General features: G+C 32.9%; 1 protein-coding gene and 1 non-coding gene across 2 annotated transcripts; one reads left to right on the top strand and one right to left on the bottom strand.

Moving 5' to 3' along the window:
* Positions 1-41260: 41260 nt before the first annotated feature.
* LOC105801068 (NADH--cytochrome b5 reductase 1-like) lies at positions 41261-48678 on the top strand. Its single transcript, XM_052623647.1, has 4 exons — positions 41261-41375; positions 41983-42124; positions 47838-47901; positions 48538-48678. Exons 1-4 carry the CDS (start codon positions 41261-41263, stop codon positions 48676-48678), a joined length of 462 nt encoding a protein of 153 aa, XP_052479607.1.
* On the bottom strand, positions 48617-48722 carry LOC128035075 (small nucleolar RNA R71). The gene has a single exon (XR_008191479.1). It is a non-coding gene; the product is annotated as a small nucleolar RNA R71 (small nucleolar RNA).
* Between the last annotated feature and the right edge of the window lie 23367 nt (positions 48723-72089).

The following is a 72089-nucleotide window of genomic DNA, read 5'->3' as shown; positions in this document are numbered from 1 at the left end:
TATTGTACCTTTAATCTCGTACATTTAAAGTGAATTCTCTCACTAAACATGTTATTCCTACTTAGAACAAACTAAGCTACAAAATAATAACTCAATAAACATATGATTTTGTACTCAAAGAAAGGTTCCTAAAAAAACATATTTGTCCTCACTCAATGCACCAAATAAAGAAGGATGAATGACCTTTTAATAAGTCATTAGTGTTGGAGTGTGCCCAAAGATCAATCATGTGATGATTGTAATAACATATTTTTACATAATTTATTAATAAAGGTATTTCCATTATTGTTTTCAGTACTTATTTATGTGGTTAAATAAACTGTATAATGATAATATCCAAAGAATGATGTAATCATTCTTAAATGTCCTCAGTCAAGTATTATTGTAACACCCCTCACCCGACCTGATCGTTGAGTTCGAGTTGTAGGATGCTATATTCGTTGCTAGAGTAACTTAAAATTTTTTTACAACATTCAACCAATCACATAAGCAAACAAGTGTTATCCATATTATAAACATGTGTCACAATCATTTCTAGGTCCCATACGAGCTTACAAAAGCTCTTTTGTTAACCCAAGCATGAATTAGGACTAAATTGTAAGATTTTGAACTTCTTGGATCAACATTGTGACTTCACAATCTCCACGTTGTGACATTGCCAACTCAATAAGTCACATCGCGACTTCATGCATATCGACATCGCGACGTCACTCACTTTCGACCTACGTTGTGATGTTCAAAGTTAGTAGTCATGACGAGGCCCCTGTTTTTGGAAAAAATATCATTTGGTTCCAATTTAATAATCTATAACATAACCTAAATGATTCATACATCCTTTTTACAATAAAAAAAATATCTCAATTTTACACCATTTCATATCAATAAGATCACATAGCCATTTCAATCAAGCATTGATTATGTCAATTATGACAAAATCATCTAATGAGTTCCAACTCACCTTTACACCTAAACATACCAATTCTAGCTTATATATCAACTTATTATACCTTAACTACATTACTTTTCAACCCTTAACTTAGCAATTCATGCAAATTCATGATCACCCTCTTTAATAACATCAAACATAGCTAAACATGCATCATCTAAGTCATTTATTAACTTAACATCCAAAATCAAGCATCAACTTTGTCACATGGCAAACTAGAAAGTGCAAACACAAACATTACCAAAACCATTTTCTTGATACATACATCATGTTCACAATTTAAGTGACATATTGGTCCTATATACATGCCATAACACTTTAACAAAAAATAAGAATAACTCTATCGATTTGATGATAGTGTGAATTTCTCTGCGATCCGACTCGGGAGTTTCATAAGGTGACGATCTACAAGGTAGAGGAAACAGCTAAGTTAAGCATTAAGAATGCTTAGTAAGTTCAAATGAAAGATACTATACTTACCTTAATATTATGCAAGTACAAATGTAACCTTAATTTGGTATATTGTTGTCTAGTACAAGGCATTCAAACAACACAAATATAAGTTTATAACACTGTCTATGATCATCAATAGTACACGTGACTTAAGCATATCAATTTACAATACTTTTCATATTCATTACAATAACATTCTCAATCCACAATTCACAATTTCATATCAAGCATACATGATTACTAACACAATTCACAATTCACAAATACCTTTCTTCTTTATCAATTATATAAATGCATCCAATTACAATCAAATCCATTTAATGACAATTCAATTTGATTACTAATTCCATTTCATCCTCTTTTCAAATTTCCAATTTCATTTATAATGTTTCTCCTAGTGAACCATAGTAAAATAGACTTGAATACACGGGTTAACTACACCACAGTAAGTTATTCATCCATTCTGAATATATATATATGAATCATGTTAGCTGTCTAAGATAAACCTATATCACGACACATTAGGTTACTAGTCCGAGCTAAACCTATGTCATATAATACCTGAGAACCCGCAACAAATATGGATCTCGTTAAAGTTTGTGACAATCCCCGTACAGGCACGCACAAGACCCTATTGACATGCCAAACGTATCCTAACCTTTTACAAAGTTCACTTAGGCATTAATTTCACATATTTCAATATCATCCCTGTAATTATCTATATTTCATTTTGTACCTATATATGATCACATGTTTTAATTACTTGCCCTGTACACATCCAAACTTCCACATTTGTACCATGTACTATTTCATTAAAGTCATATATTACATAACATTTCAATTTAATTCATTCTAGTCATATATGCCAAATTCACTAATGTTCCAATTATGTTCAAACTTACATATATTTGAAATCAAATATAACACAACTCATAAAACAAAGTAAGATTGTAAGTTCTATATGAACTTACTTGATCAAAATATTAAAAGAGAGGACACTTGGGGACTAATTCAAAAATTTTGTTTTTCCCTATTAGCTCCACTTTGGTCTAAATATTGATCTATACAATTATTTAATATCACCAATCAATGCCAAACATTCTCATACAATGTTATGATATGCATGAACCTATATCAATTCATTTTTAATGTCCCTAAAATTTTATATTTTATTCAATTTAGTCCCTAAACTCGGAGAGTCATAACTTTCAATTTCTAGCTTGGATTAAAATTTGATTTTATAATTTCTCATTAGGGACCTTATACTTTCTATTTCTAAAATAACTTTATTTCAAATTTCACATTTATTCAATTTGACCCTTAATGTAAAAAAGTTAAATAACTAGCTAAATAACTTTATAACCTAGTCATTTTTATAATCTAAGCTTAAAATCTATCAATTTCAAACCTAATTCTCAAGAAATTAAAAATGGAAAGTTTCTAAAACTTTAACAGTTTTACAAATAGGTGTATGAGCTAGCTAAATCAAGCTCCCATGACCTCAAATCTATAAAATTACAAGAAAATGACTTAAATTTCACACCTAAATGTTGGTCGAATGTCAAGCTTGTTTTCTAGGTTTTCACACTTCAATGGACGACAAAGAGATGAAATGGTTGAAGAAGATGACCTTTTGGAATGACGAAAATGTGCAAGTGTACACAACCGCAACAAGTAATAAAGTGACAAGTAACTGTCGAGTTATCGTACCCACAGGGACTGTGAAAAGAATTATTTATGAATGCAATTTTAAAAACACTTTGGTGAAGAAAAATATTTTGATTTGAAGAGGTGATTAAAAACTAGGATTTTAACAAAGTAAAATAAATAAAATAAAATAAAGTTCCAATACACGATTTCAAAAGATGATTTTAATCAAGATGACATAATTGTGTTAGATTAATTACATCTCTTAACTTAGAATTATTAAACTCATGTTCATGTTGTTACGAATAAATTCACGGCAACTCGGTAATTTGCTAACTTATGAACATACTTACGCATCAAAATTCATTTATGTCTTGACTATATCTCTACGTCAATTCAACCGATTAAATAAATTTTAATAAGCAAATGTATTTATGCACATACATACTTATGAAATTAAAATAATCTCTTGTACATATCTTTATGCCAATTCAAACAATTAATTCAATCTCATAAGCACATAAAAGATTACGTGAGTTAACAATGTATTTCTTCATTGAAACAGTTTAATTACAATAATCTTGCAAGTTATGCAAGGCTAATGTATCGTTAGATACCGTTGCTAATTTAACCCTCAGCTACCTTAGATGATTAAACATGTACTGATTAAGTATCGTGTCAATTAATTACAATTTCAATCCGTTTAAATAATTAATTCATTATTTACCTTACAATTGTAATGCAAGAATAACATAGTCATGGTTTTACTTAATCAAACATCTTACCGAGGCCTATAACAACACAAACACAATTTTAAAAACTCAAGTAGATGAAATGCAATCAACCTAACATGAATTAAATTTAAGCCATATTAATTAAATTAAACATATCAACATCACAAATATTCATAGACATGTTCATAACAACAACAATAAAATTAAAAGGGTAAGGAACAAGAATCAAGTCCGGTGTTTCACTACACCAAAACAGGCTTTTAGCGGCGTTTTTTAGGCCTTTAGCGGCGCTTTTAAGCGCCACTAAAAGTATTAGCGGCACTTGTGCGTGCCGCTATAGACAACGCCGCTAAATTTAGCGGCGTTTATGTGAAAAAATCCGCTAAAGATCATGGCCTTTAGCGGCACTTTTATCACAAACGCCGCTAAAGATCATGACCTTTAGCGGCGCTTCTCACAAAAATGCCGCTAAAAACATACGTTTAAAATATTATTTAAATATTTATTTTTATGATAAATATTATATTATGTTTTATTTTTTAAATTTGAACTTTAAATATACTTTTAAGGATAAATAAAAAATATTATTTAAATTAAATTTTCTATGAAAATTTTAACTTTAAAACTAAATATAAAAATTAATGAATTTAGTTTTAGAAGTTAAAATAATAAATTAATAACACAATTAAAAGATCAGTTAGCACATTAGGAATGGAGAGAAGTATATTGTGAGAGAATAACTTGAGTGCCCACATGACTCTCGCAAAGTAAAATATATCAAGTGATTACAATTAGGATTTTCAACCTTTCACTGTCCTTAAACCTTTAGAAAGTATGATTACAGAACATACTTTAGAATTTTCCTCAATAGATAATTTTGTCAGTCTCTCTTTCTCAGCACGCTGGAATGCAGGTGGATCTCATCCTCCATCGAGCCCTCCTGAAACCTTCATGAACTACACCAACCAGTAACAGCATGAACTTGAGCTTTAATGATAGAATAGTTTCCAGTGGTACAATTGTAGTGGGCAAAAGAAGTAGGAAAGCCTAGTAGGTACATGGGTGCTCACCTCTTCATAACATTCATTATAAAGTCTATAGGCAAAAGGTTTTCTCTCCTTGTGCCTACATAGCACTTCATCTAAGCTGGTTTCTTTTGACCCAGTATTTGGTTGTTTTCTAGTTAGTGAACTAGTTCGAAGCTCCCTCTCCTTTTCCGTAAACTCCTCCATCTGGTCATAAGTTTAAAACAATGGAGGTATTTTCAAGAAATGAAATCAATATTTAGAAAATAAATGCAATAGAGGAAAATTTAACTACATTCAGAATACAACAAATTCAACATAACACTTGTTGTAATGATAAAAAATTGGCATCAAATTTTTCATAAAATTATTTAGATACTCCTTAGAGTGGACATAATCAATAAGAGTAATAGCAGTAAAGATTCACTAATCAAATTCTACCATACAAAAAAAATAATAGCAATGACACGTGTTACAATTACGACAACAACAACATAGCTTTTCTCCCATAAGATGTTGCAATCCATATAGAACAGATTATGCCAGCATGCTCTACTTAGTACCAAATGCAGATAGGAAGTCACATCAACATCAAAAGTGGAAAAAGTCCCAAACTATTGTAAACATTAGTAATGGTTCTTCATTTCATGGTTACAAATTTTCAATCTTATTCCATTATCATTTTCCTGGAACAAAGTAGTTCAGCATTACCATGCACAAGTAAAGAGATACAAACCGTTAAGGCTCCAGCATTAGTATTCTCAAATTCAATCAACCGCTTTGACAATGTTGCTTGACAAATGTAAACATGCTTTATCTGATAAACAGAGAGCTTAGTTAAACCAACAACTGGAGAGAGAGAGAGAGAGAGAGAGAGAGAGAGAGAGAAGGGAAAAATAAGAATCAACGCAAATATAAGTAAAGAAGAAATTGGAACTTGGAAAAATGATGAAGATCTCATCTAAGAATATAATACCAAAAGCTGTCCATGAGGACAAAAGATAAATATAATAAAATCAATTAAACTAAAAGCAAAAAAAAAAAATCATTATCTTGCAGATGCTAAGTGGTTTAGTTTTAGAATTTAAAATAATAAATTAATAAAAGCAAAAAACACAATAAATTTAGTTTTAGAATTTAAAATAATAAATTAATAAATTAATAACACAAATAATAAATTAATAACACGTACTTGCAAAATTGTTTCTACATTTATGTATTAATATTAACAAAACTATAAGCATAGAACATAATAAATTAGATAGTACATAGAGCTTATGAAAATGCTTTTAGTCAAACTAATATCGTAATAATTACAAAGTGGAAAAAGAAATAGATAATCTTTCAACTAATATCTACTTGCTTACCTGCTGAAAAATGGTCATGTTAAGGTTCCCACTGTTGTCCCCATTGTCCAATGCTTGACAAGCATTTTCTATGTCTCGAAAGCAAGTAACAGGCTCTTTATTTACTACTAAAACCATGTCACCTTGTTCTAATAAATTTTCAGCTTTTCATCCCGTTAACTAAAAAATTTATAATATTAGCATACCACAGTAATGCCATGGCAACTAAAAGCTGCCCATTTGGGAAATCATCCTGAATGCGCTGAATATTATTATTCATTTCCTACTTCAATTCGAGACAAGTGATCAACCAATTGATTTTCTGTGTCTTTCCTATGTTTTATTTCCAAATCAAATTCTTTGGTGCCTACTAAATAAGCTCTGAATTTGTCGAAGGCAAATACCACAACTAATAGCTCATTCTCAGTGGTGGTATAATTTAGCTGTGAATTAGGTAATGCACAACTTGCATAGTAGATAGTATGAAATACCTATTCATTTCTTTGCTCAAGTACTACCTTTACCGCAAAATCACTAGCATCACACATAAGTTCGAAAGGTAAAGTCCAATCTGGTGCTCTAATTATTGGTGCTGTGACTAGCCGTTTTTTTAACTCCTCAAATCCTTGTAAACAATGATCATCAAAATTGAAAGATTTATTATGTTCTAACAATGTACACAAGGGTTTTGATATTTTCAAAAAATCTTTGATGAATCATCGATAGAATCCTGAATGGCCAAAAAAACTGTGGATGGTGGTGGCAATTTCTTAATAACTTCGATTTTTGCTTTGTCGACAGCAATCCATTGCTGTGAAATTTTATGTCCTAAAATAATGCCTTCACAAACCATGAAGTGGCATTTCTCCCAATTGAGAACAAGGTTAGTTTCTTCACGTTGACAAAGAACTAACTCCAGATTTTTTAAGCAATCTTCAAAAGTATCGCCAAACACTGAGAAGTCATCCATAAAAACTTCTAAAAATTTCTCTACCATGTTCAACAATACTGCCATTATACAACACTGAAATGTTGCAGGGGCATTGAATAATCTAAATGACATTCATTGGAACACAAAATTTCCATAAGGACATGTGAATGTGGTCTTCTCTTGATCATTAGGAGCTATAGAAATTTGGTTATACCCCGAATAACCATTTAGAAAATAATGGAAGGCTTTACGTGCTTATCTATCTAACATCTGGCCAATAAATGCAGAGTAAAATAGTCTTTCCTTGTTGCTTTGTTGAGCTTCTGATAGTCCATACAAACCTTCCATCCCGTGACAGTACAAGTAGGAATGAGTTCGTTGTTATCATTTCTTACCACGGTGACACCCCCTTTTTTAGGTACACATTGAATAGGGCTCACCCAAGAACTATCTGAAATTGGGCATATGATTCTAGCATCCAACCATTTAATATTCTCGTTTTTGACAACTCCGATCATAATGAGGTTCAGTATTCTCTGCTGCTCGACAAAATTTGCCATGACAATCCTCCAGCAATATTTTACACATATAGATTGTTTGACTGATTCCTTTGATATCCGCAATCGTCCATCCCAATGCTTTCTTAGATTTCTTCAAAAAATTCAATAATGGAGCTTCTTAATATAATGCCAATGCCACAGAAATAATTACTGCAATGTGATGTTATCTCCCAAGTAAGCATACTTTAGATGTGCTGGCAAAGGCTTCAATTCCAACATAGGATGATCTTCTATGGATGGCCGAGGAAGTTTAAAAGAATGGTCTAATAAATTTAATGATTTGAAACTTCTCTTTGATCCATTCTTGATTTGCTTAACATCCATCAATTCACCAAGGTCTTCAATCATTCTGCTTCAATTATCTCAATTAAATCTGCATCATTATTACAATTATTGTGATAAAACTCTGCAATTTCTTTCTGAACTATTGTGTCAACAATCTCCACAACATGAAATTCTTCGTCTGTATCTGCACACTTCATTGGATCGAAAACAATCAAATTTATCTGCTGATCGTTAACTCTCATAGTTAACCTTGTCGTGTGTGAATGTGTAATGCAAATGTGCAATTTTACACGTCGAATCAAGTTATCTTCAGTACTAATTTGCAATCAAAGTGTGAACCTTCATCACTAATTAGAGCACGAGGGGTACCAAACCTGGTAAAATTATTCTTATGTAGAAATTTCAATATACATGTGTGAATGTGTAATGCGAATGTGCAAGTATACACGTCGAATCAAGTAATAAAGTGATGAATGAGTATCGTCTCCACAAGGATTGGAATTGACTAGAATAATTGGTTATGCTATTACTATGAAATTGGCTAATTAAACTGTGTAAAAGAAATAGGTGATTAATTGATAAAGAAATGTAATGAATGAATTAGTAAAATCAATTATGAATAAAAATATGCTAGGGAAATTAAATGCTATGACAATTCTTAAAGAATAAGTGGGAAAGAGTTCGTACTCACTACACCAAAATAGGCTTTTAGCGATATTTTTAGCGGCGTTTGAATAAAAAATGCCACTAAAGATTGATCATTAGCGTCGCTTTGTGGAAAACGCTGCTGAAAATAAGCATTCGCGGCGCTTTCCAAAAAGCGCAGCAAAAAACCTAAGCCCAACGACGCCGTTTTTCGGGCTTTTGGGAATTTAGCGGCGTTTTTGAGAAAACGCCGCAAAAAAACATAAGCGCAACGAGACCGTTTTGTGAGCTTTCGGGGATTTAGCGGTGTTTTTAAGAAAACGCCGCTAATGCTCAAGTCTTTAGCGGCGTTTTTGAGAAAGCGCCGCAAAAACACATAAGCCCCTACGACGCCATTTTGTGAGCTTTCGGGGATTTAGCGGCGTTTTTAAGAAAGCGCCGCTAATGCTCAGGGCTTTAGCGGCGTTTTTTAGAAAGCGCCGCAAAAAAATATAAACCCAATGACGTCGTTTTGTGAGCTTTCGGGGATTTAGCGGCGTTTTTAAGAAAGCGCCGCTAATGCTCAGGTCTTTAGCGGCGTTTTTGAGAAAGCGCCACAAAAAAACATAAGCCCAACGACGCCGTTTTGTGAGCTTTCGGGGATTTAGCGGCGTTTTTAAGAAAGCGCCACTAATGCTCAGGTCTTTAGCGGCGTTTTTTGAGAAAGCGCCGCAAAAAAACATAAGCCCAACGACGCCGTTTTGTGAGCTTTCGGGGATTTAGCGGCGTTTTTGATAAAGTGCCGCAAAAAAAACCTAAGCCCAACGACGTCGTTTTCTGAGCTTTCGTGGTTTTAGCGGCCAAAAATGCTGGGGGCTTAGGCGGCGTTTTTGGAAAAGCGCCGCTAAAAATATTTTATCTTAATTGTTTTATTCATATTAAATAAAATCAATTTATTTCTAATTGAATATTTAAAATCTTCAGAAAAAAATAATGACAGGTAGAAGTAATTTGAAATAAAACACATGGAAAATTAAAATACTATTATTTAAAATAATTGTAAAAGAGATAATAATAAAATTTTTTAGGTTTTTGGTTTAGGGTATATGATTTATTTAAGATTTAAGGCCGGTTTAGGGAGTATGGGTTTAAGGATTATGGATTAGGGGTTGGGATTTAAGGTTTATGGGTTAGAGGGTTAGGGGTTTAGGGGTTAGAGGGTTAGGGGTTAAAAGTTAGGGATTTAGGGGTCGAGTTAGGGTTTTGGGTTTATATTAATTATTTTTTTAATTTATATTTTAAATATGTTCTTATATAATTGTAAAAGAGATAATAATAAATTTGTTTAGGGTTTTTAGTTTAGGGTATATGATTAATTTAAGATCTAAGGCCGGTTTAGGAGTTCATATTTTATGGTTTAGGGAGTATGGATTTAGGGATTATGGTTTAAGGGTTGGGATTTAAGGTTTAGGGGTTAGGGGTTAGATGTTAGGGGTTAAGAGTTAGGGATTTAAGGTTTAGGGATTCAGGGGTCGAGTTAAGGTTTTAAGTTTAGATTAATTATTTTTTTAATTTATATTTTAAATATGTTCTTATATAATTGTAAAAGAGATAATAATAAATAAAATATATTGAAATTATGAGTATAGTTTAAATTATTTAAGAGATATATAATAGATAGACTTTATATGTATTGAATGGTCAATTTAGGGTTTAAGGTTAAGGTTTACTTGAGATTTGTTAAATGATAAAATTTTATACAATTAATTAATGCTTTTATATTTAAAAAATTTAATCTAAACCATTTGATATATTTAAATATTAGTTTAAATAGAATTAATAAATAAGTTTAAAAAAAGTAATAGATTGATATGGATATTTAGGTATAATTATTTATTTTGGAGAGGACCAAATTATAAGAAAAAATACAAAAATAAAAATGAAATAAAATGATATGGATATATAGGTAATTATTTAATTTAGATAATTCTAACTTAATAATTAATTACAATCATTTTATCATTTGTTTTCTTATTAAAATATACAATGTTTATTTTGAGAGTACTTTTTTTATAAAAATCAATTTATAAAAACAAAATAAAAATTTTAAGCATAGCAAAAGCAGCGTCATTTTGTTCAAAATGAAATAATATTTTCTGCGTTTTCACAAAAACGCATAAAAGATAATAATAGCGGCGTTTTCTATAAAACGCATAAAAAATAAATCAATTTATAAAAACAAAATAGCAAAAGCAAGCGCCATTTTGTTCAAAATGAAATAATATTGAAAATGCCGCAAAAGATAAGCAATAGAGGCGTTTTTTATAAAAACGCCGCAAAAAAATCCATTTATAAAAAAATAAAATAATTTAGCATAGCAAAACGACGTCATTTTGTTCAAAATGAAATAGCGACGTTTTTTATAAAAACACCGCAAAAATAAATCAATTTATAAAAAACAAAATAAAAATTTTTTAGAATAGCAAAACGGTGTAGTTTTGTTCAAAATAAAATTTTTTTAAAGATTTATAAAAAAATTTAAAAAATTTAGCATAGCAAAACGACGTCATTTTGATCAAAATGAAATAGCAGCGTTTTTATAAAAAAACGCCTCAAAAATAAATCAATTTATAAAAAACAAAATAAAAATTTTTTAGAATAGCAAAACAGCGTAGTTTTGTTCAAAATAAAAAAATTTGGCGGCGTTTTTAAAAACGCCACTAAAGATTTATAAATTTTTTTTAAAATTTTAGCATAGCAAAACGGCGTCATTTTGATCAAAATGAAATAACGGCGTTTTTTATAAAAACGTCGCAAAAATAAATCAATTTATAAAAAACAAAATAAAAATTCTTTAGAATCGTAAAACGGAGTAGTTTTGTTCAAAATAAAAAATTTTGCGGCGTTTCTCATAAAAACGCCGCTAAAGATTTTAAAAAAAATTTAAAAAATTTAGCATAGCAAAACGGCGTCATTTTGATCAAAATGAAATAGCGGCGTTTTTCATAAAAACGCCGCAAAAATAAATCAATTTATAAAAAAAAAAAAAAAAATTTTTTAGAATAGCAAAACGGCGTAGTTTTGTTCAAAATAAAAAAAATTTTGCGGCGTTTTTAAAAATGCCGCTAAAGATTTATAAAAAAATTTAAAAAATTTAGCATAGTAAAACGGCGTCATTTTGATCAAAATGAAATTAAAAATACGCCACAAAAATAAATCAATTTATAAAAAATAAAATAAAATATTTTTAGAATAGCAAAACGACATAGTTTTGTTCAAAATAAAAAATTTTTGCACCGCTAAAGATTTATAAAAAAATTTAAAAAATTTAGCATAGCAAAACGGCGTCATTTTGATCAAAATGAAATAGCGGCGTTTTTTATAAAAATGCCGCAAAAATAAATCAATTTATAAAAAACAAAATAAAATTTTTTTAGAATAGCAAAACGGCGTAGTTTTGTTCAAAATAAAAAAAAATTTGCATAAAAACGCCGCTAAAGATTTATAAAAAAATTAAAAAAATTTAGCATAGCAAAACGGCGTCATTTTGATCAAAATGAAATAGCGGCGTTTTTATAAAAAAACGCCGCAAAAATAAATCAATTTATAAAAAAGAAAATAAAATTGTTTTAAAATAGCAAAACGGCGTAGTTTTGTTCAAAATAAAAACAATTTTGCGGCGTTTTAAACGCCGCTAAAGATAAGCAATAGCGGCATTTTTATAAAAACGCCACAAAAAGCATTTCACTTTAAAAAAATAGCGCCATCCGAAATCCCCAACTTTCCCTCCTAAAATCCCTAATTTCCCACATCCAATAAAAAAACCCAAAAACTTATTCAAATCTGTGTTTCTTCCCAACTGAAGCCAAGCCAGTTCTTGTTAATTTGTTCTTCGTGTTAAAACTCTCAAATGGATAAAAGGGGTTCAAAATCAAAGAACCCAGAACCAGGAAACCAAGGAAACGATGAGAAAAAGGGAAAAAGGGATTGCGACTATTAGCTCGAGTTAAACCATCTGAGATTTTCTTGAAATCTATAACCAAGGATGTTACCAATGTTCAGATTACATACCCTTGCAGGTTCTTTTTCTTGTTCCTTACTAATGCAACATATTACATTTTTATATCTCACAAAAGTAACATTGCGACATTATTTTACGGTTGTCTAGTGTCCGAAAATATGGATATTTGCGAGGATTGAACTATGTTGGTTCAATGTGCTTTTCAGATTCGCATTTGTTCTGTTGCTTCTAACGTCTTGCGGTTTAAATGCATGGCTTGTGCGGCGAAGATTACGACATACTGACCTTGAGGTAATCAATATTCATAAGCTTATATTCATAATCAATTTTGATTCGACATGCATTTGTTCCTTTAAATGTTTTTTGGTTTAAAATCAAATTTTTTACCGTCCATTTGTTCATCTAAAACTTTTTTGATCCTGGTTTTGTCTAATATTAATAAAAATCTTTATATTTGCTTCAAATTAAAAATCTCTTCGCATGAAGAAAAGCATCAAAATTATGATTGTTATTTTTCCGGAATCTTGTTGTTCATTCTTGTTTAAAGATTAGATTAGATTGAAAATATTAATCTAAAATTCGATTCTTTCCTTGTTTGGTTGGTTTGATAATGTGTTGCTTAGAATTAATAATAATGATGTTTTGGAATGAAGTTGTATGTAATGTTAATAGTTACAAGCCTTTGTGGGGTAAAATATTCATCACCTTGAGGTAATCAATATTCAAGTTACATACATATGATTAGAAATATTCATAAGCTTATATAATTCATCAAGATACAATATTGGCATCTGCTCACCCATTGTTTTGGGTTTGTTGTTGTTGCGGGAAGTGAAGCTCCTTCACTAGTCTCAAATTACTCCATGATTTCAAACTTGAAGGAGAATGAATCGATGTATGGAACCAAGGATTCTTCATGTCACCAATAGGTAAGCTCATATATACAACCTTGAAAACAATGGACATAACATGGGCATGTTCGGTTCTTCCAACTATGGGTACTTCAATGATGCTTTTATGGTTTGGCGACTTCACATGCATTAATATTTTTTAGGCATAATTTGGAAATAACCCATCATTTTTTCTTGGAAAACTGAAAAAAAAAAACAAATTGATAATTTTGTATGTTTTACATTTATGTTTTTCGATAGCTTGTTCTTATCAATAGTTTTTTTTTGGGATGTTAACTTTTAAGAAAAATCAATTATTTGGTTTTTCCTGCTTCATGTCTCGTTTTTGTTTGAGAGGAGTTAACGAAATCGAAAATACCCTGTAAATTATATTTTATAAATATTCTTAACCATTATTGATTGTCTGGTCTCTTTGCTGTAATCTATTATGATGTTAGGGCCTTCACTAATTTTCTATTTGTCTATTAATGTGCAGGAGCTGCGACAATATATTTTTTGATGCATTTTGTTGGCTTGCAGTTTATGGTTATATAGTAGAAGAGATAAGCATAGAGAAATGGTCGATCACCCACACTAATTTCCTGTCCTGAATAGTCTTCTTCATCTGTTAGTAGCCATTGTTTTGACAATTATGGTATAAGAGGATCACCCAAATCAACAGTCATTGGATCTTCCAAGCATCGGCATTCAACTTTTGGGGATCCCAATTTTAATCCGAGCTAGGGGAAGGCTCGATGGATGTTCTGCTATTCCCTTCTCAATTTTGATGGTATTCCTCTTTTTCTTTTTCTTTTTCTTTTTCTTTCCACGTATTTATATTTTGTTCAAATTTAATCATCCAAAACAGAACATCGACGGATTTAATTAAAAAAGGTATCGAATTTTGTTAGTAACATGCTCCTAATTAAATGATTTGTTAGGAACAACTTGTATTTTTTGGTTGTTCTTACAAAGAAGGGTTAACTTTTATATTTTAGTTTGTATCTTGATAGAACTTGAAATATTTATTCATTCTTTAAGATAAAATTAGTATCAAATTATTGAAATTCAAGCATGCTGGATATGAACATGCATTGGTTTAGTTGGTTCATTGATGCTAAAAACTTTCTCATTGCAAGTGATATTCTTCCATTTTTTTCGAAGTATTCGTGTTCTTGTTGAATGAATATCCGAACATGAGTACGTGAATAAGACCCTTGAAAGACTTTTGAAGGTCAAATTATATAAAAGGTCTCTATATTATGCTCCTTTTTTTCAGATTTAATCCCTCTAATATAATTTGATCCTTTCTAGTCCCTCTACTTTTTGAAATGTGTATTGTCAGTCCTGAAGTCATTTTTTTTCTTTCTAATTCCATCAAATAATATTACGTGGCATAATCTTTAAACATGTGATAATGTGGTATATACACCTTGGCCTTTTTTGTACAAAAATAAATATTGTATAATTTTCTTTTTAAATATGCAAAAAAATTGTTTACCTGTACAAAAATGCTACGGTGATAGTGGGTATGTTTTATTTTATTTTATTTTTGCAGTCTTGATTTGTTTGTAATTGTCGTATCCTTAATTCCTTTTGACATTTTTCTTGTATTTCAGAGTGGGAAAGACATCTTTGATGAATCAATATCCTTTATTTTGAGATACAAGCTTTGTTTTAGCACATTATATTTGATTGTTAGTTGCATTGAAAGACGCACAATGACAATTACTAATTTGTTAAGAAAGAAGTGATTACTTTGCAAAATTCAATTGTTTAAATTATTTTTATAGCCTACTTTGATTGCTGTTATTTGTGGGAAAATTAGTCTACATTCTTTAAGTTGATCTTAAACTGCTTCCTACATTGTTTCAGCCTTGGGAAGAAAGTTTGCAGGATGCACACGAGTTTGGAAAACTTGTTCTGTTTCAAAACTTGGATCCAGCTTACTCTTCAACAGAAGTGGAGGTAATATTTATTATGAATCACAATTAGGTTGTGTTTGAAGCATTTTGTATTTACACGCATAAATTTCTATTTTCTTTCACTTTTCCTCTCCCTACATGTGTGGTTTGTAACTTTTATCTTTCTTATGAATAATGCATGTTTATATTGCAGGATATAGTTTGGAATGCCTTCAATGAAACTTACAGAGCAAAGATGGTGCAGCAGACTGAATTGTATTTTTTATTACCTTCAATGTGTATAGTCATAGGCAGGTTTAACTAGTCAGTCTGTTTCTCATATGTATTATTTATTTTAGTTTTTATTTTAAATTTTTATTTTTACTTTAATATTTACGACAACTTGAGTTCTAACTTTTGGATTTTAATTGTGTTATTAATTTATTATTTTAAATTCTAAAACTAAATTCATTAATTTTTATATTTAGTTTTAAAGTTAAAATTTTCATAGAAAATTTAATTTAAATAATATTTTTATTTATCCTTGAAAGTATATTAAAAGTTCAAATTTAAAAATAAAATAAAATAAAATATTTATCATAAAAATAAATATTATTTGATTAAAATAATATTTTTAAATGTTATATTTTTAGTGGCGTTTTTGCAAGAAGCGTCGCTAAAGGTTTGTTCTATAGCGGCGTTTTCTGATAAAAGCGCCGCTAAAGGTCTTGATCTACAGTGGCGTTTGTGGAAAAATCCCCGCTAAAGGTCTTGAGCTATAGCGGCATTTGTTGTAAAAGCGCCGCTAAAGATCCTGATCTATAGCGGCGTTTATGGAAAAGCGCCGCTAAAGGTCCTGATCTATAGCGGCGTTTGTGAGGAAAGCGCCGCTAAAGGTCATGGTCTATAGCGGCGTTTATTTCCACAAACGCCAAAAATGTTTTGCAGCGTTGATGACAGTGGCATTTTTTGCGGCACTTTCAAAAGCGCCGTAAATACTTTTAGCGGCCTAAGAAGCGCCGCTAAAGGCATAAAAAAAACGCCGCTAAAAACCTGTTTTGGTGTAGTGACTGTTGAATGATAAAGGTTGGAATTACTAGGGATTATTTCTATAACATAATAATGCCATGGAAAAATCTTAACAATTTTACTGCTTAGGGAATCACTACTGCAATCTGCTTCTTTCGAAAGCTAGACTTTGAGTTATCATTCTGAGTTTTTGTAAGTCTACAGAACTCAAGAATGATATCCAGATTTTTCTCCCTTTCACTGTACAGATTGCAACTTTTACACTTATGGTGCTACAAATATTCTTTCAAATACTTGCCTGTATCAACCGATTATAATCCAATCTAATTAATCTTTTCAAAATTAAATCAGATCTAACAACATACCATATAGTCATCTATATCTAGAGCTTGCATGCATGCATTTAAAATAATAAAAAATTGAATGAAATGATATCCTACTCAAAATCACACCATGGACATTAAAGACAATAAAAATTCACCCAAATAATTCCAACTCTATGAGAATTAGCTCATGGGTTGATCATTCAAATCCACAACAAAATCATTCAATATCATTATTTAAATTTACAAATCAGAAAGTTCAAATTAGAAAATAAAGGCAGAACTGCAAGAAGCTTTCGCTACTCCAACATTCACTCTAAAAATGAGATTTGATGCAAAACCCAGGGCAAACTTCTCTTCCCCTTCCTTGCGTCTGTAATTTTTCTGCTTTGTGAGCTACTACCCTTTCCTCTCTTTCTTTGAGATTTTTTTCATGAGAACTTGATGTAGAGAGAAAAAATTATTTTCTTAATCTTTTTGTCTCTCTCCTTTTCTCTTTTCTATTTTATAGGGTAGGTCCCTCCTTCTCAGCACACTCTTTTTGCTTCCTCTTTTTCAGGGTGGTTTATTTGGTACAAGAACATTTGGTTGAGAGTGACATGGACTGAGTGTTGCGTCATCGCCCTAGAATTTCCATGTCATTCGTGTTGGCAATCTAACAAACATTTTATCATGAAAATATTTCACTTCCTTCATTTTCTTACTCTTTTTCTCTTCTCTTCTTCATCCTGCACCTGCTGCCAACCCATAAACAATACATTTCTTCCCCAATAATAAAAGTAACATATAATAACATTTATAGCACAATCCAAGTTTTGCTATGCAATTTTCTAAAATATCTAAAAGTAAAAACATATTTAATTAATTACAAACAATTAATTCAATCTAGAGGCTTGAAATATAACTCTTTTCAAGAGTTATCAATTAGACTTTACAATTTAGTCCCCGAGCCTTAATTTATTATTAATCGAAATAATTATTGGACCAATATTTAATACTTTTAAAATTAACTCTATAAATATTCATATTTAATATTTACAAACTCGATTACAAAATGGGATTTTGAAACCCATTTTTTAATAACACTGAAAGTCAGGTCGTTACAATTATTGTGGGCTTAGACAACAATAATTGATTGAGACTAATATGTACTTGATTGATGAAAAGTGTTGTTATAGATATGTGATATCAAATCAACACATCTGTATAGATTAGAGAATAATATACTGGATTGACCCACTATGAGAATGTTTCTTGGATTACTATGTAATAGTTAAAAAATTTCTTATAGTGATAATTGTTATATGATCCTTAGACTTGAGATCATCATTGTTCCAACATCATGAGTTGTATGCTTTGACATAGTAAAATGTCTTCTACAAAGGGTTGTATTATAAATATTGACATTGTGTAACACATTATGCCCGACTCGGTTGTCAGGTCTGATAACCAAGTGTCACAATTAAATTTTTCTAGTTAATAGTATTACTGACTTGACTTATTCATAATAATTAGACCACACCGAATTTAAACCATGTTTACCATATAACTTTATTCCAATTCTTATCTGTCAATCACATTCTATGAATAATTATCCAATAAAGCTTCTTATTATACGAGTAACAAAATAAGTTGATTACAGTTCTTACATTAGTTTCGTTTGTCGAATATATATATATCTCATATGCATTCTAAACATGAGCACTACTAACTATGCTTAATATAACCCAAGGAGTAACCTCTAAGGGCACCCCCTATATGCATGATACAATATCAAAACGTCCACTTGGATTCTGCGAGGTCTAGCTTGGTCACTTCCCACAATTTCTCTGTTAGCTTCTGATCCTACAATCAAGGCAAATACTCATAAGTTTGAATGAACTTAGTAAGATACCATACATCAATTATTATATAATAACTCTTGATGTTACGAGTAATAAGAACTAATGCACGTAAATAAACTCCCTAAGTTTCATATAAGCTTTCGCAATTTGATTGGTGTGGCCGACGCCTATACATTTTTCTTGAACAAATCATCGGCGGACATACCGGGGGCGGTTTTGGATGTAATTGTACTTTTTCTCACAACCCATTATTTTTCTTTGGGACTTGACTTTGTTAAGCTTCATCTCAAAACTGTTATTCTACCTTATTGGTTTGACTCATCAAAAGATAGCCACGCAAGTAGATATACATTTTCTTGTCTAACTTTGGCAAACTTGAAGATGTTTCGCCAAAAAGATGGATTCTTACCCTGATTCCTTCATTCCATGTCAAACTCAATATCGACTTACTATAGTATCCAGAGATTTACTTTCTTATAACTTAGCTTGTGCATATACTCTTTTATGGGAAAACTCGTAGACTTACATTCTTGTATGTGGCCTTCGATTATAAGATTTGACAGATAGATTAAACACCATTCTTGCCTCATGGAATTGTACTTGTAATATAGTCCCACTATACTTTCCCTCTTCAAGATAGTCTAAATACACATTCCCCTAATTAGGTAGTCCGAATGAACTTCCAAGCAATAGATAGTCCTAACATACATTCCCCTTCATTTGATAGTCCTCGACAGACTTTCCAAAACCTATAATTCTTGGCTAACTTTCCCCATAAGATAGTCCTTGGCAGACTTCCCCTCTTAGATAATCCTTGGTGGACTTCAGTAAATAGATAAACCTTGGTGAACTCTCCAATAATGATAGATCGAGTTGACACTTCATCTATTAGATGGTCCTAATATATTTTCCCATAATCAGATAGTCCCCAACAAGCCTTCCATTTAATATAGCCTTTAGCAGACCCTCTCCTTTTATCCGATAGTCTTAAAGGACTCTCTTCCAACTGAGTCTTTAGTGGACTTTTCCAAAATAGACAATCATTGACAGACTCTAAATGGCGGATATGTATTTTTGAATACTCTGAAGGGAAATCCGTTTTTCCACATATATGACCTGACGACTTCCCTGCTTACTATCTTGGCGGATTCCATATGCCATAAGGGCGAACATGTCCTCCATTTGATCATGCCATGAGTAGTCGTGGACTTTCAACTCCTAAGAGTCAGTAGACCATTTTCATGGTGTCGTGACCACCTTTCTCTCCATCCTTGCGAACGAAGAGAGAGATATGAACAAACATTAGAATTAAAATGAATATAAATATTATTGAAAGTGTGACAAGTTAGTTGTAATATTTGTAGTGTTACAATGAAACCCTAGAGTACTCCAATGATCGACCCAAGAGAATCATTGATTGAGCAATTTCTAAATAACATGTGTGCAAGATTAATAGTCTAACCAACTAATCATAGAAAATTATATTATGAAAAATCATAAAGTTAAGAGAAATTAAACTAATCTATGATCTAGCTAACAATGACTGAATTGTAAAATGTGTGAAGTCACGAAATTAACAATTAAATAAACAAATATGGTTGGTTGATCTTGATGTGATTCGCTAAGCTGCAAATTAGGGATCCAAATCGCTTAAGCTCCCAAAATGGCTCCATTTTACCTCTCGGTCTCAACTTTACCAAGTTAGAAAAATTAATTCAAATTATCTCTGGATCATACTGGTTAACATAGGACTAATGAATTGGTGCCTAGCAAGATCTCATATCGGTCTCACTTGCCTAGATATTCCATTATGGTTGTCAATCCTAAGTGTTTAGGTTCATTCAAATTAGTCTAATTTATTACGATTTGGTCCTTTATCCCAAAATCAGCTTACCACATCTCTACCAACAAACCCCCTTTAAATTTTTAGTTACTCATATTGAATATAAAACTAATGAACATGTAAGTAAGAAGCAAGGAAGCCATTAAAAAAAGCTTAAGAAAAAGTTAAAAGTTGGGATTTTTATGCAAGAAAACTTAAAGGGCATGTAAAGAGAAGCTTTCAACAAGAAAATCTAAAGAGATAAACATAGAAGTAACAAACCTTAATAGATTTAAAATAAAGGAAACTAAAATACATTAAACTAAAGCTTAAAATGTCTTACAACTAAGGTATAAGGACTAAAAGTGCAAATAAATCTAAGCTACAATAATAACTAACTTAACTAACACTAAGAAAAACTAAAATAAGAAGAAAAGTTGCAGAGAAATGTTAAATCTACAGCTAAGGAAATGAAACTAAGAAACCTTAGAAGAAGAGAAAGAAAAGCTAAGAGAAATCCTAGAGAAAACTACACCTAAACTAAGCTAATATGACCTCCTTTTCCTCTCAGCCAAATTTTGGTTGATATAAGCAGCTATTCTGACCCTATTCTTGTCCCCAAAAATACCCTTGAACGAGCCCTCAATGATCGGTGCTTCGGGTGGACATAGACTATCCTTTTTTTGTCAATTTTTTTCCACTCACGATGTTGGTGTCATGATCCAAAATATATGATATCGTAATACCTCGGACAGTCTTGAACTTGGGGTGCTTCTTGGCAGGTGGATATCATGATATGCAAAGTGTATATTGCGATACCACTGAAAGGTGGTCTCCATTCTTGGGTTTGTTGGAGGTATCATGATTCCTAGGTTTTGATATCGCAATACCCTATCCTTTGGTGCCATTCTTGCTCGATTTCAACCTCCGACGCATCCCTATACCATTCAACCATATGTTAGGGCCCCCAATGACATTATTATCTAATTTGGGTATCAAAATAAGTAAAAACAAGACATTTACACTTATTAACTTAAAACTTGGAAATTACGAAAAACTACAGATAACACGCTACTTTGCTTGAGAATAAGCTCTATTGTAACGGGGAAGCCTAATTTACTCTATCAAATTACGACAGATCAAACTCCCTCACACTTAACCCTTCGCTTGCCCTCAAGCGAACATACTAAACATGCAAAAAGAAAGACGACTCTTGGACTATATCAGATAATTAAGTCACATAGAGGTAAAACATTGAACTCGTACAAGAACTACCTCACATGCAACTTAAGAGTGATATCTAGCTAATTTGGTTATTCCTAATGCAAACACAATTAGTTCACTAAGTTAAAATGTTAATAGATATAGAGGCAATGTAAATGAACGTATGTACAAATGTTATCCATCAAAATGAATTATACGAATCGCTCATAGATATTTAAAAAGAATTGGTCATTCATTTAAACAAATACAAGCAATCCAAAAATTATTGTGTTGGTGAATTATTCAGGTCCCATATATCTTCAAGGATGGTTCGGAATTCAAACAATGGGCACTCAAAACGGGTTCAAGCACTAGAAATGGTTAAACACATGACATTGTTCCCTACTCACAGCCAATTTATTTACAAGCTCACCTCATTATTTCTCCTTCCCTCGCCTACCTTATTTCTCCAAAATGTTAGAAGGTATTATGCAATATTAGTATGCACAAAATTGGTAAATTGTGAACTGAAAGATTTTCTTTTTCGAGCTTAACTTTGATTTAGCTCTCTGTTTCTTAGCTTGCACTCTTTCGTTCACTTTTTTTATATTACGTACTAACTCATATAATCTCTTTATTTTATTTTTCACACACAAAGCCACCATAATGTCTCTACCTAGCCCTTAATGTCCATGGCCCGATGTCCATTACATAGTGCATTTTTAAGTTTAGGACAAAGAAGAATTGAGTATTAGACTCATTTAGGCTCAAGGCTTTGATATTTAGTTTACAAGGAAAAGATACTTGAGGCTCAAAGATAAGGGAACTAGGGGTACATAGCAAAAGGTAACCTTTTAGGCTCTCGACTAGTTCAAACAATGCCTAAGGTTTTTCCCGAATTAATCATACAACACAAAATTTATTAAGCATACATCCTTTTAAACGAACAATTAACAGTTCAAATTATTTATCTACAATGTTCCGTACACTTTATTTATCCTATGGTACAGTTTATACATTTTCATTTAGGTTATTGCCTCTACTCTATTATACACATCAGCTAAATGAACTAATTAGTTAAGAATATCATGTCATCTAATATCATTCAAAATTTACAAGTTTGGCAATTCCATATACTTAATCAATATTTACAACTAATAACTTATTACCTAGTTATAGTCCAAGCATCATGCAATTACACAAAACAAAAATAAAATTACTTTGGAACTTTTTTGAAAAAGGCGTAAAAAAAGGAAAGTAAATACACAAAATGACATGAAAGCAATAAAATAAAACACATAAAAATATGTGCATCCCCCACACTTAGACTACACATTGTCCTCAATGTGTTCCCGAAAAAAGATAAAAGGTTACCAGACTTCCCTAGAATGGAGCGTTAGACTAACTCGAGGGTCTAACTCCTCATTAATGCTTGCAAATGTAGTGTAGTCTCTGAAGGTAATTCGCTGCAAATAAAACAAACACAAGAACTTACAAAAACAACCTATAACACCCTATACTCGGCCTGATCGCCAAGCCCGAAAATCAGGATGCCATACCACCGTCTCATGTCATATTCACAATAAATTGTCACATTATTAAGAAATCATCCTCTTTATCAATGATCTTATAAATTTTTAGTCACACATATTTCAACCATCATTAAAACATGCCAAACATACTTTAAATAAACTTATAGTAATAACTGAACAAGCATTAGGATCATTTAGCAAAATTTCCAAAACAATCACGCAAGAATCAATACTAGAACATGAGTATCGATATTTTCCTAGTATGGTATCGATACCATTTGCAAAATCGGTACCAAATTAATATTCTATTTTTCATCTAAAATCAAAGTCTCAAAAAATATCGGTACCTTTGCAAAAGTATCGATAAAATTACCCAAAGTATCGATACTCGTGATAGGGTATCGATACCAATTTACGATTCTGACTTCTTGTACATTTCAAAATCACAAAGGTATTGTTTTTACAACACGAATATCGATACCTCTACTCCAGACCAGGAAAATACAACATTTTAAAGCATATAAGTCACTCCAACTTGTATCAATTCATCATGCTATCATATCATCAAATAAACATCAAAACGGTCGTAATAGTGGTCTCAAGATCGAAAATAAGTCCAAATGATAATCGGCATAATACGATTCAATTCTCAAAATTCTAAGAGCAATTAAGCTATGGAACATCCAAAACATCATGAAAAATATCATCAAAATTCTACCACATTACCTTGTTCCCAAACCAAAAACGAAAACAAATAACAAAAAACGTACTAAATAATGGAGAATGACTTGCTTGGATCACCCCATGGAACCACAGCGCACACACTGGCACACAATTAATCTGCAATGGTTTAAGAATGGAGTGGGTGAGATTAACAAGCTGACTGAATGCCTAGAACAACTACCATGCAAACAATTCATCACGCATCAACGAAACAACCATATAGCACAACCTCAACAGTTCCAACTCTAGCATTATTTTATACTTGTGCATTAGCTAATAGTTCATTTACATGGTAATGATATTCACTTTTAAGCGTATATCACATTACACATATAATACATTACATTTAAGCATATACCACAATACTCAAAATAAGTTTATAGATAAATTGCATAATGGTCACATGTTATATAAACATATATCAAAATACACACATATTCATAATTTAAGATAATTTGACACTTGAGCTATGAAACATAAAAGTGAACTCTATCATTACTCATCGGATACACGGATCTTCAGCACACCACATAGACTCATAGAGTCAAACATGTCCCAAAAGTGAAGCATAAAGCTAACGCTCTTCTTATTTCCCCTCACATGTCCTGTTGAATGGAGCTTAGCTCACATTCCTTATCTTTCCAACATGTCTCAAGGCTGCAGCGCCTAATATATCCAACAGTTTCAAGATATGGCATGCCAAATATATCCAACAGTTTCAAGATCACAAGGCCAAAATATCTGAAATCAAACATATATCACTTCTCGATTATCCATGAACTATCACTACATATTTGCATCTTTAGCAAAACACTATCACTAACATTTGACATATACATAACATGTACATATTAACACTTTCACAACAGTTATCAGAATAACATATCACATGTTATAGGATGTCATCTCATCTCAATGCACATATTCACAATTACATAAGCACATAGTTCACAAGATAGCATATGTATGAGAAAGCTTATACTCAGAATTTAGAGTAGGGGTTTAGGCTACTACTAAATTCCCAAATAACGCATTGAATCATGTCCACAAGCAATTATTCCAAACACTCACTGATTACGCTTTCACCGAAAAGTCAAAAGCTCAAACCAGCTTTTCCTTGCTTTTATCTCTACTCGTAGAAGGTCCTAACGAATCCGAAGCTTTAACATAATAATTCACACAAAAATGCATTCAAAAATCAGCCAAGGACTCACCAAAAGCAATAAAAAAATTAAGTCTAAGCTATGTTCTCATGTAACTGAAACCTTTAACATAGCCAACTTGAAACTCAAATATCTCGGTCTATACTCAATCTCTTTGCCTAAAACCAATTCCATCCATCTTATAATTCACCTACGACTAATTCCCAATCATTAAACTACAATAAAAATACTCAATTCATAGTATCGAGTTTTTCAACATATTTTTGGCTATTTTTTAAAAATACATTAAAACTCAAGAATTCTTTAACGAACTTCAAAGTAAGTTTAGGAACATTCTAATTACATCAAAACTAATTGAAAAACACTTTGAAACCACGGTTTTTTATCCAAAATCTAAAACTCCACCATTAATGAGCCAATTTTTGGCTTTTAATCAAATCATGTGATTTAATGGCTAAAAACTTAGTTTTCAAGACTAAATAACATTTAAAACTATTTAGGAGTTGAATCATTATCTTAGACGATGAAACATTGAGCGTATCGAAAACCCAAAAAACTCACAAGCTTGATAATGGAGAAAACTATGGTGTTTTTGAGTGTTTTTTTGAACTTTTATGGAGATTTATAACTCAAGAGATGATAGAAATAAAAAGGAATTAGGATTTGGAATTTAAAATGGGAGAACTATGGACGACACAAGTATGAGAGGAGAAGAAGACTAACATGAAAATAAAACTATAAGTGGGAGTTTTTAGGTTGGATTTTAAAATCGTCTAATTACCTATTAAAAACTATAAGTTGTACCTCTTTTACAAATTAGTCATTTTTTCAAAATTAAAGGTATTTAAAACTCATTTTTAGAAATTGATTTAATTTTATAAAAACTATAGTAAAAAATATTACTGATAAACCGTGTCACAAAATTCTAACCACTATAAGGCTAAAATCCCTAAAATACACCTAAAACTCCTAGGTCTTATTTTGGGGTGTTGCACAACCAAAAAAAATACGAAATATAAAAGAAGAAAAATAAGTCCAAAACTAATGTAGTTTAATATAGTTTACAAGCCGTACAAATGAATAGAATTAAAATTGAAATTGCGAAAGCATGTAACTATTCAGAATCATCAGAGCTTGATTCCAACTCCATAGGTTGTTTCCCTCTTCCTCTTACGCTCGAGAACTTGTGAGTTGACTGAGTCGCTCTCTGGATCCTCCTAAAGAACTGAAACTGAACTTAGTGCAGAACATACAAGTAGTATAGTAACCAGAATAACACGCAAATAGTGGAGTACAAAAATTCACCTACTGTCCTTCCTCCCTGCTAGCTTAGTTTTTCCAACAACTAGAGTCTCCTTCATCCTTGTTAGCAGTTCATCAGATTCTCATCTTTTCATACTCACTCCTTATGTTCATCGTTCTATTCAGAGCTTTCCTTGAACTTTCTGTTCTTCGAAACAACTAAATAAGAAGATGAAGAAGTTAAGAAAATGAAACAGATCCGAGAAGAATTTCCCCCCCCAGAATAACACTTCTTAGCTATATATAATCTTACAAGCATGGTCACTTAAAAACACCATCAAAACCAATGGTTGAAATCATTATGTTTCCCATTTAGGAACTAGCTAGTTCCAACGTAACTGAACTAGAATTCAAACCCAACTATTTTCCATTCAGCCACTAAAAATTTTAGATTTTATAGTAGAGGTCGCCAAACCTACGATTTCTTTCAATTAACACCCAAATCTTTTCTTAATTTTGGACCTTTAAATAAAATCAGGTCTGACATATTGGGTGTGTCATAATCTGTGTAGTGGGATGTGAGTGATCAATATAGGATTTGTCCCTCCTACATAACGGGAGAAATATCTCATGCCTTTTGATCGAGTGAGACTAGAAATGCATGATCATGCTTAAATGAGTTGATATGAGGTATCACATTAATTTCTTTATCTTAGTTTACTAAGGAAATTAATAAACAAGAGATTGAGCTATACAAGTGTGACTAATCGTGACTTGTGTCTAGGTTAGGTTGAACCATGACTTCTTGTAATGACATTACTATAGAAAGGTTATGCCGAACCACAAATTCTTGTAACTTGGGTAGCAATAATGTACTTTTAGATGTCACTCACTGTTTGTAACATTGCAAATGTTCTAGTATTACTTCCAACTTTCCATTATCCTATAAAGTCACACATATGGTTAATATGATTGGAAAATGTAGAAAGGTCGGGCTACATTTAACTTGAATATCGAATAATAGTAATTATAGAAATGTTTGCATAATTAATTTAATTCGATAAAGTTAAATATTAAACATAATATATGTGCATTCTTGATGTACACAATAGACAATCCAATTTAAATAATGTGAAATGGGTTTTACATAAAATTAAATTGGATATGCATTCAAAACACGATTTGAATAAAACGAAAGGATATTAATAGTCCTTAATATTTACATTCAAAGGTTTTGAATAGAATTGGAAAGGTTATCAATCCTTAAACCCTATTTGACGAAACCAAAATTTTATATAGCTGGTAATTGTGTGATTTCAGTTTTGAGCAAAAACCCTTAAATTTCTATTTTCTTTGTAATGAGTTTTAAAGTATTTTTTACTGTGGTTGATGGGTGGATACCGTAGAGGTTGGGACTTCTCGTTATGGCTAAGACAGAAGGATCACTTTGGTACCAATGTTGTTTCTAGATTGTTAAAAGTATATTTTCAACCTTTCTCAACCTGGGTTCGTTCCTTGTACAAAGATCTATCTGTTGTGATCGCCAGAATAATTTTTTTGATGCGCTAAGGGGCGTACCGACTTTTCAACAATTAGACTAGGTTGTTGGAACATTTTCAATATATATATTGTTCTAATAGTTGCAAATTAAAAGTTGTAAATAATCAAAAGTAACAGTTGGTTATTAATCAAGAATTATCACTATGAAAAATTGGTGAGTTATTTTACTTGATTACTGACAAAAAGTTATGATTATTCAAGTAATATCTAATGAATAGTTTTATTCATTATTAATAGATGTGACTATCCAAATAGACATCAATTGGATAGTTATGTCTCTGTGAAGAGACAAGAGAACTATAAATAGGAGACAACTTTTATTTGCAGGAAAAAACTAAGACACGCTAAAAACTCATAAACAAAAAGTTTCACTATTCTTCTCCATCTTCTAATATTCAAATATTGTTTCAATGAAGAATTCCTTTAGAAGTTCTGTATAGAACTTGATATTCTTTCCATCCTTCGCTAAACACTTACTGGATTTTTTTCATTTGTGCAAAATGACAATAGTCATTGGGTTTCATTGTATTTTCGAGGTTCATTTGCTAGTAACTCTTTTTCACACAAAAGTATAGGTGAGGGCGAATAGAATATTACATATAGTGACATGGTTACATGCCTTGAAGCTTTTGATTAATTTTTTAGAAGTTTATTTTATTCCCACGCACCAACACAAGTGTCATGATAATGTCGTCCTCCTTGATTTCAAGGATAAAAACAACTTATAGAATTCCCAAAAATACATGATATTGTTCATTTTATCCTTTCTTTCAAACTCAATTTACAAAAGACTATCAATCTCATTAATCACATATATCCTATATGTAGTTTCCATTTATACAAATAGATCACTTGAAATTGTTGCCACTAAAAGATAAAAATAAAAAGATTACAAGCCAAAATTCCAACAATTAAAAGACTCAAAATACCTAGAATATTACATTGCAATGTCAGAACATACTATGTGAAATTTTGATTTCTTAATAAATTGTTCCACTAACTGCTATGTAAAAATCTTGTGTAAAAGTTCCTCTTTCTATATGAAAGGAGGATTTCAGTGACAACGAATAAAAATAAACTTCTAATAATTTGCAGAGATTGTAGGAAATAAACAATTTGTAGCTAAATCTATTATCTAACAACATTTCGTAAAAGTTACACTAAAACCCAAAAATAACTTTGTCGAAACATCCTTCTTTTAAGCACTTCTTTACTTTGCATCACTCATGTGGCCAACCACTAGGTCAACTTCGTTCACCTTTTCTTTCAAATTATTTTTTCCCTTTTTCATTATTTTTTATCCCCTTCAATAACAGAGTGAGAGGTGATGCTATATAGAAAAACCCTTCACAAATATCCTGTAATACCCCGCAAACCCAAGGAAACTACGGACTTCTGGAACATTTTCGGGTGAGTTCCATTCAAGAACTGCTTTTACGTTAATAGAATCTACCATAATACTATCAGCCAAGATGACATGCCTTAAAAAATGCACTTCTTTCAACCGAAACTCACATTTACTGAACTTAATGTAGAATTGATTATTATGCAGGGTTCACAATACATTCCTCAAATGTTCTTCATGATCGACTTCATTCTTAGAATAAACTAATATATCATCGCTAAAGACCACTACAAATTGATGTAAAAAAGGTTGAAATGCCTTGTTCATAAAATCCATGAATACCGCAGACACATTTGTCAACCGAAAAGGCATTACCAAAAATTCATAGTGTCCACACCTTGATAGAAAAGCTATCTTCTTTATCTGATAATAACCAGACCATAGATCAAGCTTAGAGAAAACTATAGCCCCAATTTGCAACACCCCTAACCCGTCTCTGTCACTAAATTAGGGTTACAGAGCATTATCGTAAAGTCAAAAACATTTAACATCATAATATTTAAATAAATTAAACATAACATAATCCATTTAATCACATGCATTCTGTCCCTAAGTCGAGTCCTCGAGGCCCTAAAAATAGCTTAGAAGCAATTTGGGACTAATTTGAAACAAAACAAAATGTTTAAGAAAAAGTAGCAAAAATTAGAAATAAGGTCACAAGCCCGTTTGGCTGGGCCGATTGCCTCACACGGTTTAGACACACGCCCGTGTCTTAGGCCATGTAACTTTTGAACTAGAGACACACAGCCATGTCTCAGGCCGTGTCCTTACCTGTGTAACTTTCTGAGTAGGGTCACACGGTTACGCCACACGCCTATGTGCCAGGCCATATAACTCTTGAAGTTGCGCCGCACGCCCATGTGCCAAGCCATATGTTAGGCCGTGTAACTCACTTACTTGGAACCTTAAGAAATTCTTAAATGACACACGGTCGTGTTGCCAGGCTGTGTGCCACACGAATGAGTCACATGCCCGTGTCTCAAGCCGTGTGAACCCAAATTTCACCTAAATCAAGCCATTTCATAACCTAACCATGCATGAACATTCAACCCATTTGTTCACACTTAAAAGGGGCCTAATCATCATCCAAAACATACTAGCATTATCTAATTCCATGCATAAAGACCAATCCCATTATGTGCTTTTCTACAACATAAATACCTAATTCAAACACCTGCCAAATCTTACCACATTTATCACTTTCAAGTCATTACAAGCATACCATAAAAACATACATTTCAATTACCCTAAAGTAATCAGCAAGACTTTCTTAACAAACTTTACAAGTTCATCAATTAATATCATCTTCAAAGACCTAGACATACTAAATCAACCATCTTAAATATCTATAAACCATCAATACAAAAGACTTATACATGTTAACATTGTCATTTCCATACATGATAACCTAGCTCATATATGAACTAAAACATGTCACAAGTAATCATTTTCAAGTCATCATCAACATACCAATATAACCTTAAAAACAAACAACGTAAAGTAATCAAAATCACATAACTTGATAAGGCATCATAATGTACCAAACTAACCTAGCTTTCCAAAGCTTATACATGCCAAAACACCATTAACACATACACCATAATACCATTAAAAATCACCTTATACATGCCATTATAAACCTTAGCCAAATGACTCAAAAACTACCGAATCATTCATTAGATAGTGTGATAGATCTTTGACGAACTTCCAACCGATCGAGCTTCCGATAATCTATAAAATTAAGGAAAATAACTACATAAGCAATGAATGCTTAGTAAGCTCGTATAAACTTAAACCATAACCAACCTTTTCCATGATCAAATGTATAGAATAAGAACAAACCGTTATCAATGCCATAAGCTTAGTAGAAGCCTCCATATAACACCTTCAAACTCACAAGTTAGTATACTTGTTCATGATACATAAGTAATCAACCATGTATAAACATAACAGTTAATTCATCATTGTTACCATACAATCTTGATTCAATCCATTTGCTTACTTACTGTTTCCAATACCATGAGTTTCATATAAGCCTTGTAACACCCCAAACCCGGCGTAGAAGTTAGGCTCGAATCTGGCGTGTCACATTGAAGTGTTTTTCGAAACCATGTTTTCATTGAAAACCCTTTTTGAAATTTTAAAACTTTTTTCCATTTAAAATATGTACAAAACCTTAGTTTGCATTTGTTTATTACTTGGCCCAAGTGGGCCCACACGCTCGTGTGGCCCGTTCAGCCCAGATTTCACCACGCTATGAGATCTACATAGTGCAGTCTAGTATTTGCCACAAATAGTGGGTTTTATCCGTGTGGGGCCCATAAGCCTATTGAGCCCACACGGCCTAACGTGGCCCATTACGGCCTAAGCCTATGAAAATGCTTATGGAGGCCTCCACAGTTTTTCGCCCATGATTCGTAGGTTCGACTTTCCACACGAGCAATCGCACGCTCACGTGGTCTCAACGCCGTATTTTGACTTTTCGGCTTTTGTCGTTCTACAGTTATAGTGGGGAATTTACACACCTGATTGTAAAGACGCTTTAAATCCACGGGCGCCGAACCTATAGTTGGCAATCAAACTTCGCTAATCGATTATAAAGTTATACAATTTCTTAAACTCAAGTTGTTACGATCACTCTCTTACCCAACTTCGAACGAACGAAGAAGAACGGTTCGCTTACTCAAGTATTCGCCAACTCTCGCCCCTTCACGAGATACCTAGGCACCAATTGTAATTGATAAGCGCTTAAGTTAACCGGTAAAGGGAATCACCGTTCTATTATACTTACCAATAACGCACGAGAGAGCGACCACACAAAAGCAAGACCCATGATCAACCCCCAAGGGATGGGAGGATTCGGCAATTAGAGAAAATAAAAGAGGAAAAATTGTCTAGAGGAGAAACCGGCAAGATGAGGAAGAAACATAAAAGAAGAGGTGGGAGATTAGTGCTGTAGAATTCGGCCATAAGGATTCGGCCTAAAAAAGAAACAGTAAAAAGTTTGGGGTTTGGGAAAAGAAGAACGAGAAAGAAAGAAATAGAGTGGAGAGGGGAAAAAGGAAGGGAGCTTCCGGCAGAGAAGAGAGGAGAAGGGAAAAGAGGTTCGACCAACAAGAATAAAAGCATTGGAGAGTTTCGGCCAAAAGCAAAAAGAAAAATAGAGAAGAGTAGAAGAACGAACTTTAAACTTGCCAAAATCAGTACGAAACACCAAAAGAAAATAAACCGAAACTAACCAGAATTCCACCTGTGCAAATGGGAAAACACTCCAATACTAAAAGCCTAAGAATAATGACAAATTCAGCACTAGCAAACCCCCTTACCCGTACTCCTCCTCTCTACAACCCCTCAATTTTCTCCACAAATCTCTCCCCTTATCACTCCACCGAACTCTACTCAACTCCCTCCATGACCAGTTCAAACTTTCTTCGGTAGTATTCCACTCCAACTATGGCATTTACACGGCTCAAGTAGCAAAATAACAATCCATTGCACAACCCAAGACTTGAACCTTAAACCTCCTAGTTACACCACACACCACCTTGCCACTAGACCACAAGCCCTTTTTGTGCCATAAAACAAACACAATTATTGATAAATCCTATGATCCAGCGTCTAGATTCATTTTAGGGAAAAACTAAAAATTTTGCCAAGGCCAAGACTTGAACCCAGGCTCCCTTGTAACCTTAACGACGCCACAACCACTAGACCACATGCTTCCTTATGGCAATTTTTTTACACAATAATTTAAAAGGCCTACATCCAAGCATCTAGGGTTTTATCAACTTAAATCCAAAATTTTTGTTAAAGCTCAGGTTTGAGCCCAAGACTTTTCCAACCCCTCTCAGGTTCCTTAACCACTAAAACAAACATACTTTTATGTCATTTCCTAGCTCACATAAACTTTTATGGTCAGCGTCCTAACCGTTTTCTTGCATAAGGTCCAATACTTCTAGGCCCAAATTTCAGGGAGTTACAATTCTACCCACCTTAAAGAAATTTCGTCCTAAACAATTTCAACTATCATAATAGTCGCACATCCTAGCCTACCACACTACGCTCTCGCTGCGCACTCTGATCCTAATAATACAAGTACACACCACACTATCTATCCATCGGAGCGGGTGGATATCACACGCATATCATTTCTAGAATACACACAGAATAAATATAAACTCTAAGTTTAAGTGTAGCAATACAGTCTAATGTCTAAGAAATCACAGTATCTCTATCTACTCCTTTTCAATGAAAACAAAGAACAGTTTTAGAAACTCACAGATTCGACACCGGAGACTCTGTATGCCACACTTTTTAGAAGAAGTATCTCAAAACACTTCACATATTCATCAAAAACCTTTTGAAATCTAAAAATTTGAAAACCCATTCCATTGTCGAGTTTTGTAACTAGGCTCTGATACCACTAAATGTAACACACCAAACCTGACGTAGAAGTTAGACTCGAATCTGGCGTGTCACATTGAAGTGTTTTTACGAAAACCATGTTTTCATTGAAAACCCTTTTTGAAATTGTAAAACTTTTTGCCATTTAAAACATGTACAAAACCTTAGTTTGCGTTTGCTTATTTTCAATTGAGGTTTATTATAGAAAAATTGTTACCTTCAAAACCTTATTGTTACAGAAGCTTAATTTAAACAAATGATTTACTAAAACGTGATATTTAAAAATTGAGTTGCGAAAACGTAGCATTTGAAAATAGTTATTGTTTTGGAAAATCGAGTTCTACTTCTAGCAGATAAGAATGACAATCAATAAAATCCCGATGTTAAAATCCCGATGTTAAAATCCAGAAAGTTTATAAGCCTTATTACAATCGGAATCAAATTACTTAAGTAAATGAGCAAAACAGAATAAAACATGTGCAGTTGTGTGGCCCTCTCCGAGTCCCTCGCAGCTCCGAACCGTCTAACGTTGGGGATTACCTAAAAGGTTAAAAATGGTTTGAGTTTATGAAAACTCAGTGTGTAATCCCCTTATTAAAGAAGCAGAATCAGTGTACATAAAAAAAATCAGTCTTGGCCTGAGCCCTTTAATAGTGACAGTACAATATGGGCCATAGCCCAATACAGTATTAGTGTGGGCCTTAGCCCAAACAGTAACGGTGGCCATTGGGCCTTAGCCCCCGTCAGCCTCGATTGGGCCCGAGCCATATCAAAAGGCACATATCACATATATCTGGGCCTAAGCCCATCTCAATATTTGAATAAGTGTATGCAATGCATAAATACCCATACCAACCCTGCACTCCATCTCCTGTCCAACCCTGCACTCCTGTAGGGATAAAATCGACCCATCCAGCCAACGCACCAAGCTTAGCACCGGTTGCGGCATTAAGACTACATAATGGCCCAGCATCATAGACAAAACAACTAAGAGCCGTAAATAGGATAGCTATAAGCTATAAACAGAATGGCTACAAGCCATAAGTTCAGTAATGTGATTGCCACAAAGCCAACAGTAGCAGTGACATGATCGATACACAACCATCAGTAACGGTGATATGATCGGCACAAAGCCATCAGTAATGGTAATATGATCGGCAGAAAGCCATCAATAGCATCGCAGCAAAGCTGCCAGTAATAGTTTTGCAGCAAAGCTGCCAGTAACAGTATATGTTGCCAAGCCACCAGTAACAGTGATTGTGGCAGAGCCACCAGTACAATACTTCCTTCATAACAGAATCCCTACCCCATGCAGTATGCCGTGTATGGAGAATGCCAAGCACAGAACCAGTCATACAAATCACAGAAAAATTAGTCATTTAAATCACAGAAAAATCAGTTATTTAAATCACAGACAAATCAGTCATTTACATCTCAGAAAAATCAGTCATTTACATCACAGGTAAATCGATCATTTAACCTCGAGGGTAAAATAGTCATTTTACCCTACAGGGGCATTACGGTTATCTTACCCTACAGGAGCATTACAATCATTTTACCCTACAAGGACTTACGGTTATTTTACCCTATAGGGGTATTACGGTTATTTTACCCTACAGGGGTATTGCTGTCATTTTACCCTACAGGGGTATTACGGTTATTTTACCATATAGGGGCATTATGGTCATTTTACCCTACAGGGGTATTACGATCATTTTACCATACAGGGGCATTACGGTTATTTTACCCTACAGGGGTATTACGACCATTTTATCCTACAGGGGTATTACGATCATTTTACCCTATGGGGGTATTTTGGTGTTCTACCCTACGGGGTAATTTCGATCATTTTACCTTATGGGGGCATTTCAGTTATTTTACCCATCGAGGGTATTTCAGTTATTTTACAGTCATTTTACCCATCGAGGGTATTTCAGTCATTTTACCCTTTGAGGGTATTTCGATCTAGATATCGACCTCTCAAAAGGTCCGCAGTCGCCTCGAGCGACTCAGGTAACCTAATTGGTCACAACAGTGTAAATGGGCCCAAGGCCCATTACTCGGCCCAAGTGGGCCCACACAATCGTGTGGCCTGTTCAACCAAGATTTCACCATGGCTATGAGATCAACATAGCCCAGTCTAATATTTGCCACAAATAGTGGGTTTTATCCATGTGGGGCCCACAAGCCCATTGAGCCCACACGGCCCAACGTGGCCCATTACGGCCTAAGCCCATAAAAATGCTTAGAGAGGCCTCCACAGTTTATCACCCATGATTTTCAAGTTCAGCTTTCAACACGAGCGATCGTACACTCGTGTGGTCTTAATGTCGTATTTCAGCTTTTCAGCTTTTGCCGTTCTACAGTTATAGTGGGGAGTTTACACACCTGATTGTGAAGACGCGTTAAATCCACAAACACCGAACCTATATTTGGCAATCAAACTTCGTTAATCTATTATACAATTATACAGTTTCTTAAACTCAAGTTGTTACGATCACTCGCTTACCCAACTTCGATCGAGTGAAGAAGAATGGTTCGCTTACCCAGGTGCTTGCCAACCCTCGTCCCTTCACGAGATACCTAGGCACCAACTGTAATTGATAAGCACTTAAGTTAACCGGTAAAGGGAATCACCATTCTATTATACTTACCAATAACGCGCGAGAGAGTGACCACCTAAAAGCGAGACCCACGATCGGCCCCAAAGGGATGGGAGGATTCGGCAATCAGAGAAAATAAAAGAGGAAAAGTTGTCTAGAGGAGAAACCGACAAGATGAGGAGGAAACATAAAAGAGGATGTGGGAGAAGAGTGATGTAGAATTCGACCATAGGGATTCAGCCTAAAGAAGAAAGAGTAAAATGTTTGGGGTTTGGGAAAAGAAGAACGAGAAAGAAAGCAACAGAATGGAGAGGGGAAACAGGAAGGGAGATTCTGGCAGAGAAGAGAATAGAAGGGAAAAGAGGTTTGGCCAACAAGAAGAAAAGCATTGGAGAGGTTCAGCCAAAAGCAAAAAGAAAAATAGAGAAGAGGAGCAGAACCAACTCGAAACTTGCCAAAATCAGTACCAAACGCGAAAAGAAAATAAACCGAAACTAACCAGAATTCCACCCGCGCAAGAGGGAAAACACTCCAATACTAAAAGCCTCGGAATGACCAATTCAGCACTAGTAAATCCCTTTAGCCAAACTCCTCCTCTCCACAACCCCTCGATTTTCTCCACAAATCTCTCCCTTTATCACTCCACCGAATTCTCCTCAACTCCCTCCATGACCAATTAAAACTTTCTTTGGTAGTATTCCACTCCAACTCTGCCACTTACAAGGCTCAAGCAGTAAAATAACAATCCATTACGCAATCCAAGACTTGAACCTCAAACCTCCCAATAACACCATAGTCGACCTTGCCACTGGACCACACACCCTTTTTGTATCATAAATCAAACACTATTATTGATAAAGCCTATGATCCAGCGTCCAGATTCATTTTAGGGAAAAACTAAAAATTTTTCCAAGGCCAAAACTTAAACCCAAGCTCCCTTCTAACCTTAATGACGCCACAGGCAGTAGACCACATGCTTTCTTATTACTTTTTTTTTACAGAATAATTTAAAAGGCATACATCCAAGCATCCAGGGTTTTATCCACTTAAAACCAAAATTTTTGCTAAAGCTCAAGTTTGAACCCAGGACTTTTCCAACTCTTCTCAAGACCCTTAACCACTAAAACAAACATACTTTTGTGTCATTTCCTAGCTCACATAAACTTTTATGCTCAACGTCCTAACCGTTCCCTTGCTCAAGGCCCAATACTTCTAGGCCCAAATTTCAGAGGCATACTAGGAAGCTCCCTAGGAAACACATCTATAAATTCTAGAACCACAGTAAATTGATTGATCTCATTTTTGGATTCGGGTATGTCCATGATGTACGTTACATAAGCATCTGCACCCTGAATAATCATTTTCTTGGCGGACACTGTAGAAATTATTCTATTCACCAATTCAGTCTGCATCTTAAACAATCATTTTCTTGGTGGACACTACAAAAATTATTCTATTCGCCAATTCAATTTGTTTACTAAGCAACGCCAACTCAATACCTTTTAAAGTTATTAAGCGTACTCCTCGAGTTCGGTAGTCCACCATGACATTGTGTCCTGTCAACAAACCTTACCCTAGGGTCATATGAAACTCATAAAAACTTATCATCAACAAGTTCGCCAAAAATGCGTGTTCGCCAAAAACCAGTGGACAATCCCTCATCAACTTATTTACCACAGTACTCTGGCCGAAAGGGTTTGTTACCAGCATATTCATTTATGAGTACACTACGTCAAGAATAACACCCTCTACTACCTTAGTACATATATCTGAATGCATAGATCCTGGATTTATTAAAGAATAAATACTGATTCTAAGAAAAGAAAATTAACCAGTTATGACCTCAGGTAGATCCACATTTTTCTTAGCCTTCATCACATAGGTTCGAGATGACGTACTAGAACTTGACTTACTATAGTTCTTCCCCAACGTTCCCTGTACTGAACCCAATTTATTTGCCACACTAGATCTGGTCTCATGCTAAAACTTTTGTGGGCTCCTAACTGGTTGCTCAGTACTGAATTCAAGCTTCTATGGACCCACACCAAAACAGGCTCCTAATCTTTTCTTGAATTCGCCACCATGGTTCCTGCCACAATATTCAGAAGCACTTCTCACCACTTTTGAGCCACCAGATCTTATCATAGAAGCAGTTGGCCTATTGTACCCTTTACGCTTGAAATATGTGGTCTGTGAATCCTTCCTCGAAGCTTGAAAAGTAAGATCCTTAGGATTTTTAAAACCTTATGGATGCGGGGGACTTAATTTTCCTCTTTTCATTTTCTCCTCAAAATTCTTACTCCTATCTTTAACGACCGATTCCATATTATGCACGTTAGCTGTCATTGCTACCAGGGTCATGTATTCTGGAGTTGCCACTAAAGCACGAATTTCATATCTTAGTCCCCATTTAAACTCATCACACATTTCTTTTTCTATCTAGAACATGTTTTTGGCATAATAAATGAGCCTGAGGTGTAACACCCCTTACCCGAGACCGTTTCCGAAGTTGAGCATGGGGCGTTACTTGACTTAACTTATTAGTTCAGGGCATAAAAATTTACTTTTAAAATTTATTTCACTGTTCACCATAATGCTATGCACCTGTGCAGTAGTCACTAATTTAACTATAACTCAAGTTACGAAACTCAAAATTTAGATCCGTAAATTTTCCCTGAAACTAGACTCATATATTATCTTAACATAAAATTTTCAAAATTTTTGGTTTCGCCAATTAGTACAGTTTATTCATTAAAATCTCCCCTGTTTCACTGCTTGACGATTCTGACATTTATTCACTAAAAATCAATTTTCTCATAGTATGATTTTCATATGGTGTTCTAACTTGTTTCTACGGAAAATAGACCCACTAAGGAATCTATACGTATAAATAATAACTCATAATTATTTTGTTACAATTTTTAATGGTTTTGTAAAGTCAGAATAGGGGACTCTAAAAACTATTCTAACCCTGTCTAACCAAAATTCAAATATCTCAGAATATAAAATTCCTTTACCCACACCGTTATTTTTCTATTAAAATAGACTCGATAAGATTTAATTTTATATATCATTCACTCTCTAATTCATTTTATACTATCCTTTGTGATTTTTCAAAGTCACATCACTACTGCTGTCCCAAAACTGTTTCATTGCAAATTTTTACTCTTTCATAATTTCTAGGTATAAACTATCACCTAGGCATTCATAATAGCAAGCATATTCTTACTTAGCCATTTTAATAGCTAAACATTATCACATATTTACACATCATCCTTTACCAATATCATAAGGACATACATTCAAAATGACTAAGTCCCTATACATGCCATAGCTCAAACATTGATCATAATAAAATACCAAGTTGTTGTTGTTGATAGTGTGAGCGCTCTCCGACATCTTTGAGATCCCCAAATTAGCTTTGCAATACTATAAAAGAAGGAAAATAAAATAAGTAAGCATAAAGCTTAGTAAGTTTACAAGCAAATAAATAACAACATTTAACACAAATAATTATACTCAAATGTCATGATATTTAATTTCCTCTTTACTTACTCTCTTACTCATTCACTTACTTGTTTACTTAGATAACTCATGATTATAACTTACTCTTCTCTTGCTGAAATGTTGGTTCTCAATTGAAAACATAATATGTTCTTAAATCTTATAACTCATCTGAATTTGCTATTTATGCTTTTACCTGAACTTTCATGGAACATAATTTGTTTACTAGCCTGTTGAGCCACATTGGAATAATAAGGATACTTGGGTCTCTTTTCAGATAATAACATGCCAAAGCCATGTCGTAGACATGGTCTTACATGGGATGTTTCTTATACTGCTAATGCCATATCCCAGATATGTTTTTACATAAGAGTTCTCATATCGGTGCCCATGCCATCTCCCAGACATAGTCTTACGGGGGACCTCTCATCTCGGTGCCAACGCCATGTCCTAGACATGGTCTTACATGGGACCACTCATAACTTCAATGATGCCAATGCCATGTCCTAGTACATGGGATCTCTTTACCCAAATGTGATGACATTTATATCCGATATATTCCTTATGTTTCAATGAGACTTTTTAACACTAATTCTCTATCATCTCATACTTGAATCACCATTCAATAATTTCATAAAATAAATACATAATTGTTGGAAAATAACAGCATTAATAATAGTTATTTAAATATTGTATTTATTTACAGTAAACTTACCTTGGTACAAAATATGGCCAAATCTATCAACTTACGGCATGTTTGGTTGGGGGGAATCAGTATGCATTCCCCCTCAATTCCCCGGGCCCACCACTAAACGGGCGTTTGGTTAGGTGTAATGTTATTACACCCCGATTCCCTTCCGCCCCTATTACCCATATTGGCTGTAATAGCCATTCTGATGTTTAAGCGCATATTAGGGAGTCCCCTCAATTCTGAATTTTATTTTTTGTGTTCTGCCTTTATCCTCTCTGACATTTCCAGAAGAATTGCAAGGTAATTTTTTTCCCTTCCATCAATTTCTGCTTCTTCTTCTTGTATGTTTCTTTTTTTCTCACGTTTCTTTTTTTTTCTCCATTTTATCAACAATGAAAAATGCTCGCACTCTTTCCCTGTTTTTCTTGTCTTTTCTTTTCTATAAAATCGATTTTGATTTTGTTTTGCTTTTGCTTTTGCTTTTGCTCAAATTTGGAATATTTATTTTTGTTCTCTTAATTTTGATTCGTTTCTAGCATTTTCCATTCAGCTTTTCTTTGTATTGCATATTTTACTAATGACATCAATGTATATATTTTTTTCTTATAAGAAATGAGCTCTGCTAAATGGGTTGCCGATTACACCAAATTTTTATAAATTTTGACTCCCTTTCTCTTCTCTGCTAGGAGCTGAGCCAAAAAAAATAAAACACCTTTTGCATGAGTTAAAATAAGGAATAAATACCCAACTTTTCCTCCCCTTTCCTGTCCATTAATTAGAAATTTGCTGGTCTTTTTATTAGAACTTAGAAATATAAGATCTTGGGGTATAGTTGGAATCAGGATCATGGATTTGGAATTCTTGCAATCTATGGATATTCAGATTCTTGTTGGTGTAGCTGTAGCTACTTTAGCCATTGTTGTTAGTGCTGTTTATTTGTTTGCCTCTACGAAATCCAAAGGTTTTGCCTTTTTCCCTATCTTTTACCAGTATTGATTGATTGTTCTTGGAATTTCACGTATTGGGTGTACCAAATTTTGGATTTTTGTGTGTTTATATCTGTTGGTTAATGGGGTTTTTGTTGGTTCGTTTGGTACTGATTTAGATATTAGCTTCTTGTTGTTAATGAATAGAAGATGAAACTTGAAATTGTTGCAATTGTTTTGCTATTTTTCTTGATTTGTTCTGGTTCCTACTTGTTTTGGGGTTATTAATTGAAAGTATAGTAGGATATAGTTCTATTCTTCTTTAGATTTTGAAATCAAATGTTGGATAGTGGATGATTGTCATAAACATGGAATTATTACCATAGGAAAATGTCTAAAACTCAAAACAACTGAAGTGTTTTACCATGCTGTTAGAATCATGTGATTGCTAATCAAGTTGTTTCGGATTCCATAACTATTGAACGCCAGGCTTAATTGCAGACTTGAGGCAGTGAGCAACTATAGCTTTGCTTTCTAAGTTAGCTTAATGACTGATCGAGGCTGGTATTACGTGGCTCTTATAAAGAACATTGTACAATAGAATCACTATTAAGTTGCTCACCTAGTTTTATGTGCTTTTAGGCTGTCTAGATCTAGAGAATTTCAAAGAGTTTAAACTTGTGAAGCGCCAACAGCTGAGCCATAATGTGGCGAAGTTCACATTTGAACTTCCTACACCTACTTCATTTTTGGGTCTTCCCATTGGACATTATATAAGTTGCAGGTTAAGTTAATTGTATTTATCTTTGTCGAATTTCCAAAACACTTCTTGTAATAGCCCGATTCTGGGTCTAGTCGGAACAGTGGTTTTTGGACCACAAATCCAACGATGGAAAATATTATTATCATTATATTTTAAGGTCTATAATTTCATGGAAAAATTTCGTAAAAATTTTGTTCGAAAATTTTGACGTTTGGGCATTTAATTTAGTCAAAAGGACTAAATTGTAAAAAGTACAAAAGTTGATTTCTACAGCTTAGAGGTGTCTAATTGTTATGAAATTTTAAATTGGAGGTCCTTATGTGGTAATTAGACCATTAGTAAATTGATGGACAAAGATAGACATAAGAAATGGGTGAAATAGATTTTTTTTAAATGGGGACTTTTAGTCATTTGGTAATAAAAAGAATAAAAAGGAAAAAAGATGGCAAAAATCATCATCTTCTCCATAAGTTGCTGCCAAAACTTGGAAGACACCATAGCTAGGGTTTCTTTGATTTTTCAAGCTCATAGTAAGTGCATCTTAGCCCCGTTTTTAATGTTCTTCGCATTTTTGAAATCCTCGTAGCTCGGTTTAGCTTATTCTATCAATAATTCATGTTAGGTTTTATATTTGGAAAAATATCCATTGGTGAAATGTGTTTATTTTTCTGTTTTATGGTGGAATATGAAGCTAGAAATTATATTAAACAACTTTTGCTAAGTGATTTTAAGCAAAAACGAATAAATCGACATAATTGGTAAAAATATTTATTGTTTATAAGTGTATGTTAGAGTGAGAATTTGATGTTTCCATAGAAGGAAAAAGTGTTCAGCATGTTGTAAAACATAAGAATAAGGTGTGAAATTTAATTTTCGAGCTTGGGGACAAAGATGTAATTATGCAAAAGTTTAGGGACAAAATTGTAATTTTATAAAAGTTGAGTCGAAGCTTGTTTTAATAAATTTGAATATTAAACAAGCTCAATTTTCTGTTATAGATCAAGAAAGACGAGAAATCAACCTTAATCGGGGAAAAGAGAAGATTGAGGATTAAATTGTAAAATCTTTACATTTTGTATCGGGGTAAGTTGTATGTAATTATTACATTGTTATAATTATTTTTGTTATGTTTCGTAACAATACACATGAAATGGTTAATATTATAATGCGTTTTGGACAAATTATAAATTTATTAGAGTAAAGATTTGACTAAAGTGTCGATAAACACATGTGTAGTACTGTGTGGAGGCTACTACGTGTGCCGATAAATAATGGTCACATGTGTAGTACTAAGTGAAGGCTACTATGTGTACCGAAAAGCTTTGAGCACGTGTGTAGTACTGTGTGAATGCTACTACGTGTATCGGTAAACTATGGTTACATGTGTAGTACTAAGTGAAGGCTACAATAGGTACCGAAAAGCTTTGGTCACGTATGTAGTACTATATGAAGGCTACTACATGAACCGTAAAACTTGATCACGTGTGTAGTACTATGTGAAGGCTACTACGTGAACTGTAAAATTGATTACGTGTGTAGTACTATGTGAAGGCTACTACGTGTATCGAATGATAAAAATAATATGAGTAGTACTGTGTGAAAAGCTCCGAATATTTTTTTTTACACCGTCATGATGATGAAATATGAGTATGTGATCAGAATGTAATAAGTTGTGAAAAGTGATTGAAATGATGAAGTTTGTGTTGTGTTATAAAATAAATGGTTATAGTGCTATGTGAATAAGGAATATTGGAATAGAACAGATTTGGACAGTGACGGTGATGTTAGTTTGAAAAATCACCAAAAACTATAGAAATTGAGTTAGAGGCTAAATAATATATGAAATTTAAGCTGAATGAGTCTATTTTCATATGGAATAAACAAAGTAAGCAAAGGAGTTGTATATTTTGGGATATTTAAACTTTATTGAGACATGGTTGGATTGATTTTGAAATCCCCTGTTCTAACTTTGAATATCACAAAAACTTGTAAAAAATAATTATGGCTTGAAATTTACATTATTGAATTATTTAATGATTCTATTTTTAATATAAAGAAACAAGAACATTTTTTAAATTTTGTATAAAGAGTTAAATAAATTTTAGTGAAGAGAGGTCAAGTGTCAAACAGTGAAACAAGAGAATATTTAGAGAATAAACTGTACTAATTTGCTAAACCAAAAATTCTGAAAATTTTATGGTAAGAAGGTATATGAGTCTAGTTTCAGTTAAAATTTACAGATATTAATTTTGAGTTTGGTAGCTCTGGATAAAAATAATTTAGCAACTGTAACGCAGAAAAATAGTTTGCTGGAAGTTGACTAAATGATAGATTTATGTATGGTATAAATTATATAATATATGATATTATTCTAGAAATTTATTTATCAATTACATACATACTTACTAGGCTATAAGCTTACTCCTCTTATTTTTTTCCTTTGTTTTATAGTGATATTAATCAGCTCGGGAATTGGACGGAGTCAGAACATCATCCTCATTATCATCATCAACTCTTGGGTATTTTGCAACCAATCCTTTTGAAAAATGACATGTATAGATGACTTAATGCAATGTAGTATAAACTTATATATAAATGTATAAAATGTGGTTTGGTTTAAAATGTTAGTATCTATAATTGATGAATTATTTCCCTAAATCTATTGTCCATATAGTTTAGGATGTTATGAATGGATTAATCGTGTCTGAATATATGATTGTATTTGGTTAAAATATTGATGTTCTTGAGATTGTGTTTCGAAATTTTGCAGGAGGAATTGAATATTTATGAAAAGAATCTATGTCAAAATTTTTGTAAAAAAAAAAAGATCGTTTGGTAACACTTCTTACCTTGTTTCAACGATGAATACGGGTACGAGGTGTTACACTTCTGATCGGGAATATCATATAAGTTGGATGTTTTTCATTTTAATAGGGGCAATGATAGCCAAGGTGAAGAGGTTATTAAACCATATACACCTACAACATTGGCATCAATGCCGCGACATAGGCATGAGTAATGCATATAATGGGCTAATGGTGTTTCCATTCGCACAATGAACTTTAATCCAAAATTTTCAATTGTTTTAGGTCAAAGATCAACGAGCAACCCTAGGCCCATAAATACAATTTCTTTGAACACTTTAGGACAATTTTTTACTTAGTTTCAGTTTTACTTTCAATTGTAATTTTTATTTTAGTTTTATTTTGTTCTTTGCGGGAACTGGATTGTAGATCTGTCAAACTGATTACAGATTTTTGTTCGAGTTGCATTATATATTATATCAGGATTCTGCTCATCCTATTCTTGATCTATTCTTAATGTTTATCTTTTCAATCAATCATATTGCATGTATTAAATCCATAGGGAACTAATCCAATAAGGGAGATTAATGAGTGGATGTGGGATTAATTAACATCTATGTAGGGTTTCTTAGCGGATTAATTGGTTAGGATAGGAAGAACTTAAAACCTTAGGCTTGATGGCCCTAGGAAGTCATATAGGTGGGAATCAACCCGAAATCAATATTGCCTATCTATGGAAATCGTACCCCAATCTATTCTGAACTGGGACATCAAGAAATAATTAGTTCTTGCCAACTCATTAGGTTAGTGGAAGGCCAAGAGGCCCTACTAGGTTAATAACTAGTTGATTGAATGGAAACTAAAGTAAGAGTTTATAATGAACACTGAAGCAAGTTTGTCTTCCTTCATTTCATTTGCTAAATTCTACAATCTAATTTCCATAATCATTTTTATTATTTTTACAAAATATCTTTTCTCATCACCTTAGGAATAATCATAATATAATTTAATCAATGTACGAACTAGACCCACTAGTGTAGAAGTTAATATTATTTTAGTCTCGCCTCCCTTGGGTATGATCCTCGGAGTACTCCAATACTTCGTTGCATAAACTATATTACCTCCTGACCCGTATAGTTGTGGATACCGCCTTAATTTCTATCTTTAGTTGTAGTATTGTCACTTTCGATGTTGGTATGTCGAAAGGTGGTCAATGTTCTATATCTTAAGACCAGGCACGTCATGTCTCGAGATTTCTGCACAAAAATGTATGAGAAATGCAAATTTGTTTTTATGGTGTCAAGACATACTTTTGGCGTCTCAAGCACTAGCGCAAAATTTTAGAACATTAGTAATTTGAAGCATGCAAAAGACCTCTTATAAGCCTCTAAACATAACCAAGTAGCAACCAAACCACATTACACATATTTGCCATACCCAATGAAATTCAAAACATGAAAATACATATTAAACACATCACATTAAAATACCAAGTAGTGAGCAAAAATTCCACTAAATATCCATAAATACATCACACTAAATTATGATTTAAAAATGATCAAAAAGTAACCAAATGGCCAATTTGGTAACAAAACAATCCATATACCACAACTCATCAAAACAAAAAAACTCCATATATCAAAAAGTAAAATAACCTAAAAACCTTAGTACAGGCCACTTATTATGTCAAACAAGAAGAAAGCTTTACGAACAAAACGACAATTTGAGTTTTGAGACTTTTGGATGTTGCGGACTCAAGAGTCAATTTCCAAAGGATCTATGAACTTGCGCACGTAAAGCAAAAAATCCGAGAGTAATGAAACTTAATGGTGCTGGAAAAACCGATTATTCAAAATATAATAATATTAAGCAAATAAGCATGCTAGATTAATATAAACTCGTAAACCATTTCATCAAATTATTATGTATCATTTTTTTAACACAATTACCCAATCATGAAATAGCACCAAGGTATCTTGAATTTAACAAACTATAACTAACTTAATTATCTCACATTTCATGAAATTGGAGAGAACGAACCATTCCCTCTCATATTTGAAAAAAATGGTTTCTTTGCTAAAATCAGCTTGGTCTATGATTTGTCATAATTTTTTGTAGTAGATTAAACTAGTTTTTGCACCTTAGGAGCTTGAATACAAGTACTTTGGTTAAGTTTTAGCTAAGTTTTCATAATTCTATTTGTGTTCAATAAAATGGGTAATTTGATTCTTTTATGGACATTAGGGGCCGAATGAGGCCTAGAGGTAAGCTAATATGCTTTGTGAGTGTGTAGGAGACCATTAGAAGGTGTAATAACTCGATATTGGTCACCGTGTTAAAACACGAAGAGTTGGATTTCGCAACATCGGGAGTAGAATAGAAGAATTCCAAGACTGCCATAGGTGTCGTGACACAACCTGAGGATATCGCGACACACTCCTGAAGATGAAGCATACTGCCCTCAATGTCACGACATAGGACCTAGTCTGTCGCGACATCACTTCTCTACAGGATATAAGTACGAGCCAGGGGTGTTTTGGTCTGTACAATCAAACGTTAAGCATGAGGATGACAACTGACCTAGAGTTAAGGACAACGACCACTCTAAAGTCTATAAATAGGCTTATTGAACACATGTTAGATATCTTTTTATATTGTATAATTTTATTCCTAGTTTTAGTCTTTAGTCTTTCTCTTTTCTTAGGCTTTAGGTTTATTTCAGTTTTGTTCTTTATTTTTGTGAAAGAGATCAGATTTGTGAATTTGATCAAACTCTGTGAGGGTTCAGCATTCTATTCAATGCAAATCAGGCTTCTTTTAAACTTTATATTCTTGAATTGTTATTCATTTCTATCTTTATTCATGTCTATTTTATATATAAACTTGACCCTTATACTTGCAGATACCACATTTTAATATATATTTTGCAGGATTTTTACTCTGGACGTTGGTACGTCCGGAGGCGGTCAAGTTGTTGGCGCAGTTGCCAGGGAGGCAATATCACTAATTTGATTTTAGTTTTGGCACTATAATAGAATAATTAGGAAAGTCTTAGATGATAACTACAATTTTACTTTTTTTTTCACTAATTTTTTCTCTTTGGGTTTAGTGTATGACTCGTAGTAGGGGAACACCTATAGAGCCAGCCATAGATCTAGAAAGAATAATCCGTAGGAATTGTCGACAGCAACATCAACAACAACAACAATGAATGCGGAACGAACTACCTGCTGTAGGTAATTTACCGCAATGAGATAATCCGTTGTTCGATGAAGTTAACAGTAATAATATAAAAGAACCACCACTACCACCACAACTACTTGAAAATATGGCACGTAACAAAAGAACCCTGAGGAAATATGCGTTACCGAATCTGGATATGGTTCAAGGGAGTATAACGAGGCCAACCATCATGAATAATAACTTTGAACTTAAGCCAACTATGATCGAGATGATCCAAAACAATTTTCAGTTTTGAGGAACATTGAAGGAAGACCGAGTCAACATTTAAAACAGTTCTCGTAACTATGTTACACTTTTAAATATAACGGGGTCACCGTTGATGCCATTCATCTTCAGTTGTTCCCCTTCTCATTAATTGATAACGCCTTTTCTTGGTTATATTTGCAGGCACCAAGGTCTATCACAACATGGGAAAAACTTGTAGGAAAGTTCCTACAAAAGTTCTTCCCTATTAGCAAGACGGTCCAACTAATAAAAGAGATTGCAACTTTCAAGCAGCTAGAAGGAGAGAGTTTCCATGAAGCTTAGGAGCGTTTTAAGACGCTGATTCAGAGATGCCCACATTATGAATTACCCGAGCGGTTACAACCACAAACATTCTATAATGGTTTGAATGTACATGTAAGGTCGGGATTGGATGGAGCCACTTAGGGAGGCTTAGTGAACTAAACGTATGAGGAAACATACGAGTTATTAAAGAGTATGGAAATGAACTCTAGTCAATGGCCAACTGAACGAAATAAATATGGCCAAAAGCCATCCACAGTGAAGACTGTCCAAGAGGAAGACAAATATCAGCAATTAATGGATAGACTTACTCGTATCGAATCTTCGAATAGTACATCATCTATATGTAGAGGAGATAAACCACTTTTCCACTACATGAATTCCATCGATGATATGAATTACATAGGGAATAGGGGTGGAAACCCTTATTCAAATACTTACAATCCTAGATGGAGAGGTCACTCGAACCTGAGATGGTGAGGAAATTAAGGAGGAGGTAATAGTTCGACCCAAGTTAAAAAGGCTAACTATCAGCCTCCTTATTTGTAGAAACCTCAGGAAAGGGCCAACCCAAATTACCATGCTATATGTGGTCAACGTCTAGATCAAATCAAAGGGGAAATGCAGTTAATAAGAATAGACATGAAACAAGTGCAGTTTGAGTGCACCAATTCAGCAAGAACATTGACTAAGCTTGAAGATCAAATTAGCCAATTAATGAGCATGATGGGAGATATCGAGAGGCAAATTAGCATTGGCATCCCTAGTAACACTGAAGATAATCCTCGAAGAGAGGGGAAGGAGTAGGTGAAAGCAATTGGGCTCTAGTCTAGTAAAGTGCTGAGTAGCCTGGAGAACCCACTTCATGAGGTAAACAAGGGCAACATTGATGATCTTTAAGAAGAACCTTTAGAAGCTGATGATGAACCAGAGCCAAAAGAAGTAGTTGAATCAACAGTTGAATCGGAAAAAGAACAAGAAAAGGAACCTGCAATTACAGAGGTACCATTTCAATCATTTTTGAAAGAAAGACAAAAATAGGATAAGATGATTTTATAAGTTTTCTACATTTATTCAAATCATTAAATGGTAATCTACCATTGATATACTTAATTGAAAGAGTTCCAAAATACTCCAAGTACCTTAAAGAAATTATGTCAAGGTGTAGGAAAATTAAAATTGGAGAGCATGTTAATATAGACGCATCATGTAGTGTACTCATATCTAGATAGATACCCCCAAAATTAAAAGACCCAGGAAGTTTCACCATACATATAGGGATAGGGGATATTCATTTCAGTAAAGCTTTATGTGAGTTAGGAGCTAGCATAAACCTAATGCCTCTGTTTATATATAAAAAACTTGGGCTATGGGGCCTCAAAAATACTCAAATTACATTATAGTTAGCACAACCTAAGGGAGTATTGGATGATGTGTTAGTAAATTTGCATAAATTCATAATCCCTGCAAACTTTGTGATCCTCGACTTTTAAGAAGACTGTGAAATACCCATCCTGTTAGGTAGACCTTTTCTAGCTACATCAAGATCCACCATGGATCTAGAGAAAAATGAGTTAACCATGAAGATCAATGGTGAAACATAAATCTTTAGATGTGGTCTCCAAGAGAGTGGGGAAAATAGGAGGAAGTTAGGGGTGTTGTGTAATGAAATATTTATCCTTAAACCTAACAACCTTGAGTCAAGCAAAATATTTTCTGTAATTAGTATAGGTCAAAATAATATGTTTAAAGAACGAGACAAGTGAAAGAAGGTTGAGTGGCATGACAGGCGCTGGTCTAACATTGAAATAATCAGAAAAGCATCCTCGTATGCATCAAAGGAGCTGCCGAACGAATCCAAGTGTAAAACTTGATAATTTAGATCAATATTTAATTTTATGTAAATTATTGTATATCTAACTGATTGTTTAGTATAAATTCTAATTTTCATCAAATTTATGTTTTATAGGAATCGAGACACTGTAAAAATTAGAATTTTAAGCAAAAACAGAGTTAGGGTCGCAACAAGGCAACCCTGTTCGCAACACCAAGGCCAAAATCGAAGGGATTGAGAAAATTGACTTGATGTTGCGACATAGACTCCGTGTGTCGCGACACCGAAGGCATTATATGCATAATTCTAAAATTTAAAAGTGTGTCACAACACCGAACTCCAATGTAACGATAGTGAAAATGTCAAGGGTGTAGTGACACGGAACCCTTGTGTTACGACTTCACTGCAAAACTCCTTTTCATTAAACCCAGAATCTACAAGCGTCTTTTTCTATTAGGTGATGTAGGATTGACATAACCAGTTGGGACCGAAGCAACAAGGACGACAAAATTGGGGTTAAGGTTTCTAAACTTCCTTTTACTATTACATTGGAAATATTGCTTGATATCTCATTCGTATTAGCATGAATTATAGTTAATATGTCACCTAAGAAGTCTAAAAAGATGATTTTGCAAAAACCATCGATGGTTTCAAATCCCTTAAAATTTCGAAACCAAAATGTCGAGATGTATTATCTTTAATTTCAAGGCTAAATTTTTATCCAAGAAAGGGGATTCGAATCATCAATGGTTCTTTGTAATGAAATATGGTATTTAATACGATATCATAGATGGGATCGATTCTGTGTCACTCCCAAAGAAATCAATGTTATTCCACTTGTACAAGAATTTAATGTTGCTCTTAAAGATGACGAAACCCGACAGCCTCGTGAACAAATATGGAAAACAGTAACAATAAGATGAAAAGCTGGACCATTCTCTCCGAAAAAGATTTGCAAATATTATGATGCTCCATACTATGAATCCGATTATTTTAAAAATACTAATTTAGTGGACTTTAAAGGCATAAATATGGAAAGCATAATAAAATACTTAACTAAAAACCGAGGAGAATGGAACGTCCGACAAGATACTGGACTACCGACTAATTTTAATCAAGCTGTAATGTTTCCAATAGCTAAAATGTGGATGTAAATTATTTGCAATAGAATTTCACCTGCCCTTAATGCTTCTAATGTCAATACCTTGCAAGCTCTTTTGTTATATGACATTTTTCAAAAAAACCAGATATTCATTGGACAATAGATCCATCAAAACATGAAGCACTGCGTCAATGGCCAGAAGGTTGGAATTTTCTTTCCCCATCTTGTGACGACACTTTGAAAAAGCATAGAGGTTTTGATGGATGAAAATGAGCAATTCATGAAGCCAACAAGAAGCATAATTGGTGATTCGTCATATACGTAATATTTTACGCTTGAGAGAAAATAAAATATCGATTGTAACTAGAGAAGGAAAGAAAAGATTGACATCTCTGTATCACTAAAAAGGAAAGAAAAACTGAAATCTCGAAGAGGGGCAAGTAGGAATATCAAAGAGAAACTCGATTGAGTGATTAGGTGGATGCAAGAGACAGGCCTAATTCTCTAAGAATTCACTTGATTGAATAGGTTGAGAGCCCCAAATTATCTGCCAAATATGTTCAGCCAAATACAAACCCATTATAGAGCCAAAGAGGAGGAGGCGACTTTAGAAGATGAATGCAATGAACATGATCTCTTGAGAGATAAGGACGACTATAAGGTGACATTCCAACCGTAATATTCTACTCTAAAAGGGCCCGTCATCTGAAGCCCAACCCACCTCACACTTTCAATGGGTGAGAGCTCCCACCAAGGATACAACATGAGAAAAGGAAAAGCATAAATGGAAAGGGGGTATTCGCCTCATTTTGATGATTTGGATTAAATTTGAACTTACTTTTATATTCCAACATTGTATTAATTTTTGGATGATTTTTTAAGGATATGAGTAATAATAGATTATTAGTTGTTTTGTGTTTTGGTTAATTTTTCTATGAACGAACTCCAAATGGAAGAGGCATATCCGTCGTTGAAATAGGGTTATGGTGCATTACCGTACAAATGAAACATTAAACATACATTTCATACATCATTGTAAACATATTAAAATACATTCATTCACATACTTGTCATCCCTTAATTGAGCCCTTGAGGCGTTAGAAATACATTAGAAACAACTTGGGACTAAATTGGAAACATTTGAAAAGTTTAGGAAAAAAATTAGAAAAATTTGACTGCAAGGGTCACACGGCCATGTGCCTCACACGGCTGAGACACACGCCCGTGTCTCAGGCCGCGTAAAAATTAAAATAGGGACACAGGCCCGTGCCATCACCTGTGTAACTCTCTGAGTAGGGTTATACGACCGTGTCAGCCTCCTGTGTACCAGGCCGTGTGCAATGAAGGAAATGTGAAAATGTACACAATCGCGACAAGTAGTAAAGTGACAAGTAAATGTCAATTTATCGTACTCACAGAGATTGTGAAAAGAATTATTTATGAATGCTATTTAAAACACTTTGGTGAAGAAAAATATTTTGTTTGAAGAGGGTGATTAAAAACTAAGATTTTAAACTAAGTAAACTAAATAAATAAATCTCAAATACATGATTTCAAAATACGATTTTAATCAAGATGACATAATTGTGTTAGATTAATTACATTTTTAACTTAGAATTATTAAACTCATGTTTATATTGTTATGAATAAGTTTACGGCAACTCGGTAATTTGCTAACTTATGAGCATACTTACCTACCAAAATCCATTTATCTCTTGACTATATCCCTATGTCAATTCAACCGATTAAACAAATCTTAATAGGCAAATATGTTATTGCACATACATACTTATTAAATCAAAATAATATTTTGTACATATCCCTATGTCAATTCAAACAATTAACTCAATTTAAATAGCACATAAAAGACTATGTGAGGTAACAAAGTATTCTTACCTTGAAACAGTTTAATCACAATAATCTTGGAAGTTATGCAAGACAAATATATCGTCAGGTACTGTTGCTAATCTAACCCTTAGCTACCTTAGATGATTAAACATGCACTGATTAAGTACTGTGTCCATTAATTACAATTTCAACCCGTTTAAATAATTAATTCATTAGTTACCTAACAATTGTAATGCAATAATAACTTAGTCATGATTTTACTTAATCGAGCATCTTACTGAGGCCTATAACAACATAAACACAATTTCAATAATTTTAACCAACGAAATGCAATCAACCTAACACAAATTAAATTCAAGCTAAATTGATTAAATAAACCATTCCAACAACATAAGTATTCATAGATATGTTTAGCATAACAACAACAAAAATTAAAGATATAAGGAACAAGAATCAAATCTGGTGTTTTTCCGTGCCTTGACTAGTTGCTCCGTTCTTCCTTCTTTGTTGTCCTCATCGACTAAGGCTACTATCAACACTTAATTGCTACTCCAAATAGCTGATGAATGCCCCTTTCCCAAAAGGAGAAATTGGCAAGAGAGAAAGGGAATTTTGGAATGGAAAAGAAGAGAGAAAGTGTAGAGAAGAGAGGAAAGATGTGAATGCTTGTAGGTGTGTTTTTCAAATGACCAGCCTAAGGGGGTTTTTATAGTTGAGGAGGGCTGCTAAAACTAGCTAAAATTATCAGCCAAAGAGCCCTCCCTTGGCCGGCCACACATGTGGCAAGGTTGATAGTTTCAACTTTGCTAATTTAGGCTTGGGGCAAATCTATAATGCCACCAATTGTGGAGGGGTTTGAATGCAACTTGAACAAGTCTTCAAGGGCCTCTTTGCAAGCTTAAATAATCAACTAATAAGCTGATTGGGACAGGTTTTTTGGCTGTCCATTTCTTGGTCGGTTCAGTTCACTCGGTTCAATTCAACTAGACCACTTTTTCATAATTAATTAATAATAATTTATTAACCCACATGAAATTGGATATAAATTAAAATTAATTATATTATGAATTAATACATATAATTTTGGACCGTCTTAGGCTGACATTTAGTTCGCCTTGATACTTCAAATTGCTTCTTGGTTTTGCGCTTCTAACGATTATTCAGAGCAGCCACCCTTTGTGCAAATCATTTAAAATAACCAAAATTCATCAAACTTAATTATAAAATTAAATAAAATTAAACATGTTCATATTTTAAGTGCACTTTAATTATTTTTTAAAAATTCATTATTTTTCGACAAGAATTTTATCGAAACTGTATGATTTTAAGTTAAAAAGGGTATGTAAAGATGTGTAAATTTCCGTGTTTCCACCGTGTAACTCTCGAAATAGCCCCACACGCCCGTGTGCCAGGTAGTGTGCTAGGTCGCTTAACTGCCTGACTTGTATGCAATAAAACTTACATAGGACACACGACCATGTTGCCAGACTGAGTCACACGACTGTGTCTTAGGCCTTATGGACATGAATTTCCCCAAAATCAACCCATTTTCAACACCAAGTCTTGCACACACCTATAGGCCATTTGTGCACCTAATCAAGTCATCAAACATAACCAAAACATACATAAAATGACCAATTCAATAGTTCAAAATCAATCAACCAATATTACATACAAGGCACCTCAAATGCAAACATCCAAACTTCCTAAACATGCAAAGTTTACCACTTTTCAATCATCAACATTTATTTCAATACATTTCCAAAACATGTCATATCTTATCCATAATCAAACTAACTTATGACATACCATTTGAGCCATTCAAACATGCAACAACATAGCCACATTGATATAAACTAGTAAGGCATCAAAAGTACCAAACCAACCAACTTATACACACCAAATCAACACCTAAGCATTCAATTAAACATCATTATAAATCCATCTATACATGCCATTATAACCTTGACCAAAACATAAAAAACTACCGATATTTATGCTGGATTGAGTGATAGATCTCCGGTGAGCTTTCGAACCGATCGAGCTTCTGATTATCTATAAAACATAGGAAAGAAAACTACGTAAGCACATAATGCTTAGTAAGTTCATCAAACATGAAACAGAACTTACTATTTCATCCAAATAACATCAAGAATAAACATAGTGTAATCCAATCACAAGCTTAGCACAAGCCTAGGCATCATCATCAACAATACACAAGTTAGTGCATTATTATAGAAGTTACTTGAATTAAACATAAGGTAAGCCAGTTGTACATGAGCATACTTCATTTGAATTCATCATATAGTTCATTTGAACACTTACCATTCATTTCCTTTTCATGCCCATTGAACTATTTAGAATATCATCGGATAATCGGGAAAGCTCACACGAAGTGTACTTAAGCATATAACCATAACATTTCCTTTACATCGTTGCTCACACAAGTTGTGAAAGGGGTTTGGTCAATCGAGCTGTGGAGTATCTATAACAAATATAGGACCTCAGTCATCGGTAGGACATTCAAGACCAACACCCAAAACATGAAATCCCTAATGACATGTCATTTGTATCTTACGAATTCCTAAGGTTCAACCGGGACTTGATAACCATCATGGAATTATCTTGGATGTACATTGTTCAATAACATTATATATTCATAATAACACAAAATTGAATAACGTGAATATAATAATTCATTCATACGAACTTACCTCGACGACAAGGGCGTAAAAACGAGATCGACTAATTTGAGGCTTTAGCTTTTCCCCAATCTAGATCCATACGTTGGCTATCTTGATCTAAATAGAAAGTTTTAATCCATTTAATATCTCTAGCATTCGATTTAGTCCACATTTCATACTTTCTACAAAATTATTATTTTTCCCTTAACATTTTAACTCTTTGCAATTTAGTCCTTAAGCTCATAAATTGAAATCTAAGAATTTTCATCCTTTTCTCAAGCTATTTGATTTCTGTAGGGACCTACAACAACTCATTCAAACCATCATTTCATAAATTTAACTTAAACTTTTACTAATTTTACAAACAAATCCCTAAATACCATTTCTATCAAAATGACTTTACAAAACTTGTTTATTTATCAAAAATGACTCATAATATTTCATTATAAATTAAGAATTAAATAATAGAATTCATGGCATAACCCTAAATCATTAACATTTTTATAGATGGATCCCCGGGCTATCTAGATTAAGCTACAACGACCGCAAAAACATAGAAATCATTAAAAACGGTGTTGAAATTCATACCATGCAAGCCAAAGAACCCAACTGAACCTTCAAGCCTCTTTAATGGGGTTTTCTATTCCTAATTTTTGGTGAAGAAAAAAGCTAAAGAAGATGATACCATTTGCTTTTCTTTTGTTTTTAACATTATTTACCTAATTACCATTTGAACCTTTAAAAACTTTAATAATTTCAATAAAACCAAGTCCATAAATATCCACTATCATCTTAATTGGTCTAATTACCATTCAAGTCCCTTAGATTAGTATTTCATAGCCAGTTGACTCCTTTAACTAATAGAACTCTACTTTTGTACTTTTTACGATTTAGTTCTTTTCACTTAATTAATTATGCAAGCGTTAAAATTTCTTAACAAAATTTTTATACGATCATACTAACATCCCATAAAGAGAAAAATAATAAAAAATAATAATTTAATCATCAAATTTGTGGTCCTGAAACCACTATTTTGATTTCGCTGAAAACGAACTATAACAGAAAGAAGCACTTACCAATTGCCTACAGAGTTATCATGACCAATCGTGTAACTTCATTCCTTATATTTTCAAGGCTAATGTGTTATCTAAAGTGTGGGGGTAGGATAGAACATTTGTTTAATTTTTATTCTTTGCTTTGATTTTTCTTGTGGATTGTGTGCTTGAGCTTGTATAAATACAAGCAATTGGTTAGGAGCATGCACATAGGTTGATTGTATTTATAGTAAATTTGGCATGATGATAGGTGATTTTTTTTATTAGGCTATTGAGTTCTATATATTACACTGTAAATAGGCATTAAGCAATTGAATGTGCCAAATGATATAGAGAATACAAGGAAATGCGCATACTAGTATGAATGATAGATTATTGAATTTGTGATTGTTTGTTGACTAAACTTGTGAATACTGAGATACCTAGGGATGACCTAAGGCATTGTTTGGTATACACTCAGAGACGAAAAGCTAACCTTTACTTGTCCATCCTTAGTATCTATTTTTTAGCCTGAAAACACTTCTTGATGAACCTCTATACAAAACCTGAGCTAAAAATGATAATTTGTGCTTACCCTTGTATTTGGTCCTGAATTGTATGATTATAGACGTCTAGCAAAACATATTGAGGGTTAAGTAGATACAGTACGATGGTTTTGTAAAAATAGTGTGATAGGAAATACCAATGCAATATAATAATTATAGGTTAGATTCAAAGTGCAAAAAAAGAGAAGAAATTTAAATGAGTAGAAACGACACATGAAAAATAAAAGCATTTGTGAGTTAGGTACCATGAAAAAAGAAAGAAAAGTGACAAAGTCACAAAAAAAATCATTCATTCAGTGCACAAAAACTCGTGAGCTAATCGTACTTACTATATGATACAGAGATTTCCTATAAGGAGAAAGAAGGAAGGTGAGAGAATGAGAAGGCTGTGAGCGGGAAGAGGGTTACTAAGGGGGATAATATGTGACAATATGATGTGTCAAACTGTTTTCGTGCTTGAAACCATTTGATGCTTACTATTATTGAGTTTTATAGTTGTCCTAAGCCTTAGAACGTTACAAGCCAAAAAGACCTATGTGATCTAGGTATCCTTATGCATAAATTGACATAATCACATATACGAATCACTATATTCTTCTAGGATAATCACATTACTTGTTCAATTTATTGATGGATTCCTATATTTGAAACCTTTAATGCTTGTATGCTTTGTAATATACTGAACTTAAGTGTTTGATACCAAAAGTGGTAAGTAAGCTATATATCATGCCAAGACTATGTGTGAAGATGAAATGTTTGTTCATGTGCTACAAACCTAAACATTTGTACCATACTTGCCTGAGGACAAGCTGTAATAGCCCGTCTTTAGTGAAATTGGAACAGTGGTTTTAGGACCACAAATTCGATGTGAAAATATTTATTTTATTATTTTAATGTCTACATCATGTTATTATTATAGTATAAAAATTTCTTTTACCGTTTGCATGCTTAATTTAATAAAAAGCACTAAATTGCAAAAAGTGAAAAACTAGAGTTCTATAGGCTAAAGGCACTATGTAGCTGTAGAACTTAAATGATGGAGTCTTTAAATGGTAATTAGACCATTTTTTTAGTTGGTGGACATATTTAGACAAAGTTTAAATGATTATTAAAGGTTAATAAAAAGGTTATTTATGTAAATTAGTAAATAACTTAAGTAAAATAAAGAATAACATAAAAATATCATCATTTTCTCATCACCATTGAAATTAACAAGGAATAAGCCATGGTTAGGGCTTGAAGGTTTCGGTCATTTTTCTAGCTAGCATGTAAGTGCATTTTCATCCCGTTTTTAATAATTTCTATGTTTTTGGAGTTGTTGTAGCTTAATCTAGCTAGCCAAATGACTATTTTGAAATTTTTTTAAAAGGTTAGGGTTTTACCATGAATGAATACATGTGGTTTTTGATGTTTGATGGAAGAAAATGAATGTTTGTGGTTAGATAAACAACTTTTGTAAAGTGAATTTTGTTGACAATGTCAAATAGGGATTAAATTGAAAAATGTAAATTATTCATGGTGAAATTGTGAAAATAATGAAATGTATCAGTTGCAAGAGGCTTATATGAAATTCGACTAGCTTGGGTTAGGGATGATTTTGCATGAATTTCGTTTTATGAGATTAAAGATTAATTTGTAATGAAATCAAAATTTTGGGGTCAAAAGTGTAATTTTGAAATAAAGTGAATTTGGATTGAATTGAATAGAACGGGTATTAAATGAATTAATTTATTCATTTAGATCAAGACAAACCTCATACGGTTTTAGATAAGGGAAAAGATAAAGTTTTAGATTAACTGACTCCGTATCTACGTTTTACCGTCGAGATGTGTCGCGGATACTCCACAGCTCGTGTGAGCAGCTTCGTGTAGCTATGTTCTGACCCACAACTCGTGTTAGCAGGCCCATTTTCACAGCTCGGGTGAGCATATTTATTCACAACTCATGTGAGCATATTTAGTTACAGCTCGTGTGAACATTTATGTAAAGGAATTGATGGACTATGGTTATGTGTTAGCACATTTCGTGTGAGCTATCCCGGGTATCCAACGGTATTCTAAACGGTTCAACGGGCATGATTTTGAAAGGAAACAGAAAGAGATCGATATGAACTAAGGCATGTACATATATGAATTTCATTGAATTGGTGATACTTGGAAATATGTAAGTTAAGATGGATGATATATTCATATGATACACATGATTAAGTGTAGTGGCCATCCATGGTTAAATTGCCTATGTTTTATGTCAAGTATGTTAACATGTTTGTGTTGATGCTTAGGCTTTGGCCAAGCTATTGGTTGGAATATGCCATGCTAAGTTTTAATGTTATTTAATGAAATGGTAAGTTAAGTTCTATGTTATACGAACTTACTAAGCATTCATGCTTACTTTGTGTTATTTTTCTATGTTTTATAGTGAATCGGACACTCATTTGGGTTGGAAGCTTGTCAGAGATCTATCACACAACCCATCGGCTAAATCTGTAGATTTTGATGTTTATAAGTCATGGTTATAATGGCATGTATAAGTGTTTTTGTTTGTTGATATAATCATTAGGTTTGACTTGTAATTATGGTCTTTGAGTGATGGAATATTTATTATGTTGGCATGTATAAGTGCCCTTATAATGGTTGATATTATGGTCTTTACGGTGCTTAAATGATGGAAGTTAGAATGGTAATTAAAATGTATGCTATGAGTTGCTCTTTTTTATGCTTGAATGTGATCATGTTGGCATATTGGGTGTAGTTGACATATATGGCTAATTTTTCTAATGTTTAGTTGATAGATATTGAATGGCCAAATTGGTATAATGAGTGTAATTTTGATATGTGAACAAAGTGGTAAGTTTTGGCACAAACTTAGTCACAAGTTGGTTGATTTTTGGTTAAACTATGAAAATGTGTAATACATGTTTGATTATTGTTATTGAGGTGTCGTTTGGGCATATTGGTTGTATGAACATATACCATATTGTTTTAGCTTGGTTATGTATGGTTTAGGTACACCTTGAATGCTTTATTATATGTGGAAAAGAGTTGTACGTGTGTGCATGATTTGGGTGAGAAAAATGGCTTGAAAGTGGCCTATTTTTCGTCCACATGGTCAAGGACACGGGCGTGTGTCTCACCCACGTGTGACACACGGCCATGCGACACTGTCGTGTGCCCCCTGTAGCTTACAAAGGGGTGCAAGTCAGGCAGTTACACAACCTAGCACCACGGCCTGGCACACGGGCGTGTCTTCCTATTTCGAATGCCCACACAGCCTGAGACATGGGCGTGTGTCTCAGCAGTGTGAGTCACATGGCTTGGCCACACGGCCATGTGACCCCTACAGTATGAAAACTTTCATATTTTTCCTAAAAATCTTATAAGTTTCTGATTTAGTCCTGATTCGTTTCTACTGTGTTTTTAGGGCCTTAAGGGCTCGTATAAGGTACAATATGTGTGAGATTGATTGATTTTACTATGAATGATGTTATGATTTAAATGTTTTCAATATTTTATAGTTTTGAGATGTAAAATTTTGATAATGCTTCGTAACCCTATTCCGACGATGGATACGGGTTAGTGGTGTTACACAAGCAATGACTTAAGTGTGGTTGAGTTTAATTTGTCGTAATTTTTTGTAGCAAATTAAACTAGTTTTTGCACTTTAGGAGGTTGAATACAAGCACTTTGGTTAAGTTTTAGCTAAGTTTTTGTAATTCTATTTGCATTCAATAAAGTAGGTAATTTGAGTTTTTATGGACCTTAGGGGCCAAATGATGCCTAAATTTGCTTTATGAGCATGCAGGAGACTGTTAAAAGGTGTACTAACTCGATACTGGTCGTTGTGTTGCAGCATCAGGAGTAGAATAAAAAAATTCCAAGACTGCCTTCAGTATCATGACAGAACCTGAAGATTAAGCATACTGCCCTCGATGTCGCAACACAAGACCTGGTGTGTCGCGACATCACCTCTATACGAGAAATAATTACGAGCCAGGGGAGTTTTGGTCCACACAATCAAACATTAAGCACGAGGACAACAACTGAACTAAGGTTAAGGACGAAGGCCACTCTAAAGTCTATAAATAGGCTCATTTAACACATGTTAGGTAACTTTTTATATCGTATAATTTTATTCCTAGTTTTAGCCTTTAGTCTTTCACTTTTCTTAGGCTTTAGGTTTATTTCAGTTTTGTTCTTTGATTTTGTGGAAGAGATAAAGTTTGTGAATTTGATCAAACTCTATGAGGATTCGACATTTGATTCAATACAAATCAACCTTCTTCTAAACTTTATATTCTTGAATTATTATTCATGTCTATTTTTTATATCAAGTTTATACTGTTTATGAGATCCATCAGGAACTAATCCTTCTGTGAGGGATTAATGATTGGAGGTATGATTAATTAACTATTTTGTAGGGTTCTCTTAACGGATCAAATATTGAGGAAAAGAAGAACTTAAACCCTAGGCTTAACGACCCTACGAAGTCATGAAGGTGAAAATTAACCCAAAATTGGTATGGCTTATCCGTGAACACCTTAACCCTGAACCGGTCTGGACTGTGAGGTTGAGAAATAAGTAGTTCTACCGACTCATTATTCTTGTGGAAGATTGAAAGATCCTATCGGTATATCGAATAATTGATTGAACAAGAAAACCCAAAGCAACAGTTGGTTATGATTACCGAAGCGAGCTAATCACCTATGTTGGGATATCAAACCTTTATATTTTTTTGTAATATAATCTATCTAAATTATTAATTAGATCTATTCGTGCTTAGGTTAGAACTAATTTGGTGCTTGCCTCCCATGGGTACGATCCTCAGAGTGCTCATATACTCCGTTGTAACTATATTACAGTCTGACATGTATACTTGTAGATACCGCCTTTTAATATATTTTGTGCCAGATTTCTACTCTGGACATTCGTACGTCCAAAGGTGGTCAGTCTAATTACAACTTAAGAACTCCTAACTCTCCAAATTATATATTCTAATATTCTCACATTAGCCTTATTAATTTGACTAGCTTTACAAATTAGTCCTCAAGCTTCAATTATTAAATCTACTACATTAATCTCTCTTTAATTATAAATAATGAACATTTACCCACTAATAATCTCAAAATCCATCACCCTAGCCATTATAAAAATTTGAACTTTTCGACACATGCAAAAAATGTGGTAAAACCAAACGATATGCACTAGAACCACATCGCTTCAAAACCTCATAAAGACCAATAAATCTTGAATTAAGTTTCCATTTGTGACTAAAGCTCATTACGTTCTTCTTACGTTCTTTTACAGCGACACTTTCAAGAATACCTTATCTTCTACTGCATACTCAATCTCCCTCCTTTTCAAATCAGCATATGACTTTTGCCTATTTGAATCTACTCAATCAATCTCTGATAAATCAAACCTTATCCCCTTTTTCATGTATTAAATCTGATTTAACCATTTTTATCTTGTCAATCTTTGCTTAACATAAAGCAGTACAACACCTTCGACCATACAAAGCCTCTTACAGTGCCATTTGGATACTGACAAATAACTATTATTGTAAGCCATTTCTAATAATGACAAATAATGTTGCAAACTATCCATGAAATCAACAATGGAGGCTCAGAGCATATCTTCCAGAACCCAAATAACCTCTCTATCAAGTCATTTTCAGATATTTGTGTCATTGGTTCTACCTTCATTTCCCAAGTAAATCACTGTCCATTGAATCCCAAATAAGATAATGTTAGAAAAACATGGTTGGTTCCACAATGAAATTTTAAAAAATATTATGCATCCAAGATCAACTCGTATAGTTAAGAAAAATATAACATCAATAATCAAGTACCTAGTTGTATTCTAATACGCTTTGACAAGTTGGAGAAGTTTATTTGCGATTGAACTCAAACTTCCCATAAAGAACTACACAACTTTACAAAAACAGTTATGTGTCAAACTACATACTTCCAAACCAAGTGATTCGAAAATAATTTTGAAGAGGACTTGAAGATCTATGATGGGAAAATAATTTCCAAAAAAGGTGGTTAGATATAAAAAAATGTTCAATTAGAAGATACCTGTGTGAAACCTGACGATTAATCTCAAACTTCTTGCAAGGAATTGCACTGTTTTATGAAAATAACCGTATCTTGAGCTATAGACCTCGAAATCAGGTGATTCAAAAAACCTCTTCGTAGATAAACTAAAGCTTTATGGTTGAGGAAAAAGAATAATGCCAAAAGTTGGTCCAATAATCTTAAATAGTCTAGTCAAAGTTGACCCTATAGAATCCTACGACATTGGTTTTGCACTCTCACATAACTTCAATTTTTGCTTTCAAATGGTCGGATCTTCTGTACTATTTTTTAAAATCACGGTTCACAGGATGTTTGGGAATCATTTTGAACACTAATACAAGTATTGAATCAGAACTCTATAAAGAAAATTGATTCATAAAAAAACTCTCTTTTAGCCGAATAAGTGAATTGATAACTAAGGAGTTTTAGTTCTCATCAATCTGAGGATTTTCATCAATATTTTTTCTTTAGTCAATGTGAGATATGTATAGAGAGCTTAGTAAAGGTCTAATTATTTTGAATTACTAATAAAAGAAAGATCCCAAGGTTGAGTATAACAACATTGGGTAGCACACCTAGTCCCAAAAAGACTCATGTTACCACCTACATGCTTACTTGGGCATGAAGCAATCTTTTCCCATGTGTCAACATACTTTGACCCTTGTTGGGTCACTTTAAGCCCTATATATGTATTTTAGGCTAATTTATTTACCCAATTAAATAATTTAGATAAACCTTATTTTAATCTCATTAAAGTCATGATGACTTTACCTTAGTAAAATGCTTTTTAAATTTATTTAATTAATTTTATTTCTTTATATATAATTAGATAAAATGACTTGTTAATGTAGCTACATTTATGATTTATCATTTTATTCTAATTAAATAGATATCTGAAGTGACTAAATTAACCCAAATCAATTTAATCATTAAACCGATAAAACACTTATTACTCTAATGAAAAAATCCAACGAACCATTTGTCCTTATTCAATTGTTTATGGTTCCATACAAGCGTTCATTGTAAATTCAATTTATTAAAAGTTATTTGAGCTAGTGAGGGATCAATTGGATATATATAATTATGGCTTAAAGATTTTTCAATTAAGTTCTGACTCTTCGCCTATTAATCACGAAGTCATTCCATTGAAGTACCATAACTGAACTCCCTATTATATACCATTATGCAAGCTACTAATTCCAAGATTTAGTCCAATGACCTTGTCATACATGTGTTACCCTCATGAGATATTTGTGATCCCTTTGGGTTAAATTCTTTTACCTAATTCAAACTATTTATCTTATGGTCACCATTGTATCTTTCACAATGAACATGATTATTACTCATACTAGTAATGATAAAATTATTTTTCCTAGACAAATTACCCCTGGCCAAGTTCCAGTTTCATAATTCATATAATGTAAATGAGAGGATATTATTTATTCTTAATTCTAGCTATTTATTCCATTATTGTAAGTCATTAAATGCCATGCACAAGTCATGTACCCAACACACCAATTTTAAACCCTACTACCATGAGAGCATATGCTTTACATATACCAAAGCACATGAACTACACACACATGGTCATTTACTTAGGATTAAGGAAAGTCACACCATGAACGTCACAATACAAACAAATCTAAGATTAATTCAACTTAGGTCCGGTCCAATGTATGGCCAGTCTAGACAATTATATCTATGTTTCTATCTATGGAAGTCATTTCTGCTATGATAGCCACAACAAACTATCTCCCTAATTGAACTTATAGACAACTTAATAGTCTGCTATTATTTGAATCATTTTTTTAATTTAATTCTATGAAATATGGACAATTTATATTACCTACTAATATAATTTGTCTTCTCACATTATTTTCCATCCATATAATGAAACTAAATATTAATTACCCTAAGTAATTAATAAGCCAATATTTTCTTATAATTTTTATTTACTTGCAAAAACCATTGATGACAGTTCAACATGGAGAAAATGAATAATTTTTTTATGTCCTTGAATAACCAGTTTGGTCATTTCAATAATTTATCAAATATGATGAAATTACTGAACTAAGGGTACAAAATTCCTAACAGATGAATCATTATCTGCTAACACCGATCAAAAATATACCATCATTGATTCAAACCAATCTTTTCTTCCCCACTTTTCAAATGAAAACATGATCTTAATAAGCTCTCCCATAACAACCTATGGAAGATTGCATCCCATATTCAATCGGTGTAATAGCAAAGACAACTCATTATAGTATCTCTCATCAAGGGCTACAAAGAAAACAGTGAGTTGCCAATTGCTACCTTTCTTATCATCATCAATACTACATCTATATAAATTGATGAAAAGTTTGAGAGCTAAAGAAATACTCGATATCTCTAATAGAAAAAGGTTATCATTTGAACCATTGGAACTAACCTTTATACATGTGTGTTTTTCACCTTCAACATATGTTGGAGAACTCCCATTTCCTTTAGGTTCCCCAACCTACAGATGTTTCAACTTCAGGATTTTATTGTTGTAACTTGGTTATGAGCATGTGCTTTCTCGTGAATTGCCCCTATCAAATCACTAGAGTTAGAAAACTATAGAATGGTGAGTAAAGAAGTCCTAGACCTTTTCTTACCATCACCCATCTCTATTGGGCTATCCTCATTCACCTAGCCAACCTTTCCATTCATTAGCTCACTACCTTGCCCCGCCTCACCACAACTCGTCTTATCTCTATTTGAAGATCCACATAAACAATCATATATAAAAGTATGAGTTTGAAATTATTTTTACAATAAGAAGGATCTATTTATTTATTATATTACTTGTAGCACGTCGTACCCAACCCAGTCGTCGGGTCTGAGCTACAAGGTTTCACATTCAATGCCAAAGAAACTATGATCAAATTATATTTAACTAAACCAATATACATTTAATTATGAGCAATACATGCTCATGAAATGATATACAATAATTTACGTGTCTTGCACGAGCTTACGAAAGTTCTACTGCTAACCTGAGATTCAATTAGAACCAAATCGTAAAGATTTCAAAATCTCGGGTTGACGTCGCAACCTTGGGGGTTCCTTTTCGTAACACAACATATTGACTTGGTCTTATTGGGACGATTACAGATCGATGTCGTGACATAACCTCTACTTTCTAACAGTATCCAATTTGGTACCTATTCAAACATTTGCAAGTACCTAACATATACATAATTGTTTGCCTTAAGATCCTAATTCAACCATTCACACACCTAGACAAGTTCAATATACAATTTTTAATCCATTAACACCTATTACATGCATAAAAATTAACTATTTCATTTTATCCACAACCTTATAATCCAATTTGACTATTTGCAAACCTTATACAAAATAAGCGTAGGTACATCCTGTATACTAAACGAAAGAGAACTTTACGAATGTTGTTGAATCAGATATTGCTTCTTGGATGCAGGAATCACTTTTCGGGATTTCTAAATGTACCTATACCTTCGCATAGAGAAAACAAATCGTACGCTGAGTGAAAATACTCAGTGGTAATTTCCATAATTCAAGTTAAACCATTACAAGTATGAATCAATGAAAACATTCTACTCTGATTCAAATTATAGCCAATTCACATACATACTCATACCAAAACTTACATTACCACATAACTTGCATATATCCATTTTGTATTTCAATTCATTACATAAGCGCCTAAATGTACCATTCAAGTTATTCAATGTTAGGGTATTATTTCTTTCTTTTGTAACGTATCAACTAATTGCATAAACTAAATGATTAATTCACATAATGAACCGTGGCAGATATATATATGTACTTGCTATATCATTTTTCGTTCATTTCACTTTTCACCTATTCATTTCAATCATTATCATCTATAAGCATAAATTTATTTGTACACAATCATCAACTTCTATATATATACTCAATTTCATCTCATCATTTTAATCATTTTCGAGGTTAATAGCTCATTTATATTCAATCAACCCTCAGGGCTTGTTTTTAGTCAATTCGCATGGTTTTCCCCATTCAATCGAGTATCACATTTCATATGTATGCAATTATACCAAATCAATTCACATTTCAATTCAATCAACCATATAGTCAAATCATGTTTATATAGCCCTATTAACCTGACTCGGATGTCAAGATGAATACATAGATTTTTCAACCTACATCTCAATCTAGTACGTTAGTGCATCATCAGATAAACTGAACAAAATATAATGGCACACATAGTGCATCATCGGGAAAGTCGAAGTAATTATACTAGCACACGAAGGGCATCATCGAACAGACCGAAGTAATTATATTGGCACACATAGTGCATCATCAGATAAACCAAACCAAATATACTAACACTCATAATGCATCATTGACTAAACCAAAAGTATAAACCCATACAATTAATAAGCTAACCAATTTTCAATTTTGATTACATTATTCAATTCACTTTTTATCATTCTCAATTCATCATCAATTCACCATTCCAATACAACATATAACATGTTTCAACTCAATTCCATACCAGGTACCACATACCAATTAAATCATACTACTTTCTATTTTATTCAATTTAGTCCTTTATCTCTATATACCATATCAATCACCACAATTTTAACTCATGCAAGCATTATATACTCACCTCATTACTAAATCATGCAATTTAAAATGAATATGAAATAATTAGATTGATCTCAAATCATAGAAATACAAATCGAAAGCTTGCATCACTTGTCGTCAACTCTCGCCTTTCCTTTCCTTCTCGACGACCCAACGTCGTCTTTAGCTATTAATTGATGGCTAAATGTTCTTGAGTTTAAAAACTTTATCCCTTAGGTTTTTCTTAGGCTTGGAAGGTTGGGAACTTATGAAGATGACAATCTTCCACTAACATTTCTATATATACTTATGTTTTTACCTTAATTATTCCTAGTTTACTTAATTAATTAACATGTATTATTACCGCCACTATCTCTTATTTATAAAGGGTTTAATTACCATTTGATATCTCTAGCTAATTGTAATTTAAGTCCCCAAGCTTTTAGTCAATTAAAATTTATAGCGATTGGAGTTTAAAATTTAGTCCCTAAGCTTTAATTAATCACAATTTCAACTAAATTGTCTAACCAATTTTCAATTTATCAATATATTAACTCTGTAAATATTTCTATTTAATATTTATAGACTTGGTTTATAAAAGTGAGGTCCCAAAATTGCAATTTTTGACATTATGGAAATCGATTTGTTACATTAATAGTATTGTATTATGTCTTATTTTTAATATTAAAATTAGAAATTTTGGAAAATATTTTATGATAACCTTATTTAACTATTTATATATACTTTATAAATGATTTAAATAATTCAAAATTTTAAGTTACATTTTTGAAAATATAAAAGTAAGTGTTAGCTCAATTAATCAATCCGAAATCGATAAGAATGGGGATGAATAGGCTGATTCGGCCCCAATTGTCTGCTCCACTACTTTAACTTTCCACTACTAAGGGTTTTCCCAAATTCACCAATTTGATTAATCTTTGAGGACAAGGTTTCTACCCAAACCTTAAAATATAACCCTCTCAAGCAAGAGTTAATCCTTACAAGATTGGATTTTTTGATAATTGAGCACAAATGAAACAAGAAAACACTTGGGCTAAATGAATAACAATGAAAGCTCACAAGTGTGTACAAGAAAAGTATGAAAATTTAAACACAAAGGTTGTTTTATTAAAATTTGAGCTTGAATAATCTCTCTTGTTGTTGTAGAGCCTTTGGAAGTTGGTATTTATACTCTCTAAATGATTTTCAATCGTTGTGATTGTTGAGAAATTGAATAGAGTTTTTGGCACTGAAATAACTAGTGCATTAATGTCACCTGGAGCAATAAGTATCGATATTGTTTCTACAAGTATCGATACTATTAGCATTTAATGCCAAATTTAGCGACTATTGGAGCCATCAATATTGATGCCAAGGGAAATTTATCGATACCAAAAATAAAGTATTGATACTTGATTAATACTTTGAAAGTTAGAATGTCAATTTCGCATTGATACCGAAAAAGCTACCAATAAAAGTGTACCACTATCGATACTTGAAGAAATTTACCAATACCAAGAAAAGGTATCAATACCATATCGATACTTGATAAATTCTTTGAAAGATAAAATGTCATTTTTGTATCGATACTGAAAAAGGTATTGACAAAACTGTGAATCTATCAATACTCAACTAAATTTATCGAGACTTGGCAAAAAAAAATCAATACCAAATCCATACGTTTTGGCTTTGAGCAATTTTAACATGTTTGAAAAATGTTTAAAAATGTTTAAAAGTTTGTTTACCTAACTTGGCCTTAAAAGATTTTCGAAGTGTAAGTTGAACATTTTTTCTTTTTAGATATCATTTGAAATAGAATTTTTGCCAAGTTTTCCTTAAATTGATTTTTATTAAAAAAACATTATGTTTTTATATCAAAATAATTTGTCAAATAAAGTTCGGTTCAACAGTAAGACTTCCCACGATAATATAAAATTGATGCATTAACGTTAAACATTTAGGTACTACTAATACAATTAGCAGTTAAAAACACAAAAAATGAATTTAGGGTGTAATTAGGAGAGGGTTAATTACTACCCTATGATAAAATAATATATTTTTTGTTCCATATAAATACTACCCGAGTAACACACATAAACACACGGCTGGAAAAGGAGGCTGGCTATTAGTGGCAGATGTGGTAGTGAGAACAGCTAGGATTCGAATCATAGGCGTAGCTCGAGACAGAGAAGGGTTATGTCGAAATCGGGATCATCCAATTGTCAAAACCACAAAATCAAAGTTTGAAGAACCCAAAAGTTTGGGGATTTTTGGGAAACTTTTGAAGTTGATTTTGAGAAACCAACTTGCATAAGAAGAGGAGACTTTGGGCTAGCTGTCCGAGGTCCCCGTCGTTCAACGAATAGTTTAATTAAGTTCAGAAAAATAAAGTAAAAGAGGAAGAGAGGGGACACATGTTGGAGAAGAAAAGGTTTTTTTTTAATTAAGTTAAAATGTAAAATTAAGTAATTAATTTTTAATTTTTAATATATTTATTTTAGTTATGTTTATTTAATATTTTTTACCATAAAAAGGGAAAATTAAATATAAGTCCCTCTTCCATGCTCATTTAACTTTTTCCTTTGACCATATTTACACATGGCACTCCTTAAGTGGTTCACATGGCAACTTTTGTCAATACTTAACACCGTTAGAGGGAGGAACTAGATTGGTGGACGGAAATTAAGTTTAGGTATCACATTAGACATTTTGAAAGTAGAGGTATCACATTAAAAAATTTGTTGAAGTACAAGGGGATTTTCTTATCTTTATCCCAATCTAAATTCATGTATAAACTTGAGATTTAACCTTTATATGTAAAACTATGAGTTTAAGAAAAATTTTAAACTGACAGTTATTATTAAATGATATATTAATTTCTTGCATTAAGCAAACAATAATTAATAATTTTATAAATTCATGCAATAACTCATCTAACGCTAAAAGGACTCCTATAAAATTTAATTAGTTGTATTTAATTAGTAATAAATTATAGTTATTATTTTAGATTAATTATTGCTTAACTCATTTTACAGTTATATACCAGTTAAATTAAATTTAGCAGGATAAAGAAATGTATTAGCGTCTAATATTTTCAAGTAGCATCTAAACAAAATAGGAAAAATAACCGTAATAAATTAAAAGTATATCCGAGAAAATGAAATATTAAAGTTATGATTTTTAAAGAGGAAATATTAAGTTAAATTCAAATGGAAATGACACCAAGAAAAGAGAAAAGACCAATTTAGACAACGATGAGAAAATTTTATGATAGTTATATTAAATTTTTTGTTCAAATTATTTTGAGATCACTAAAAGAAAATTGATATTTAGCAATGCCAAAATTCATTATGAAATGTTGAATTATTGTTATATAAAAATATATTGCATTTGAAAAGAAAATTGTTACGTATACCTCCGTCATTAAAAGTATATGCCACGACTTTGAGAACAAAAAATATGTTAATTATATATATTAACAACTTTTGCTTCCAAATATATTGAGTTTTGGCAACATCTTAAGTTAATTAGGCTAAACGATAAAAAAATCCTTAATAAAACAATTCAATTAAATCACAATGAAAACCATCATTAACCAATTTGACTGTTAACAAATGTTAACGTGGTTAATGGAAGTAATGAGATGTTGACACATGACAAGCCATATG

The sequence above is a fragment of the Gossypium raimondii genome, chromosome 11 (genome assembly GCF_025698545.1).
Source record: "Gossypium raimondii isolate GPD5lz chromosome 11, ASM2569854v1, whole genome shotgun sequence".
NCBI classification, from domain to species: domain Eukaryota; kingdom Viridiplantae; phylum Streptophyta; class Magnoliopsida; order Malvales; family Malvaceae; genus Gossypium; species Gossypium raimondii.
This window is presented reverse-complemented; position numbering and strand designations above follow the sequence as displayed.

Coding starts and splice junctions, on each gene's coding strand:
- LOC105801068 (XM_052623647.1), top strand. CDS start 41,261: ATGGATTTGGAATTCTTGCAATCTATGGATATTCAGATTCTTGTTGGT. Junction 41,376..41,982: donor TGCCTCTACGAAATCCAAAG/GTTTTGCCTTTT, acceptor ATGTGCTTTTAG/GCTGTCTAGATCTAGAGAAT. Junction 42,125..47,837: donor GGACATTATATAAGTTGCAG/GTTAAGTTAATT, acceptor TATATTTTGCAG/GATTTTTACTCTGGACGTTG.